Source organism: Tamandua tetradactyla, chromosome 12 (assembly GCF_023851605.1).
Source record: "Tamandua tetradactyla isolate mTamTet1 chromosome 12, mTamTet1.pri, whole genome shotgun sequence".
Classification (NCBI taxonomy): Eukaryota; Metazoa; Chordata; class Mammalia; order Pilosa; family Myrmecophagidae; genus Tamandua; species Tamandua tetradactyla.
The window spans coordinates 93,916,527-93,988,615 of NC_135338.1; the positions used below are offsets into that span (position 1 = coordinate 93,916,527).

General features: G+C 39.7%; 1 long non-coding RNA gene across 1 annotated transcript; it reads left to right on the forward strand.

The window, feature by feature from the left end:
- The first annotated feature begins 18,408 nt into the window (after nt 1–18,408).
- LOC143651674 (uncharacterized) lies at nt 18,409–42,371 on the forward strand. The gene is made up of 4 exons (XR_013160125.1): nt 18,409–18,652; nt 30,806–30,849; nt 34,432–34,546; nt 41,748–42,371. It is a non-coding gene; the product is annotated as an uncharacterized LOC143651674 (long non-coding RNA).
- The last annotated feature ends 29,718 nt before the right edge of the window (nt 42,372–72,089 follow it).

The window sequence follows — 72,089 nt, forward strand, 5'->3', positions numbered from 1 at the left end:
ATTTTCTGTTTTGTTGATAATGGCCATTCTGGTGGGTGTGAGATGATATCTCATTGTGGTTTTGATTTGCATTTCTCTAATGGCCAGTCTGTGTCACATTTTAATTAAGATATGTACATTATTTTTAAGGCACAATGTTATTGTACACTTAATAGACTATAGTATAGTGTAAACATAACTTTAAATGCACTGGGAAACAAAAATATTTGTGTGATTTACTTTATTGGGATATTGCTTTATTGTGGTGGTTTGGAACCGAACCTGCAATATCCCTGAAGTGTGCTTGTACTTTGATGTTCTTCCTTCATGGAATGAGTACTTCCTTCCAACTCAAAATCCCATCTATCCAGTGGGTGGTCAGGCTTAGGACCTTCTGCAGTCAAAGCATGCTGCCATCCAGCCACAAGTAGCCATTCATATCTCTGCATCTACCTGTAGAGCTTTGGTTATCTTATTATGGAACCTCTTTTCCATGAGTCACAGTTACGAGTGAACACATCTTGTCTGCTAGTTGTAAAGTCCTTGAAATCAGTTATTGGTCATATTCATAGTTTTCAGGGTCCCTTCACATTGTTCTTCTCATAGTAGGTGTTTAAAACTTGTCTATTTAGTTGAATCCTTTTGCAGCCAGCTATGGAAACACACTGTATAAATAATCAGGAAGCCTGGACCAGGCCATCCATCTGAATTTGCACTGTCCTAAGGGGTGGCCAAATTAGGATGGGCTCTCAGATTTCTAGGAACAATTAAGACAGTGCCACAGAATGAGTCTGTTTTGTCACTCACTTCGAATTCATCTTTGAATCAATTCTTTTTTTTTTTCTTATCTGTATATAACAGTGGGGAATGAAGAGTAAACCTTTAAAATACATTTTAATTGTTAGTAAAAATATTCAGGCTATGAATAATGAAGTCTCAAATCCAACTGAATTTTCATTTATTCATTCAATCAATAAGCATGCACACTGGATTAAATATTTGGTGAGCGACTGCTATGTGCCGCACTTTCTGCCTGTCTGCCCAGGCGTATGTATGGTGCAGGCATGGCCCTGATCTTACAGGACTCATGTTGGAGTATTTATGTTATACTAGGACCTGCTGACTCTGAGCATAGGGGGATGAGTACAGCATGATTCAGGCCTATTAGGCCCTCACTGTCAGGGGTTGTTGGGGAGGACACGAGTTAATACAGTATTTCACTGCAGTGTATTATATACAGGCTGGAAGAGGAGTAAGCACACAGCAAAATGGGGGTACCAAGAAGAGGAACTGAACCCAGGTTGAGGAAGTTCAGGAAATGCTCCTAAACCTAGAGGGATCTGAGTAGGTTCTTGGAGGTTTAGTTAGAGTGAGCTAGGCGGCCTGGAGGATGGCGAGAGAAAACAGTTACCAATCAGATAAGCCTGGCTTCAGATGAGAATTTACCAATAACCGGTAGCTATGACTGTTATTATTTTTATCTACAGGAACATAATCAGGAGAATGAGTATGCAGGGCCTGCTTGGGAAGTTGAATTCAGCGTGGTTAGAGGGAAGGGTCAGAGGAGTTGGGATCGGAGATGGTGCGGGGGAAACATAGAGGAACTAGTGTAATATTCTGCTTTTCTAATCTTTTATAATGTTGGCTTCAGTGTTTTTGACCATATTGTTTCCTTCAGCTTAGCAGCACTGCTGGGGAAGGCAAAAGGACCACTTTAAGCATCCAGAGCTGAGAGATGTTTGAACTCCTGAGGGCCCAGTAGCTATGACTTTGAAGAAAAATTGCTTCCAGACCATGGAAGAGGCTTCCCTCCATGGGTGAACCTTCCCATCCCTCCTCTTTTCTCTGGGCCACAGAGGGACAGATGTGATTTGTATTTCATATTCCACCACTGCCTTTCAGAGCCTGACTATGATGGCCACATTAGGAATGACCTTTGGGTCACTCCATTGCCATCTGGCATTTTTGTTGTTGCTTCCTGGCTTTTGCTTAGAACTTATCTTGAGAGGATCAGAGTCACTATCATGGCAGCCTTTCCCCTTTCTCTTCAGCTGTCTCCCATAGCTCACAGTCCTCCCCTCTTTTTGCACATCTGAAACATCTTGCATCATTAGTACCCTGGGGAGAGGCAAGGTGGCATTGGGGTATCAATGCCAACCCAGGAGTAGTGAATCCAGTGAAACAAATTCCATGGGCTGAGAGGAGACTCCTGAATGTTCAGGGAGGAGGTAGGGGTGGGAGAAACCAAGGTATTATTATTTGATCCTGGTCATTGTCTCAAAGGATTTCACATTTCAATTTTTGATGTGCTCTCTAAAGGAGAGTGTACTCATGATAATTTCTTTGTGAGAAAAATATTAGGAATTTGTAAGCCTAGTTTGTATTTTTACATTGCCTTGCACACCCTCCCCCACAATAGAAGAGATGTAAATCTCCAAGTCTTTCCCATCCTCTGAGTGATTCTTTCATTGTCACAGCGAGGGTCTGATGGGGCTCAGCCATGTGAGTGGTCACATCAGTATGCAGGTAAAACTTCTGAGAGGAATCTGAGGTCAGAGTTGAGGAAGAAAAGCAAGAACAATTGGGATAAACTGGAAATGTGGATAAAACTGCCCATGCAACCTTCTGTTTATTTTTGCCTGAAGAGCCCTTCATTAGGTTTGTGTGTTTCCACTGCCATCAAAGTGTAGTTCTTGGGAGCATCTGATGTGTCATAAGAGTCCTGCTCAAGACTAACAGGGTATTTGGCCATTTGCTAGATGTTGGGAGTGGAAAGAAATATGTTGCTGTACTCTACTCATTGCCAGGGTCCAGCCTCAACTATATACTTGATTATGTTGTTTTTTCGTATACTGTATGGTCGAGGTCAAATTTCATTCTTTTTCCATGTGAGTGTCTCATTATCGCAGCACCATTTGTTGAGTTTTTGTTTGTTTGCTTTTTCTTTATTTATTTGCTTGTTTGGGGGAAGTGCATGGACCAGGAATCAAACCCAGGTCTCCTGCAGGGCGGGAGAGAATTCTACCGCTGAACTACCCTTGCACCCCCGTCAACTATGTACCTTTTAAAGCTAGATATTCAAAATGAATACAAGGGTAACCATTCAATCTTATGGAAATAAGATGCACTGATGTCCTACCTTTGCGAACCTGGTATGCAAGTCACTCATTTTAGAACAATCAATCTGGGTATCAAGAGAAATTTTGTCCTTCTCATTACCTCATTTGTGAGGGTTGCAGTTGGGAGGGAGAACTGAGGAGTCCAGTCCCAGAAAGAGAGACCTTTCATAGTCGGCCAGGACTAGGCCCAGCTGAGGAAGGGATAAGGGTGACTAGTTGTCCCTGTTTGCTCAGGACTGAGGGGATTCTCAGTATGCAAGACTTTAAGTGCTAAAACAGGGTAGTACCAGGCCAACTGGGGCAAATTGATCACCCTAAGGGACTAATACAGTCTAGTCAACTCCTGGATAAGGGCATATACCAATTGACCATATTGGGAGGCCTCCATCTTGGGGTATAGGGTCCTTTGTTGTAGGGGATGGTGGACTTCTTTCAACCCAGTTTTTGAGACAGTTAATTATGTTTTATCCTTAAAATAGTTTTGAGATTAAGGGGCCAAGATGGCGGCTTAGTAATGTGCGCGTGTTTTAGTTCGTCCTCCAGAGCAACTACTAAATAACCAGAAACAGTACAGAACAGCTCCCAGAGCCATGACAGTGACCGGACACACAGTGTACTCCAGTCTGGACCAGCTGGACCGGCTGCGAGTCTCCGGAACAGTGTGTTCCCCAAGCTGCGCGCAGTTTCCCAAGCCGCGGCGGCTGGCGCCTGGCGCCCCTAGCCCACAGGTGGCTTCCTGGTGGGAAAGAAGAGTCTCTAACAGTAGCAGGGACTGAGTCCAACCAAACACCAATAGTGGCATTAATAAACAAATTCTGACTACTAAAAATAGGCCCCCAGCTCAGGTGAAACTGGTCAAGGTGGAGGTCGCCTATTGGGCTAACCGAAAAAGAGGAAAGGGGACAAAACAGCCTTCTGAGGCTGTTTCTATGGAGGCTTGGCTGCCTCTGGATTCAGTGGCAGGATTACACATGCTGCAACTGCCCCAAATGCAGAAACAGGCTGCTTTCAGGGCTGTCTCCCACCTAAACCTTCCCCACAGGAGAGGTGAAACACAACTCAGGTGGAATCCCTCTCTCAAGGAATTCAGACCCCAGGGCTTTGCAATTTTTTTTTTTTATTAATTAAAAAAAATTAACTAACACAACATTAGAAATCAATCCATTCTACATATGCAATCAGTAATTCTTAATATCATCACATAGGTGTATGGTCATCATTTCTCAGTACATATGCATCGATTTAGAGAAAGAAATAGCACGACAACAGAAAAAGAAATAAAGTGATAACACAGAGAAAACACAAATAAAAATAAAAAGTACAAAAATATATAAGAGAAAGAAAAAAAAACAAAAAAAAACTATAGATCAGATGCAGCTTCATTCAGCGTTCCAACATAATTACATTACAATTAGGCAGTATTGTGCTGACCATTTTTTTTTAGACATCATACCATTCTACATATGCAATCAGTAATTCTTAACATCATCACATAGATGCATGATCATCGTTTCTTAGTACATTTGCATCGGTTTAGAAGAACTAGCAGTATAACAGAAAAAAATATAGAATGTTAATATAGAGAAAAAAAATAAAAGTAATAATAATAAGAACAAAACAAACAAAACAAAACAAAACAAGAACCTATAGCTCGGATGCAGCTTCATTCAGTATTTTAACATGATTACTTTACAATTAGGTATTATTGTGCTGTCCATTTTTGAGTTTTTGTATCTAGTCCTATTGCACAGACTGTATTCCATCAGCTCCAATTACCCATTATCTTACCCTGTTTCTAACTCCTGCTGAACTCTGTTACCAATGACATATTCCAAGTTTATTCTCGAGTGTCGATTCACATCAGTGGGACCATACAGTATTTGTCTTTTAGTTTTTGGCTAGACTCACTCAGCATAATGTTCTCTAGGTCCATCCATGTTATTACATGCTTCATAAGTTTCTCCTGCCTTAAAGCTGCATAATATTCCATCGTATGTATATACCACAGTTTGTTTAGCCACTCGTCTGTTGATGGACATTTTGGCTGTTTCCATCTCTTTGCAATTGTAAATAACGCTGCTATAAACATTGGTGTGCAAATGTCTGTTTGAGTTTTTGCCTTTAATTCCTTTGAGTAGATACCCAGCAATGGTATTGCTGGGTCGTATGGCAATTCTATATTCAGCTTTTTGAGGAACCGCCAAACTGCTTTCCACAGTGGTTGCACCATTTGACATTCCCACCAACAGTGGATAAGTGTGCCTCTTTCACCGCATCCTCTCCAGCACTTGTCATTTTCTGTTTTGTTGATAATGGCCATTCTGGTGGGTGTGAGATGATATCTCATTGTGGTTTTGATTTGCATTTCTCTAATGGCCAAGGACATTGAGCATCTCTTCATGTGTCTTTTGGCCATTTGTATTTCCTCCTCTGAGAGGTGTCTATTCAAGTCTTTTTCCCATTTTGTAATTGGGTTGGCTATCTTTTTGTTGTTGAGTTGAACAATCTCATTATAAATTCTGGATACTAGACCTTTATCTGATATGTCGTTTCCAAATATTGATTCCCATTGTGTAGGCTGTCTTTCTACTTTCTTGATGAAGTTCTTTGATGCACAAAAGTGTTTAATTTTGAGGAGTTCCCATTTATTTATTTCCTTCTTCAGTGCTCTTGCTTTAGGTGTAAGGTCCATAAACCCGCCTCCAATTGTAAGATTCATAAGATATCTCCCTACATTTTCCTCTAACTGTTCTATGGTCTTAGACCTAATGTTTAGATCTTTGATCCATTTTGAGTTGACTTTTGTGTAGGGTGTGAGATATGGGTCTTCTTTCATTCTTTTGCATATGGATATCCAGTTCTCTAGGCACCATTTATTGAAGAGACTGTTCTGTCCCAGGTGAGTTGGTTTGACTGCCTTATCAAAGATCAAATGTCCATAGATGAGAGGGTCTATATCTGAGCACTCTATTCGATTCCATTGGTCGATATATCTATCTTTATGCCAATACCATGCTGTTTTGACCACTGTGGCTTCATAATATGCCTTAAAGTCAGGCAGCATGAGACCTCCAGCTTCGTTTTTTTTCCTCAAGATGTTTTTATCAATTCGGGGCACCCTGCCCTTCCAGATAAATTTGCTTATTGGTTTTTCTATTTCTGAAAAATAAGTTGTTGGGATTTTGATTGGTATTGCATTGAATCTGTAAATCAATTTAGGTAGGATTGACATCTTAACTATATTTAGTCTTCCAATCCATGAACACGGTATGCCCTTCCATCTGTTTAGGTCTTCTGTGATTTCTTTTAGCAGTTTTTTGTAGTTTTCTTTATATAGGTTTTTTGTCTCTTTAGTTAAATTTATTCCTAGGTATTTTATTCTTTTAGTTGCAGTTGTGAATGGGATTCGTTTCTTGATTTCCCCCTCCGCTTGTTCATTGCTAGTGTATAGAAATGCTACAGATTTTTGAATGTTGATCTTGTAACCTGCTACTTTGCTGTACTCATTTGTTAGCTCTAGTAGTTTTGTTGTGGATTTTTCCGGGTTTTCGATGTATATTATCATATCGTCTGCAAACAGTGATAGTTTTACTTCTTCCTTTCCAATTTTGATGCCTTGTATTTCTTTTTCTTGTCTAATTGCTCTGGCTAGAACCTCCAACACAATGTTGAATAATAGTGGTGATAGTGGACATCCTTGTCTTGTTCCTGATCTTAGGGGGAACGTTTTCAATTTTTCCCCATTAAGGATGATATTAGCTGTGGGTTTTTCATATATTCCCTCTATCATTTTAAGGAAGTTCCCTTGTATTCCTATCCTTTGAAGTGTTTTCAACAGGAAAGGATGCTGAATCTTGTCAAATGCCTTCTCTGCATCAATTGAGATGATTATGTGATTTTTCTGCTTTGATTTGTTGATATGGTGTATTACATTAATTGATTTTCTTATGTTGAACCATCCTTGCATACCTGGGATGAATCCTACTTGGTCATGATGAATAATTCTTTTAATGTGTTGTTGGATACGATTTGCTAGAATTTTATTGAGGATTTTTGCATCTATATTCATTAGAGAGATCGGCCTGTAGTTTTCTTTTCTTGTAATATCTTTGCCTGGTTTTGGTATGAGGGTAATGTTGGCGTCATAGAATGAATTAGGTAGTTTTCCCTCCACTTCGATTTTTTTGAAGAGTTTGAGGAGAGTTGGTACTAATTCTTTCTGGAATGTTTGATAGAATTCACATGTGAAGCCGTCTGGTCCTGGACTTTTCTTTTTAGGAAGCTTTTGAATGACTGCTTCAATTTCTTTACTTGTGATTGGTTTGTTGAGGTCATCTATCTCTTCTTGAGTCAAAGTTGGTTGTTCATGTCTTTCCAGGAACCCGTCCATTTCATCTAAATTGTTGTATTTATTAGCGTAAAGTTGTTCATAGTATCCTGTTATTACCTCCTTTATTTCTGTGAGGTCAGTAGTTATGTCTCCTCTTCCATTTCTGATCTTATTTATTTGCATCCTCTCTCTTCTTCTTTTTGTCAATCTTGCTAAGGGCCCATCAATCTTATTGATTTTCTCATAGAACCAACTTCTGGTCTTATTGATTTTCTCTATTGTTTTCATGTTTTCAATTTCATTTATTTGTGCTCTAATCTTTGTTATTGCTTTCCTTTTGCTTGCTTTGGGGTTAGCTTGTTGTTCTTTCTCCAGTTCTTCCAAATGGATAGTTAATTCCTGAATTTTTGCCTTTTCTTTTTTTCTGATATAGGCATTTAGAGCAATAAATTTCCCTCTTAGCACTGCCTTTGCTGCATCCCATAAGTTTTGATATGTTGTGTTTTCATTTTCATTCACCTCGAGGTATTTGCTAATTTCTCTAGCAATTTCTTCTTTGACCCACTCGTTGTTTAGGAGTGTGTTGTTGAGCCTCCACGTATTTGTGAATTTTCTGGCACTCTGCCTATTATTGATTTCCAACATCATTCCTTTGTGGTCCGAGAAAGTGTTGTGTAAGATTTCAATCTTTTTAAATTTGTTAAGACTTGCTTTGTGACCCAGCATATGGTCTATCTTTGAGAATGATCCATGAGCACTTGAGAAAAAGGTGTATCCTGCTGTTGTGGGATGTAATGTCCTATAAATGTCTATTAAGTCTAGTTCATTTATAGTAATATTCAGATTCTCTATTTCTTTGTTGATCCTCTGTCTAGATGTTCTGTCCATTGATGAGAGTGGCGAGTTGAAGTCTCCAACTATTATGGTATATGAGTCTATTTCCCTTTTCAGTGTTTGCAGTGTATTCCTCACGTATTTTGGGGCATTCTGGTTCGGTGCGTAAATATTTATGATTGTTATGTCTTCTTGTCTAATTGTTCCTTTTATTAGTATATAGTGTCCTTCTTTGTCTCTTTTAACTGTTTTACATTTGAAGTCTAATTTGTTGGATATTAGTATAGCCACTCCTGCTCTTTTCTGGTTGTTATTTGCATGAAATATCTTTTCCCAACCTTTCACTTTCAACCTATGTTTATCTTTGGGTCTAAGATGTGTTTCCTGTAGACAGCATATAGAAGGATCCTGTTTTTTAATCCATTCTGCCAATATGTCTTTTGATTGGGGAATTCAGTCCATTGACATTTAGTGTTATTACAGTTTGGATAATATTTTCCTCTAACATTTTGCCTTTTGTATTATATATATCATATCTGATTTTCCTTCTTTCTACACTCTTTTCCATATCTCTCTCTTCTGTCTTTTTGTATCTGACTCTAGTGCTCCCTTTAGTATTTCTTGCAGAGCTGGTCTCTTGGTCACAAATTCTTTCAGTGACCTTTTGTCTGAGAATGTTTTAATTTCTCCCTCATTTTTGAAGGATAATTTTGCTAGATATAGGAGTCTTGGTTGGCAGTTTTTCTCTTTTAGTATTTTAAATATATCATCCCACGGTCTTCTAGCTTCCATGGTTTCTGCTGAGAAATCTACACATAGTCTTATTGGGTTTCCCTTGTATGTAATGGATTGTTTTTCTCTTGCTGCTTTCAAGATCCTCTCTTTCTCTTTGACCTCTGACATTCTAACTAGTAAGTGTCTTGGAGAACGCCTATTTGGGTCTAATCTCTTTGGGGTGCACTGCACTTCTTGGATCTGTAATTTTAGGTCTTTCATAAGAGTTGGGAAATTTTCAGTGATAATTTCTTCCATTAGTTTTTCTCCTCCTTTTCCCTTCTCTTCTCCTTCTGGGACACCCACAACACATATATTTGTGCGGTTCATATTGTCCTTGAGTTCCCTGATACCCTGTTCAAATTTTTCCATTCTTTTCCCTATAGTTTCTGTTTCTTTTTGGAATTCAGATGTTCCATCCTCCAAATCACTAATTCTATCTTCTGTCTCTTTAAATCTATCATTGTAGCTATCCATTATTTTTTCTATGTTTGCTACTTTATCCTTCACTTCCATAAGTTCTGTGATTTGTTTTTTCAGTTTTTCTATTTCTTCTTTATGTTCAGCCCATGTCCTCTTCATGTCCTCCCTCAATTTATCGATTTCATTTTTGAAGAGGTTTTCCATTTCTGTTTGTATATTCAGCATTAGTTGTCTCAGCTCTTGTGTCTCATTTGAGCTATTGGTTTGTTCCTTTGACTGAGCCATATTCTCAATCTTTTGAGCGTGGACAGTTATCTTCTGCTGCTGGCGTCTGGGCATTTATTCAGATTTCTCTGGGTGTTGGACCCAGCAAGGTTGTAAGATTTTTCTGTGAAATCTCTGGGATCTGTTTTTCTTATCTTGCCCAGTACGTGGCGCACGTGGCACACGTTTGTCTCAAGTGTTTGGAATGGGTCTCCCCCAGTCACCGATCTCCGTGGCCTGGGGATTTCGGATCCAATTCTCTCTGTTGGTTCAGGGGCCGCGCGTGGTGGGGGCGTCAGCTGCTGCAGCTTGAGGGGACCCTGTGGCTGGTTGCGGGCCGCAGCGGGCCTGGGGGATTCCCCACCGGACCAGAAAGCCTCCCGTGGGGGGGGGCTACCGCCGCTTGGATAGCCCTCCTATCCGAGACTCGTATCCGCGGACTCGAAGCAGAGCCTCGAAGCCGCCCGCAAAAGAAGGGTGCCGCCTGCCTCGGCTTGGGAAACTTGCTTCTCCAATACTCTCAGCCGGCCCGGATAGGAGGGAGGGAGTAGCTCGGACCACCGCAGCTGCCGCTGATCGGGAAATCGCGCGCCGCTAGGGGGTCTCACCGCAGCCGAGTCTCGCAGTCAGTCTAGCCAGCCCAGACTTTGGATAGCCCTCTGATCTAAGATTCGTAGCCGCGGACTCAAAGCCGAGACTCGAAGCCGCCCGCAAAAGAAGGGCGCCGCCTGCCTCGGCTTGGGAAACTTGCTTCTGCGATACTGTCAGCCGGCCCGGGAAGCAGGGAGGGATTAACTCGGACTGCCGCAGCTGCGGCTGCTCGGCAAATCGCGCGTTGCTCAGGGGTCTCACCGCAGCCAAGAGTCGCAGTCAGACTTGCCAGCCCAGACTTTGGATAGCCCTCTGATCCGAGACTTGTAGCTGTGGACTCGAAGCCGAGACTTGAAGCCGCCCGCAAAAGTGTGGCGCCAGCCGCCTTGGCTGGGAAGCTTGTCTCTCCGAGTCAGCCAGCCCGCGAAGGAGGGAGGGATTAGCTCGGACCGCCGCAGCTGCGGCCACTCGGGGGGTCTCGCCGCAGCCAAGTCTCGTAGTCAGACTTGCCAGCCCAGACTTTGGATAGCCCTCTGATCCGAGACTCGTAGTCGCGGACTCGAAGCCGAGACTCAAAGCCGCCCGCAAAAGTGTGGCGCCGGCCGCCTTGGCTGGGAAGCTTGTCTCTCCGCGTCTCTCAGCCAGCCCGGGAAGGAGGGAGGGATTAGCTTGGACCGCCGCAGCTGCGGCTGCTCGGGAAATCGCCCGCCGCTCAGGGATCTCACTCACCGCAGCTGAGTTTCGCAGTCAGACTAACCAGCCCAGACTGGGTGAGGCTGTGTGTCCAGTCCCTGCTGTAGCCCCGGGAGCTGTTCTGTACTGTTTCTGTTCACCTATTAGTTGATTTGGAGTCGGAGGAACTAAGACGCATGTACCTTACTAAGATGCCATCTTGGATCTCCGGGCTTTGCAATTTGAAGCCATTAAAACCAGCCTACAACCTTTCCTCTGTCTCCACCATGCCCTCAGCAGGGAGAGCTTCCAAAGTTAAAGGAGCCACATCATCTTTTGCTGGTGGGACCCGCAAACAGACAAGCGCCACATACTGGGCAAGATAAGAAAAACAGAGCCCAGAGACTTCACAGGAAAGTCTTTCAGCCTGCTGGGCCTCTCACTCAGGGAAAACTGATGCAGGTGATTCCTTCCCCCCGAAAGGAGGCCAGCTTAGTCTGGGAAAACCCGGCTGGAGTCTGTAATACCTATGTAGGTATTACATAGTATTAACAGAGTCTGTAATACCTTCTAAGGGTGGGGAGGGAAAAGGCATATTACAAGCAGGACAAGAAACAAGAAAACAAGAACTGAAAAATTACCCTCTGTTAAACAAAACTTAAGCTAGAGGCCCAGAAAAAGCTGAACTGAAGGTCAATGAATAGATAGACAACAAACTCATCTAGCAAGAAAACCCCAGGTAAGATAAGTGAAAGCAATCTCCAGAATAAACTAATTAAGGCAATTAAATGTCCAGACGCCAGCAAAAAATAACAAATCACACCAGGAAAATTGAAGATGTGGCCCAGTCAAAGGAACAAACCAATAGTTCAAATGAGATACAGGAGCTGAGACAACTAATTCTGAATATACGAACAGAAATGGAAAACCTCTTCAAAAACCAAATCAATAAATTGAGGGAGGACATGAAGAAGGCATGGGATGAACAAAAAGAAGAAATGGAAAGTCTGAAAAAACAAATCACAGAACTTATGGGAATGAAAGATACAGTAGAAGAGATGAAAAAAACAATGGAAACCTACAATGGTAGATTTAAAGAGACAGAGGTTAGAATTAGTGAACTGGAGGATGGAACATCTGAAATCCAAAAAGAAGCAGAAACTATAGGGAAAAGAATGGAAAAATGTGAGCAGGGGCTCAGGGAATTGAATGATAATGTGAAGCGCACAAATATACGTGTTGTGGGTGTCCCAGAAGGAGAAGAGAAGGGAAAAGGAGGAGAAAAACTAATGGAAGAAATTATCACTGAAAATTTCCCAACTCTTATGAAAGACCTAAAATTACAGATCCAAGAAGTGCAGCGCACCCCAAAGAGAATAGATCCAAATAGGCATTCTACAAGATGCTTACTAGTTAGAATGACAGAGGTCAAAGAGAAAGAGAGGATCTTGAAAGCAGCAAGAGAAAAACAATCCATCACATACAAGGGAAACCCAATAAGACTATGTGTAGATTTCTCAGCAGAAACCATGGAGGCAAGAAGACAGTGGGATGATATATTTAAATTACTGAAATAGAAAAACTGCCAACCAAGACTTCTATATCCAGCAAAATTGTCCTTCAAAAATGAGGGAGAAATTAAAACATTTTCAGACAAAAATGTTTTGTCACTGAGAGAATTTGTGACCAAGAGACCAGCTCTGCAAGTAATACTAAAGGGAGCACTAGAGTCAGATACGAAAAGACAGAAGAGAGAGGTATGGAGAAGGGTGTAGAAAGAAGGAAAATCAGATATGATATATATAATACAAAAGGCAAAATGTTAGAGGAAAATATTATCCAAACAGTAATAACACTAAATGTTAATGGACTGAATTCCCCAATCAAAAGACATAGACTGGCAGAATGGATTAAAAACAGGATCCTTCTATATGCTGTCTACAGGAAACACATCTTAGACCCAAAGATAAACATAGGTTGAAAGTGAAAGGTTGGGAAAAGATATTTCATGCAAATAACAACCAGAAAAGAGCAGGAGTAGCTATACTAATATCCAACAAATTAGACTTCAAATGTAAAACAGTTAAAAGAGACAAAGAAGGATACTATTTACTAATAAAAGGAACAATTAAACAAGAAGACATAACAATCATAAATATTTATGCACTGAACCAGAATGCCCCAAAAGTTCATGCAGAATACACTGCAAATACTGAAGAGGGAAATAGACACATGTACCATAATAGTTGGAGACTTCAATTCACCACTCTCATCAATGAACAGAACATCTAGACAGAGGATCAATAAAGAAACAGAGAATTTGAATATTACAATAAATGAGCTAGACTTAACAGACATTTATAGGGCATTACACCCTACAACAGCAGGATACACCTTTTTCTCAAGTGCACATGGATCATTCTCAAAGGTAGACCATATGCTGGGTCACAAAGCAAGTCTCAACAAATTTAAAAAGATTGAAATCATACACAACACTTTCTCAGATCATAAAGAAATGAAGTTGGAAATCAATAATAGGCGGAGTGCCAGAAAATTCACAAATATGTGGAGGCTCAACAACACACTCTTAAACAACCAGTGGGTCAAGGAAGAAATTACAAGAGAAATTAGTAAATATCTAGAGGCGAATGAAAATGAAAACACAACATATCAAAACCTATGGGATGCAGCAAAGGTAGTGCTAAGAGGGAAATTTATTGCCCTAAATGCCTATATCAAAAAAGAAGAAAGGGCAAAAATTCGGGAATTAACTGTCCACTTGGAAGAACTGGAGAAAGAACAGCAAACTAATCCCAAAGCAAGCAAAAGGAAAGAAATAACAAAGATTAGAGCAGAAATAAATGAAATTGAGAACATGAAAACAAAAGAGAAAATCAATAAGACCAGAAGTTGGTTCTATGAGAAAATCAACAAGATTGATGGGCCCTTAGCAAGATTGACAAAAAGAAGAAGAGAGAAGATGCAAATAAATAAGATCAGAAATGGAAGAGGAGACATAACCACTGACCTCACAGAAATAAAGGAGGTAATAACAGGATACTATGAACAACTTTACGCTAATAAATACAACAATTTAGATGAAATGGACGGGTTCCTGGAAAGACATGAACAACCAACTTTGACTCAAGAAGAGATAGATGACCTCAACAAATCAATCACAAGTAAAGAAACTGAATCAGTCATTCAAAAGCTTCCCAAAAAGAAAAGTCCAGGACCAGATGGCTTCACATGTGAATTCTACCAAACATTCCAGAAAGAATTAGTACCAACCCTGCTCAAACTCTTCAAAAAATTTGAAGTGGAGGGAATGGTACCTAATTCATTCTATGAAGCCAACATCACCCTCATACCAAAACTAGGCAAAGATATTACAAAAAAAGAAAACTACAGACCAATCTCTCTAATGAATATAGATGCAAAAATCCTCAACAAAATTCTAGCAAATCAAATCCAGCAACACATTAATAGAATTATACATCATGACCAAGTAGGATTCATCCCAGGTATGCAAGGATGGTTCAATATAAAAAAATCAATTAATGTAATACACCATATCAACAAATCAAAGCAGAAAAATCACATGATCACCTTAATTGATGCAGAGAAGGCATTTGACAAGATTCCACATCCTTTCCTGTTGAAAACACTTCAAAAGATAGGAATACAAGGAAACTTCCTTAAAATGATAAAAGGAATACATGAAAAACCCACAGCTAATATCATCCTCATGGGGAAAAATTGAAAACTTTTCCCCTAAGATCACGAACAAGACAAGGATGTCCACTATCACCACTGTTATTCAACATCGTGTTGGAAGTTCTAGCCAGAGCAATTAGACAAGAAAAAGAAATACAAGGCATCAAAATTGGAAAGGAAGAAGTAAAACTATCACTGTTTGCAGATGATATGATACTATATGTCGAAAACCCTGAAAAATCCACAGCAAAACTACTAGAGCTAATAAACAAGTACACCAAAGCAGCAGGTTACAAGATCAACCTTCAAAAGTCTGTAGTGTTTCTATACACTAGCAATGAACAAGCTGAGGGCAAATCAAGAAACAAATTCCATTTACAATTGCAACTAAAAGAATAAAATACTTAAGAACAAATTTAACTAAAGAGACAAAAGACCTGTACAAAGAAAACTACAAAAAACTGTTAAAAGAAATCACAGAAGACCTAAATAGATGGAAGGGCATACCGTGTTCATGGATTGGAAGACTAAGTATAGTTAAGATGTCAATTCTACCTAAATTGATTTACAGATTCAATGCAATACCAATCAAAATCCCAACAACTTACTTTTCAGAAATAGAAAAACCAATAAGCAAATCTATCTGGAAGGGCAGGGTGCCCCGAATTGCTAAAAGTATCTTGAGGAAAAAAAACGAAGCTGGAGGTCTCACACTGCCTGACTTTAAGGCATGTTATGAAGCCACAGTGGTCAAAACAGCATGGTACTTGCATAAAGATAGATATATTGACCAATGGAATCGAATAGAGTGCTCAGATATAGACCCTCTCATGTATGGACATTTGATCTTTGATAAGGCAGTCAAGCCAACTCACCTGGGACAGAACAGTCTCTTCAATAAATGGTGCCTAGAGAACTGGATATCCATATGCAAAAGAATGAAAGAGGACCCGTATCTCACACCCTATACAAAAGTTAACTCAAAATGGATCAAAGATCTAAACATTAGGTCTAAGACCTTAAAACAGTTAGAGGAAAATGTAGGGAGATATCTTATGAATCTTATCATTGGAGGCGGGTTTATGGACCTTAAACCTAAAGCAAGAGCACTGAAGAAAGAAATAAATAAATGGGAGCTCCTCAAAATTAAACACTTTTGTGCATCAAAGAACTTCATCAAGAAAGTAAAAAGACAGCCTACACAATGGGAGACAATATTTGGAAACGACATATCAGATAAAGGTGTAGTATCCAGAATTTATAAAGAGATTGTTCAATTCAATAACAAAAAGGCAGTCAATCCAATTACAAAATGGGAAAAAAACTTGAACACACCTCTCAGAAGAGGAAATACGAATGGCCAAAAGGCACATGAAGAGATGCTCAGTGTCCCTGGCCATTAGAGAAATGCAAACCAAAACCACAATGAGATATCATCTCACACCCACCAGAATGGCCATTATCAACAAAACAGAAAATGACAAGTGCTGGAGAGGATGCGGAGAAAGAGGCACACTTATCCACTGTTGGTGGGAATGTCAAATGGTGCAACCACTGTGGAAGGCAGTTTGGCGGTTCCTCAAAAAGCTGAATATAGAATTGCCATATGACCCAGCAATACTATTGCTAGGTATCTATTCAGAGGACTTAAGGGCAAAGACACAAACGGACATTTGCACACCAGTGTTTATAGCAGCATTATTTACAGTTGCAAAGAGATGGAAACAGCCAAAATGTCCATCAACAGACGAGTGGCTAAACAAACTGTGGTACATATGTACGATGGAATATTATTCAGCTCCAAGACAGGATAAATTTATGAAGTATGTAACAACATGGATGGACCTAGAGAACATTATGCTGAGTGAGACTAGCCAAAAATCTAAAGGACAAATACTGTATGGTCTCACTGATATGAACCGACATTAGTGAATAAACTTGGAATATGTCCTTGGTAACAGAGACCATCAGGAGATAGAAATAGGGTAAGATAATGGGTAATTGGAGCTGAAGGGATACGGACTGTGCAACAGGACTGGATACAAAAACTCAGAAATGGACAGCACAATACTACTTAACTGTAATGTAATTATGTCAAAACACTGAATGAAGCTGCATGTGAGAATGATAGAGGGAGGAGGGCTGTGGACATAAATGAAATCATAAAGAAAGATAGATGTTAAAGATCGAGATGGTATAATCTAGGAATGCCTGGAGTGTAAAAGAATAGTGAAATATACAATGTACAAATTTTAAAAATGTTTTTGCATGAGGACGAACAAAGGAATGTCATTATTGCAGGGTGCTGAATATAGATGATAACTAATACTTCAAACTGTCACATTATGTGTAAGACTAAAGCAAAAAATGTTTATTTTTTACAAAATTTAGATTTTGACTACAGCATTTCCTAATATAACTCATGTAGATAGTTTGATCGAATGTCATAAGTACTTGGAATCTCAGGTAGCACATGAGATTTTGTTGGTTTGTCCAGGGTGATCCCTCGATGAATCCCAGAATGATTTGATCAGTGACTGGAAAAGTATTTGCAAGCCCCCTTCGGGGAATGGTGAGAGTGGGGAGACATTCAACTTCCCTAAGTTGAATTCTTGATATTCTCACAAGCAGTGTGGACAACCAAAGCTATAGGCTGAGCCCCCAGTCTTGGGGTTTGTTCACATGAAACTTAACCCCACGAAAGATAGGTCAAGTCTACTTAAAATTTAGGCCTAAGAGTCACCCCCAAGAGAGCCTCTTTTGTTGCTCAGATGTGGCCTCTCTCTCCAGCCAATATGATGAGCAGTCTCACCACCCTCCCCTTCTCTGCGTGGGACATGACTCCCAGGGGTGTGGACCTTCCTGGCAATGTGGAAGAAAGATCTTGGAATGAGCTGAGACTCAGCATCAAAGGACTGAGAAAAACCCTAGAATGAGCTGAGAGTTAACATCAAGAGACTGACAGAACCTTCTCGACCAAAAGGGGAAAGAGTAAAATGAGACAAAGTGTCAATGGCTGAGAGATTCCAAACAGAGTTGAGAGGTTATCCTGGAGGTTATTCTTACACATTAAGTAGATATCACCTTGTTGTTCAAGATGTAGTGGAGAGGCTGGAGGGAATTGCCTGAAAATGTAGTGCTGTGTTCCAGTAGCCATGTTTCTTGATGATGATTGAACAATGATACAGCTTTCACAATGAGTCTCTGTGAATGTGAAAACCTTATGTCTGATGCTCCTTTTAGCTACTATGTCAACAGAAGAGTAGAACATATGGAATAAAGATAAATAATAGGGGGAACAATTGTTAAAATACGGTTTGAAATGCTGGTGGTAGATGGAGGCGAGGGGTAAGGGGTATGGTATGTATAGTCTTTTTTTTCTCTATTATCATTTTATTTCTTTTTCTGTTGTCTTTTTGTTTCTTTTTATGAGTCGATGCAAATGTACTAAGAAATGATGAATATGCAACTATGTGATGATATTAAGAATTACTGATTATATATGTAGAATGGAATGATTTCTAAATGTTTTGTTTATTTTTTTAATTAATAAAAAAAGCTAAAAATATATAGTTTGATTTCAATATGGAACTGATGTTCTGAAATGCATCTGTCTTTTTGTGATTCCTTCCTCTTTGCCAGGCATTTCTAAATAATAACCCTCATAGTTTTCCCGTTTTGAATAGACCATTGCAGGTCCTCCTTTGTTCTCTCTAAGCAGGTATCTTTATTAACTTATCTCCATTGACCTCCATATACTACAGAGGGGATATCTGTTTAAGCCTTGAAGATAAGAAGATTTATTTATTTTCCTTGCCTTCCCAGAGGACAAAATGGGTGTTGTGAGAAGAGCAACTGGCTGGAGAGGACAGTGAGAGAGAAAGGCAAGATAAAGGTCTTTGATGAATGTGTCCAGGGAACCCAGCTGTGAATGGAAAGCAAACATACGGTAAAGGAGTAGGCTTTGGGGAAACAGAGCCCAGTTCTTATCATAGGCAGTTTGGGCAACCGTTCTTTGCCCTAATTCCTTTTTTTTTTCAGTCTTTGACTCGACCTACTTCCCCTCCTTTTCTTTGATTTGTCAGTTGTGAGTATTTTTGTTTGACTCAAGAGAAACAGACAGCTGGTACAGCCTTCATTGCTTCGATAACACTGTGGTGTTTATGTTCACACTTTCCATCCAGTGAGTAGAGGGGTGTTATGGAAAACAGCTCCTTTTTCTGAGCCTTTGCAATCAGGTGGGTAGGGGTGAGGGTGGGACCTTGACTAAGATGGGAATGGCCTTCTTCAAGTTCAAAGTGGAAATATGGTGAGATGTAGGGAGGTGGGAGTGGTGAACAGAGTATACACTTATGTGGTGGTGGGGTGAGGGGGAGAAGGAGGGAATAGGGTAGAGGACAATCCAAATCACTTGATATATGGCATTATGCCAAACTACATTGAAAGGAGGCTGAGCCACCATAATTTTGTAGGCTATACTGCATTATTAGTATGGATAATGATTTTGTATCATTGTGAAATTCACCTACCTCATCAGCAAAATTAGACCTAGCTTCCCCCTTTAACTATTCTGAGGCTAGCTCATGACCCTGATGGCTATGTTTTCAGCTTTGGCTATACAATGGAATTACCTGGGGAGCTTTCAAAAACAAAGATGCCTGTGTCCCATTTCCAGAGATTTTGATTTATTTGGCATAGGGGTGAGGCCTAGGCATTAGGATTTTTAAAAATTCTCCTCCCGGGTGATTGTAATGTGCATCAAAATTGGGGAACCTCTGTCTTAGAGTCTCAAAGTAAGACTAGTGGATCAGCACTGGGCATCCCCAGGAAGCCTGTGAGAAATACAGAATTCCAGGCCCACTCAAGACCCATTGAAATGGAATCTCTATCAATAAGATCCCCATGTGGTTCCTGGGTAGGGCAAGAAGCATTTCCTTTGAGCTTTCCTAGGCAGTTGGGACTGGCCTGCAGCTTTACTGGAGCTGTTACTGGTTAAAAGCCATAGAATGGTCAAAAGCATGGCTTTTGAGATCAGCTATTCCTGGATTCAAACTCTTGCTCTTCTACTCATTAGCTGTGAGATCTTGAGCAAGTCAGCAATTACTTAGTACCTTGATTTCTTCATCTGTGAAATGGGAACATTTCTGGGATGTTCCCAAATGGGAGCTTTCTGGGAACTGGATGTTAGGGAAATCAGATATAAATCACCTCCTTTGAGCTTTCCTGGTTACAACCCACTGGTGAACCCATTGCCCTGTCCTAAAGGCCAGCTAGCTTGCTTCTGGGAAGCTGTAGACAAGCTTCTACTATATGGGAGCAGGCCCTGAGCCATATGTAGTACCCTTCTCACAGGGTGATTATGAAGAGAAACTACCTGTGCTTAACAGTCCTTGGCACACAGAGAAAGCTCATCGTTAGCTGCTGTGATGGTGTATAGATTCTAACCTTAGGGCTGAAGAATTTTATCCAAACTAAAGTTCCTTTGGGAAGTTCATGGTGGATGCATGAGAAAGCTCAACGTTAGTTGAGTTATAACAATATTTTTGTTTTGCTTGTTTGATAAAATCAACCCCCAAAGAATTCCCAGCATGCTTATCTGAGATTGACAGTTACTAAAAATGCAAACTTTTTTTCCTCTGATAGTTTCACAGATGCTTTCCGGGAACTGGATGTTAGGGAAATCAGAGATAAATCACCTCCTTTAAACTTTCCTGGTTACAACCCACTGGTGAACCCATTGCCCTGTCCTAGAGGCCAGCTAGCTTGCTTCTGGGAAGCTGTAGACAAGTTTCTACTATATGAGAGCAGGCCCTGAGCCAGCCTCTGAGGTTCTTGGCCCAATTAAAAAAAGCACAATCTTCAGCAATGCCCGGCTTCATTGACTTACTGCTCTTAAGAATATAATTCATATATTTCGATGAGAGACTCATATATTTGGTGGACACTGTTGCAATGAGTGGGGGCATTATTGACAGCCAATGAGGAGCATTAGTCAAAAGTATGATCTCATTTTCAACCAATCAGGCCATTCCCAGAAGAGTTTCCTTTTACTGTTAACTCACCCTGGGATCTGGAGCCGGGACACAAGTAGGACAATCTGCTACAGACTCTCCTTTATTTTGGAACCTAAAGACTGGAAACTGTCCTTACCTGTCACATAACTGGAGAATAGTTTTGCAAAATGGATCCAGAAGACACTACTTGAAAAAAGGGTTTTTGAAAAAAGGGTTATGCAGGCACATAATTTGAGGCCCACTGCTGACTATATTCTTCCCATAGAGATCTACCATGGAATTAACATATTAAGGCATATGTCATGCTATGAGGAAAACTGCAATTTTTCTTATTCAGGGTTTCATAGGGATAGCTGACTATGGATTCATATTTTTAAACAATGTCTGTTTAATGCCTGGCTAAGCCATAATTTCACAGAGCTAATTTTTGAAACTACTTAGAGAACCTCAAAATCTGTGGTAGCTATGCCACTGCTTTTTATTGCTTTCAATCAGTCAGTCACTTAATTTAACTTCAGGTTGTGGGGGGGGGCACTATTTTATAAGGCATTATTATGGAGGGCGTGACTGAGAAGGTTACATTTAAGCTGAAGCCTGAGGGTGAGAAGGAGCCAGCCTGGTGAAGAGCTGGGGAGGACACTGCAGTTGGAGGGAAAGTAATGAGCATGACAATGGCTATATGGGAACCAGAATATGCAGGGCTTTGTGCACTGTAGTAAAAAGCCTGGATTTTTTCCCCAAGTGTGATGAGGAGCCACTGAAGGATTTTAATTAGAAGAGTGACCTGACATGGTTTTAAGAAATATAACTTTGCATACTGAATGGAGGATTGTCTAAAGAAGAACAACCTAAAAGGAAATGAGGCAGATTATATTTTCCAAAGATGGCTGCAAAAAAAAAAATCTCACATATTCTTCTAGAAATTTCAAGGGTTTTATCAAGAGATAGGGACCAATTGTCCTTCCCTTGAACCTAGTCAGGCTTGTGACTTGCTTGTAACTAGAAGAATGCACAAGAAGTGACACTGTGTGACTTACAGGCAACAAGTTTCTGCTTTGTTAGCTCGAACTAGTACATGGATCCCTGAGATGCCATGAAAGAAGTCCGACCCCCCCAGGCTGCCATGCTCTGAGGAGGCCAAGCCACATAAATAAGCCCCGTTGGCAGCCTTAGTCTTGGAGATCTCCCAGCCTAGGTGCCAGACATGTCTTGTTCAAGCTTTTCGATGATTCTCACTTCCAGCCATTAAGACACTCTCAGCCTTTGGGTTTTCCCACCTGAGGCCTCAGCCATTAGAGAGCAGAGGCAGGAGTCCTTGCTGTGTCTTTCCTAAATTACTGATCAGCAGAATTGTGAGCAGATTAAAGTGGTTGTTTTAAACTGCTATGCATTGTACTAATTTTTTATGTAGCGATAGTAAACAAGAAATAGAATAGTTAAGGAGGCTTTTGCAGTAGTTTGGGCAGGAGAAGATGATGGCTTGAATTTAGGGTTGTCAATTCCTATCAGCTATAGATCTTCAGGGACACAGCTATAGTAAAAAAAAAAAAAAGTTAAGTTTATTATTTTCTGCAGCAAGGGAGCCTGCATACCATGGGAAACCATGAGGTGTCTCAAAAGAGGGGACTTAGAGAAGGATACTTGTAAGGTTTGGGGGTAAGATTTAGTTATAGGTGGTCTTGGCAGAAATTGATGAAAATTTTGTAAGCTTGGAAGTAACTTCAGCAGTGAGTGGCCCTTTCTTTAGAGTTCATGAATCTGTATATACAGATTCTATTCAGCTGTAAAATCAGTTAGTCTGGTCTTACCTGGAATATATAGGTGTTAAGAGAGTTTGTGCTTAGATAGCCTATGATATACCTCATGGTTTGGTCTAGCATAGATGATTAATTATTATAATTATGATTATTTGTTAATTATTAGATAATTATAATAATAATTAATTATCAGATAATTATAGATTATTATTGTGAGTCAGGATACATTTTGCCAGTTGTGGTTTCTAATTCTAAATTCTCCTCAACAACTTTTGCTCTCAGCTGAGGCATTGCCTACTTCATTAAGTTAGTGGTGGTGGCATTGGATAGGTGGTGATGGATTAGACTTATATTTTAAAGGTTCAATAGACAAGGAGGGTTTGCTGGTGGTTTGGGAGTGGTAATTGAGGGAAAACAAGGAGTCAAGAATGAGTCCTAGGACCTTATAATGGACGAATGAGAGACCACAAATGAAGTCCCCCTTCCCCCCAAAATGAACCTGAATCAGATTAAGCCTCCAGATCTAATTCTAATTGACAGTGAACAAAAAGAATATGAGAATGCAGTCAGCAAAATCCAGACTATAGGTCTGGACAGGGGACCTGATTTCAACTAATAGGTTACCAGGGTCAAAAAGATGGAGAGGGAATTTACAAATTGAAAAAGTCTTGAAATACCTGTCAACCAATTGCAATGTGTGAACTTCATCTGGTTCCTGATTGAAACATTTAAATTTGGACAGTTTGACTTTGAACACCAACTATATTTTTTATTGATATTAAGGAATTATTATTGATTTAAAAATGTGATTGTGATTATGTTAAAATTGCTTATTGTTAAGAGATACGAATTGCAATATTGACAGATAAATCAGCTGTTCTCAAATGTTTTGGTCTTGGAACACCTATATGCTTAAAAATTATTGAAGACCCCCCAAATCTTTTGTTTATGTGAGTTACAGCTATTCATATTTACCATACTAGAAACTAAAATTGAGAAAAAACTAAATTTGAGAAAATATAATAAGCCATTGCATGTTAGTATGAGGATATTTTTGTGAAAACTATATTTTCCAAAAATAGTGAGGAGTGATATTTTACATTTTTCAGATCTCTTTAATATCTGGTTTAATACAAGATAGCTGGATTTTCATTATATGCCTCTAAATGTAATCTGTTGCAATAAATTGTTTTGGTTGGATCATATGAAAAAAATTCAATCTCAACATATAAGTAGTTGGAATAGGCAGGAGTATTTTCAGATAATTTTGGACACTATTCATTGATACTGCATCAAAACTTGATAAGTGGTGTATTTGTAATCATGTCAGTGAGTTTTTCATACCCATTACATTACAACCCATTGTTCTGTCTTGCACTTTAAGTACATTTCTCCCCTTGCATTATTTTATATTATTATTCAGTGGTCATTCGCAAAATATTGGTTTGCTGAGTTAACACAGATCTTTTCAAACATTGACACATTTTATTATACAATATTAAAAAATCATACTTGTGGACCATGGTGGCTCAGTGGCAGAATTCTTGCCTGCTGTACTGAAGACCCGTGTTCGTTTTCTGGTGCCTGCCCATGCATTTAAAAAAAAAAGTCATATTTGTTAGTATCACTACTGATCTCATCACCCGAGTATTGGGAAGTTGTTAAATTCAATGTGGTAATTGAAATTTTCCAAAATTGTAATTTTTGCTTCAAAATTTGAATTTTATTATTGGCAACAAACACTGTCACTTGTTTTCCTTAAAGTGAGAGCGTGCTTCATTCATTTTCAAGAAAATGTGTGCCAAATACAAGTCTGAGTTACCACTTTTCTCCTAGTCAAACTTTCAAGTAAAATTGGCATTCCATGAAAGAAGTGACTAGTTTAGTTTATCACTCAGATATTTGTACAAGTACTTTTCCTTGAGACCACTATTACATTTGTTGAGCATCATAAGCACATGCTTCTACTTTGTCACAGACAATATTAAAAAGATATGTACTGAAAGGTAGAGATTTAATAAAATTAATGTGTTACTGCATCACCAAGGACATTACGTTAACTGGCTTTCTCCTTTTAATACTAGTGAGTGAAGAATGCCACATGCCATGATTTGTACTAAGATATCAGGAGTTTTACTCACCTTTGTTTTTACACCTTTAATGCTAGTGTCAACACAGTGAAAAAGGCAAATAATGTTTTAGCATGATTCTGAAAATAGATTTGACCTCGTAGATCTCCTGAAAGTTTCCATGAACCACACTTTGAGTTATAGGATTTCCTTCAAAATGATACAGAAAAGGGGAATGGGATTGGGTATAGATGAAACAAGAGTGGCCATGAGTTGATAATTGTTGAAATTGGGTCATGGGTACATGGGGATTCATTATATTGTTCTGTCTACTTCTGTATGCATTTGAACTTTTCCACAATAGGAAGTTAAAATGAAAAAGATTAGTCCTAGATCCCTGGCTTTAGTAACTGGGGGAACACTAATGCTGATGGGGAAGAATTCTGAATAGGATACGTTGCATTTGAGGGTCCAGTCAGGCACATTGGACATGTGAGTCTGGAACATGTATTCCCCAGTTTGTAGCTGGAATTTTAAACTGTGGAATGGGTCTTTGGATGAGAGTGTGGAGAGAGGCAAGGACCCAGTTAAGTAGCCTCCCGCACTGCCCTGACAATGCCAATTTGGCTTTGAGTTCATTGCCTGTGAATCTGTGAACCTTCACTGGCCTTCCTCTGCTCTAAGAGCTTTGCACTGCCCCCTTGGAATTCAATATTTCATTCTCTGGGGCGCTGATTATCTCCTGGGATTAGTGGGCTTTAGGAGGGCTGAGGACAAGAAGGCAGTTTTTTGATTTCCTTGAAAAGCTATAGCAGATGTTATCTTCTCTCCATCTGTTATGATGGGAGTTAGTGGGAGGGACAAGGGTCACATGAAAGTGTAAATTCACACAGACTCTTTAAGCCTAATTTTGATGAATGTTTGTGGATTCCTCCTACCAAAATATTTTCTAGAACTGTTAAGAGCTTAGACATTATGACCTTAGAAACTAGCCTTGCAGGGATGAATTTAACCTCTAGAATTAAATCAACCTGGATTCAAATCTCTGCTCCAATGCCTTACTACCCTGGGGACAAATCATCTTAATTTTCCCATCTTTAAAATGGAGAGTAAAAAAAAGTATCTTCACTGGTTTGGAGTAAGGCCTAATGAAGCAATGCATTTAAAGAGTTTGGCAGATTGCAAGTGATCAGCCTGTTTGCTTTTTAAAGCTTTACTCTATCCTTGCCCTGCCTCTGGTGGATGTGATGTTAAGCAGTAAGATGTCCTGAAGAGGGGGGGAAGCAGTGATTCACATAGCTGACCAGATGGCTTTTTGATTGGCTGTGTTTATCGGTTTTGGATCTTGCTTACCATCCTTTCAGACCCAGCTCTAAATAATTTATCAAAGAAGCAAACCAGATCCATCTGGAGCCAAACGAAGTCCTTCTGTCTAGAACATTTGGGAGCCTCTAGCACCCTGAAGAGTGTCACTACCTTCCAGGTCACAGAATGAATGACAGTGAGGCAGTGCCTGCTGCTCCCCACTTTGCTCAAGTTGCAGAGTCGACATACAGATTGGAGACTCCAGAAGTCCTGGGTCCTGCATGTTGTTGGTACTAAGTTCACAGGGGCCTGCCTCATGCTGAGCATTTATTCCTTTGCTCTGAATGAATAATGCTTCATGAACATTGATACACAAATCTATTAATTCTTTTGTTTTCACCAAGTCTTAGTGTATATCTATACTATATATCTATTTTTTCTGTTTATTAAGAATATACTTTATGACAGATACTGACATAAACACTGAAAACACAAAAACAAATTCCTGTACTTCCAGAATTCTCATTCTAGTAGGTTGGACAGACAAAGGTCAGGTTTGAGTAGGTGTTAAAATTCAAATATCTAGAGGCTTCCCTTAGTAACATACAAGTGTGATGTAGGGCCTGTGTAAGTAATACCATTGTCTTAACTTGACTGAAAGAAAAACAACAGAACAAGCATGATGATAAGTATCAGTTGCCACCCTGCCATAGAGTTGCAGGAGTCAGTGGAAGTGTCAGATTACATTTTCTGAAACCGCAGGAAACTCATCTCTCCTGTTCATCAGTGTGTCTGCAGGACCTGGAGCAGTCTAGTCCATAGAGGACTTAATAAATTTTGACTGATACATTAGTGAATGCTGGTGAGCCGGAGGCTATATGCTGTGTGTAAAGGGAATCGCTGCAATTTAGCTCTAGATAATCCTGCCATGTAGAAATGTCGGCTCAGTGTCATCAAATCTTTTTTTCCTAATGAAAGTAAAAAAATCTTGATTTGCAGATGAAATTTCCAGGTTTTTATAATATTGACAAAGTTAAAATATATAAATCATCGGCGTGTTGACCACATAAATGCATCTGCAGGCCAATGTGCCTTTCAGGCTCTTGTTTTTGAAGCTTATGGGCTAAAGCAAGCTGTGGAGATAACCCTGCATTGAGTTATACCTATAGAGGTGAGAGTAAGTGCCAGACTGTCACGGTTAGTGTTTGCCACAGGCCTGTGCCTAGCCTAAGTACAGAGACCACCCATAACAAAATAGGCCTTTCTGTAACATCTTTTTTATTATTTTTAAATTTTGCCTCTATTTCCATGGCAAAAGGCACCAGAGAAGCAGTTTTCCTATGACTTTCAGGAAAAAATTCAGGCTTATGTGTCTTAACGCATAATGGGAGTTTAGGCATCCAAAAATGAGATCCACCAAGTATGGACTGCAAGACCTGGTATAGGTCCAAGTGCATTTTTTTTAATACTCAGAAAGTAGGCACTACTTGGAGACTGTAGCAGAAGATTGTAGAAGCAAGATGGCAGGAAGAAAACCATCCAAATATAAGTTGGCTGAGCTTCCCAGAGCCCTTGGATATTGAGCCCTTGAGGGGCTGAATGGCTCCAATAAGTGAAACCAAGTAGTGTGTGAAAAGCAAGCTAGTAACGGAATGTCAGTTGGCAGTGCTTGGGTTGGCTGCCCTGTGGAAACTATATTTAGATCAGTACCCACAAGAAAAGTTCTGCACCGCCATGGAAGGAGATGACAAGTTGCCTGAAGTGCTTGAGAAAGGGTGACTGAGGTCACTGGTCCTCAGCTAGGTTCACTCGAAAGAACACTTCTGCACTGTACTGCCCTGGCAACAATTGACAATTTGTGGGGAAGGTGAATTCATAATGTGTGTCCAGCTTCCAGGTACAAAAACAAAATCAACGTAGTACCAGTTTTCTTGTGTCTAGGAAGGCTGATGAAACTACTGGGGATTCTGAACACCGTACTGTACTATTTTCAGACAGTCTGTGGTTTAGGATTGGGAACTTCAGAGCTGATGGAGATGATCAAACTTACCTTCCTTTCACAGACTAGGAAAGGATAACAAGAGAAGGTTTTATCATTGGTTTTCTCAATGAGTCTGCAAATGCTGCAGAGATCTTTGTATCTGGGGAGGCTAGAGTTAGGTACTCAGGATGTATTCTCTGATTGGCCAGTGAGTTTGGTAAGGATGGTAATTCTGCAGCCAAAGGATTGGTCCAAGACCCAGTAAAGGACGAGAGCCTGGCATTGATCCACAACTCTGATACAGTTTATTGAAACCTAATCCTGGATGCTCAAATACTTCAGCCCTTTCTGCCTCTATGACTTAGAATTTGCATGCTACTTTTAATTTCTTCCATGCATTGTACATAGTAGATATACAGCACTGAAAAAACAGAACTTGTTGTGTTCACCATGCGCCATGCTTTGCAAAACAGATAATAAAAACAGTAGGTATTATTATCCCTATTTTGTAGAAGAGAAACAAAAGCTCACAAAAATTTAAAAAGTTTTCATTGTAATGATAATGTTGACTTTTATTCAAGCCCTGTGATCCTGGAAAACATGGCCTATTAAAGAAATCTCCGCAGGCTTTGTGTTCCAGGATACAGCTTACTGCAAAGAAAGGCCCTTCCACATATGACTAGAGAAGACTCACGAATGCCTCCTTGCTTACCCATGAGAAGGCCAGACACAGACCCATGGAATTCCCTTTCTGTGACTCGTAAGTTTTTATCGGAAGCTTTTTCTCCCTTTGGTCAATTGGAAGAAAATGCTTATTAACCAAACTTTGGTTAAGCTTTGTCTCCTTGCTCCAGTTCCCTGAACTTTTGCCCACTCTCAGCCTGCACCAGCCTACAGCCCTTCCTTAAGAGCCCTTCCTGAGAATAGGCTCACTTCAGGGTAAAACCTCCTCCACTGTCAGGTCAGTCCACTTCCATCCCTGTATTCTGTTCACCCCACTTCACTCATCTGGGTCTTCTAGCCTTGCATTCTTCTTCTATAAAAGAAAAGTCCTTTCTGCCTAACCCTTGAGAGGTTTGCTTGCAGACTGATCAGAGTGTTCTACTTATTGTGTAGCAGGCAGGCCTCCCCCTCTTTCTGGTTCAGCTGTGCTCTCTGTGGAAAATCCCCAGACCCTCTCTCCTGACCTTCAGGAACGGGTAAAACTGCAGGCAAGCAAGATAAGACATGTTCCTGGGATAGAGACCCCCTCCTCTAGCCTTCAGGAACTGGTGAAGCTGCAAATAGGCAAGATAAGACATTCCTGGAGTGGGGACCCCTCCCTTAACAGTTCAGCTTTGGGCCATTCAGCCAATTGTTTACCTTGTCTTTAACATGTCATACAGTCTATAAAAGCTAAGGTTGCCTTTTGTTCGGGGCTCAAACTTTCAGAGGCTACTCGGCTGAATCCTATGGTCATAAAAATAAAACCTACTGCCTGAAACTTCGGAGCCTCAGCCTGGTTTAGTCTATTTCTATATAATGTTCCAGGAGGCTTAAAACCTTGTCCCTCTTTTTGTGCAATATTTCCAGTGGTCTTCCTCCTTTTGGAATAGTTTTCCATCCTCCCACCCCTTGCAATAATCTCTCTGAATAAAATCTGTCCTTACTTAAGTCTGGAGTTGTTTTGTATTTGACATGCATTAAGCACTTATTTTGAGCCAAGCCCTGTAATGGCCACTTACTAGGATGTATCTACTTTAATTTTTAAAATAAGCTATGTGCTAGTTTTCTTACCATCTCATTTTAGACATAAAGATTAGACCCCAAAGTGACCATTTGGAATTTAGAACCAAATCTGTTTGGCTTTTCTATTTCATTCTGTCATGCCTGATGATAACCCATGATGCATCTTTACTTCCTGTTTAGTAGCTCGTCTGCCCTCAGAGGGCAGATAACTGATAAAGAACTGTTAAAGAAGAGAGCATGGCAAATAGGGCAGGTAACTGATAAAGAAGAGAGTGTGGCAAATAGGGGAAGGGGAAGGGGGAGGTGGGCACTATTTAAAAACAATTTATCACTGAAATTATTTATATCCTTAGGAGGGAGGTCTGGCACTTAATGAGCACTTAAGTGGTTTTAGGCTCAGCAGGCACCATGGAGAAGTACAGCTATATGCTCCTGGCTTCAACTACAGCTGGGTGTCTGTCTTCATTCCTCCCAGCACCTGTGCGATATGGGGAACCATCTTACCCATTCAACGGATTTAGAGGTGGGGAGGGTGCAGGAAGCAGGAAGTTCCTGCCGCTTGCCCTAGGCCAGTCTACAAGCTCCTGGAGGGCATGAAGAAGCTACACTGAAGCCAGGCAGCCAACTGGGGCTCATACCACAGGGTCTTTCTGCTCCCTGTGCTATGCAAATGCCTTACCTCATGCTAGCTGGCACATTCAGCAGGTCAAACTGCAAACTTCTGAACCCTTCAGGCCTACTGTGCTCAAGTTCAGCCAAGAGCCCAATAAGACAGTATTGAGTCTTCAGGGGTCACGGGGGCAGGGTAGCTGGTTAGATGCCCTGGGCCTGACCCTGAAGGTGAACTTGAACAAGGTGTGTTACCTCTTTGAGTTGTATTTTCTTCATCTCTAAAATATGGACAGCACCACTGACCTCATGAAGGTTGACAAATGAAACACTGTTGGCAAAACCTATAATACTATGCCAGGTATAGAAAGAACTCCTTTTGTGTGGCTTACTTCTCAGGTTTGGCTGCACCAAGAAGTTAGGTCTGTATCTTTTGCTTTTTTCTCCTTTGTATGACTCCTTTCTCTGGGTTTCAGGATCTACTGTCCATAATCTCCCTGGAACTAGAGTTCTTATGATTTTTTGGGGTTCTGTCTTTCATGCAGAAAATTGGTGATACACACTAATTCAAATAAGTTTATACAGATTTAATAAATTATGCCTCCATATGGTAATTGCATTAAAAAATTTTTTTTTCAGATGGGCATGCACGGGGAATTGAACCCTGATCTCAGGCATGGCAGGTGAGTGCTCTTCCTGCTGGTAATTGCATTTTAAAGCAGCTACCTGTTGAGGTTCACCTACAGAAGACAAGTAAAAGGTCCTTACAGTATTGGAGGGTAGGAATGACAATGTTGGGATTGCCCAAAGCCCTCAACTTTCAACATGGGATCCCATCTTCCAAGGCTCTTTTTCCATGCCACCTTCTCCAAGAAGTCTACCAGACCTTGGTGATTGCTCTCTTGAAGAGTTCCAATGCCTTTACCACCTAAACAGACATTTAGCAATTTTCTCTGATCTAAGGAGCAACCACTCTTCACATCAATTGGTCTCCTTTCTCTGACCTAATTTATAAAATTTCTTAATCCAGGGCCTTGAGCCACTAAAAAATAAATTCCATAAGGGTTGGGATTTTGATTTGTGTTGTTCACTGCTGAATACCCAGAATCTGGAATTCTGGCACATAGATGCTCAATGAGTATTTACTTATGCATTTTGATTAAATGTCATTTACTTCATTGCATTTCCCATAATGTGAAACATAGTGCTCTGCATTTTGGGTGCTCAGAAAATGTGTGTCAAATAAATTAAGGGATAGATAGATTGGATTGGCCAATGTGAGTGTCCCTACTCATCATGGATAGTCTAGTGTCTCTGCTGCAGTAACCACACTTGTTTGGTAGCAATGAAATATTGACTATAAAGTTTCTGCAGGAAGATCAGTAGAATTTGTGGCTGAGGACCGCAGCCTTCATGGCAGTATTTGTGGACTTTTCACATACTCTCCCTAGCAGTGTTTATTTAGAAATTGTTTGTACATGATTAGTTTCCTCTCCTTGAACAAGATGTCATTCTGGTCTTCGTGGTGACCTGCCTGATGAGACATCCATCTAACAGGACCATAGGAGGTAGATAGATGAGCAGGTAAGCCTCATGAGTCTATCAGTTTCCTCCAGGGGTGAGGTTAAGATAAGAGATCTTTTATATAAGAATCTGACAGGGAGTTCTGACAGGTTGTCAGAAAGGCTTCTCTGTGGAAAATGGTAGCCTGATTAAATGCAAGTGGATTAAAGGGACAGGAACCTGTATTTGTTGAGTAACTAACCATATGAGGCATTTTTATAGACCTTTCACATACATTCTCACAATGACCTTATTAACCAACAATGAATTGAGAGCTATTTGACCCTTGAACCCAGGCCTTTTGTCTATATTTACTGTCTCTACCTCTTTATCCCCCAGTATTTTCTCTACCCACTTCAATCAAAATTTTGTCTCCATCACTTCCTTAAACAATTTTTATCAAGGTCACCCATGACGTAACTTGTCAAAGCTTATACATAATTCCCCTGTTTCAGGTAACTCCACTTCTCAGCAGCATTGGACCAAACTGACAGTCGCCTCCTTGGAACCCTTTCTTCTCTGTACTTCCATGATAATTGCTTGGCTCCCTCCCTATCATACTGGACATTCCTTCTCAGACTTCTTTGTTGGCCTCCCCTTTCTATCTATATTCTAAATGATGTTGGCACATCCCTTGGCCCTCTTCTCTTTTCTAGTTACATTCTTTCCCCAGGAGATTTTATCCAGTCCCAAGTTTATTTCTTCTGTCCAGGTATTTCTCTTGAGCTCTATATTTCTCTATATTCAAATGTCTTTTTGACATTTCTACTTGAATACTGAATTGCTGTCTTAACCTCAGCACAGCCAAGGCAGAAATATTGATTTTTCACCCATGAATCTGATACCTCTTGAAGTTTTCCCTATCAGGAAATGGACATTATCATCTATCTTATTGCTTGGGACCAACACCCAAGAGCCTACTTTAATTCCTTTCATCTTCTTGTAACCCACAGCCAACCCATCAGTGACTCCTGTTGGCTCTATCTCCCAAGATGACCCATCCTCTGTTCACCTTGCTACAATCCTAGTTCAAGCCACCATCACCCCTCACCTGGACTACTGCTCTCCTAACTGCTCTCCCTCCCTTCCTCTTCCCCATTCCAGTCCGTCCTCCATGTGCAGATAGATTGCTCCCATTTGTGGTCATGCTACTCCCCCTGTTTAAAACCTTCCAATAGCTTTCCAAAGTGCCTAGAATAGAATGGATAAAATAAAACCAGAAGAAAAATGCAAACTTTGTATTTTTTATGGCCTGTAAGATCTTACATGATCTGAAATGTCCCTGCCTCTTTTACCTATCTCCTCCTTCCTTCTGCTTTAGCCACACTTACCTTCTTTCTGTCCTTTGTACATACAAAGGCATTTTTGTCTCACTTGCTGTACTTTCAGCTTGGCATACTTTCCCCAAAATCTTCACATCACTTTCTCCTTCTTATCCTCAAGTCTCACTCAAATCTCACCTTCCTAGAAAAACTTCCTTGACCACCTGAGTTAAAGTAGCTCCCCAATCACTCTCTGTTACATTATCCGATTCTGTAAAGAATAGGATGAAGTTACTTACTTATTATTATTATTTAGTTAATAACTAAATACTTATTATTATTTAGTTATTAGCATAACTAAATGTTGATGAAGTCAGATATGGCTCTGCTGTGTCTCACTGATATCTACACCTATTTATGTTTAGCTCTTCTCTCCCCAGGTAAAATTTTAATCATACTTGAGCTCAATAGGGGACAATAGAGAATTAGGAAAATATTTGATCAACTTTTGACCACTTTGTTCCAACCTGTCTCTTTCCTTTCTCTTCACTCAGTTCAGAACCAAGAACTATGGGCTTTTAGAATCTTGGACATGGGTGTGGTTTGAATGACTAGTGCCTGGCATGTAGTAGATGTATACAAATTCATTCATTCATTCATTCAATTATATTTATGAGCTTCTACAAAGTGCCAGGATTAGTGCAGGCTATACAACAATAAACAAAGTAGATATAATTCTGGAACTCATGGAACTTATGAAGCAGCTTATGCTTATGTCTCTAGCCTGAAACAGAACTATTGCCTAGTTTAGGGCTTCAAGTTCTCTTAGCATGCTATGCTCCCAGTACCATGTTGAGGAGAGAAAGAACTGGATGGCTACCATTCCTCTGTAGCATGTTCTCAGAGAAGGATGAAGGGATTTGTCCAGATGTCCCAGAGTGTGGCTGGAGCTGGGCTGCTGCAGTGCCTTCTGGTGGGTGGCAAGAGTACTGTGCCTTGCCCTCCCCCTCTCTACATGGGACATGACGCCCATGGGTATAAACCTCCTCGGCAATGTGGGACAGCAATCCTAGAATGAGCTGGGATTCAGCATCAAGAGATTGAGAAAACCGCCCGCTGCCAGCCAGCCCTCCTCTCCTTCTTTCTCCGCTGGCGGCGATCCCGCCGCCAGCCAGCCCTCGTCTCCCTCTTTCTCCGCCGGCGGCGCTCCCGCCGCCAGCCAGCCCTCCTCTTCCCCCTTCTGCTCCTGCGGCGCTCCCGCCGCCATCTTGCCCTCCTCTTTCCCCTTCTGCTCTGGCGGTGCTCCATCCGCCGTCTTATCCTTCCCTTTCTCCTCCTGCTCTGGCAGCTCTCCAACCACCACCGTGCCCTCTTCCGCCTTCACCGGCTCCTCCGCCACCATCCTCAACAGCCTTGCCACCCTCACCTTTCCTTCTCCAGAACAGCTACTGGGGGGGTGGAGACGATACAGAGCAGCTCCCAGAGCCACGACGGAGATCAAAGGGACGGCATACCCCATCCTGGAATGGCTGACTGTCTGGGAGAACCAGCTCAGGTGAGATCGCCGAGGGGCGCGGGCTTTCCCGGGCGGGACGACAAGCGGCCGGAGTCCCTCCCTTCCTCCTTCCCGGGTCAGCTGACAGAATTGGGCAGGCGGTCCCCTCGGGCCGTGGTGGCTGGCGCCCCCACCACGCGAGGCCCCCCGGACCAACTGAGAGAGTTGGGTCAGAAATCCCCAGACCGCGGAGAACGGTGACCAGGGGGGTCCCTTCCAAACACATGACTCCCTTGTCCGGCTGGGAACGGTGCACTCTCCCAGGCTGCGGAGGCTGGCGCCCTCCCGCCATGCTTGGCCCCCCGGGCCGACTAGGAAATTCTGTCGGGCACTCTCCCGGGCTGCGGCGGCCAGCGACCCTCCCCGCGTTAGGACCCCCGGGCCGGCTGGCATTCTTCCAAGCCGCTTCGGCTGGTGAACCTCCCCCACGGTGAGAGTTTTCCAAAGTTAAAGGACCCACAGCACCTTTTACTGGTGGAACCCGCAGACAAACATGTGCTACGAGCACCACCTACTGGGCAGGATAAGAAAAACAGAACCCAGAGATTTCACAGAAAAATCTTTCAACCTGCTGGGTCCAACACTCAGGGAAATCTGACTAAATGCCCAGATGCCAGCAGAAGATAACGGATCATGCTCAGAAAATTGAAAATATGGCCCAGTCAAAGGAACAAACCTATAGTTCAAATGAGATACAGGAGCTGAAACAACTAATGCTGAATATACGAACAGAAATGGAAAACCTCTTCAAAAACGAAACGATAAATTGAGGGAGGACATGAAGAAGACATGGGCTGAACAAAAAGAAGAAATAGAAAAACTGAAAAAACAAATCACAAAGCTTATGGAAGTGAAGGATAAAGTAGAAAAGATGGAAAAAGCAATGGATACCTACAATGATAGATTTAAAGAGACAGAAGATAGAATTAGTGATTTGGAGGATGGCACATCTGAATTCAAAAAAGAAACAGAAACTATCGGGAAAAGAATGGAAAAATTTGAACAGGGTATCAGGGAACTCAAGGACAATATGAGCCGGACAAATATACATGTTGTGGGTGTCCCAGAAGGAGAAGAGAAGGGAAAAGGAGGAGAAAAACTAATGGAAGAAATTATCACTGAAAATTTCCCAACTCTTATGAAAGATCTAAAATTACAGATCCAAGAAGTGCAGCGCACCCCAAAGAGATTAGACCCAAATAGGCATTCTCCAAGACACGTACTAGTTAGAATGTCAGAGGTCAAAGAGAAAGAGAGGATCTTGAAAGCAGCAAGAGAAAAACAATCCATCACATACAAGGGAAACCCAATAAGACTATGTGTAGATTTCTCAGCAGAAACCATGGAAGCTAGAAGACAGTGGGATGATATATTTAAATTACTAAAAGAGAAAAACTGCCAACCAAGACTCCTATATCCAGCAAAATTGTCCTTCAAAATGAGGGAGAAATTAAAACATTCTCAGACAAAAAGTCACTGAGAGAATTTGTGACCAAGAGACCAGCTCTGCAAGTAATACTAAAGGGAGCACTAGAGTCAGATACGAAAAGACAGAAGAGAGAGGTATGGAGAAGAGTGTAGAAAGAAGGAAAGTCAGATATGATATATATAATACAAAAGGCAAAATGGTAGAGGAAAATATTATCCAAACAGTAATAACACTAAATGTTAATGGACTGAATTCCCCAATCAAAAGACATAGACTGGCATAATGGATTAAAAAACAGGATCCTTCTATATGCTGTCTACAGGAAACACATCTTAGACCCAAAGATAAACATAGGTTGAAAGTGAAAGGTTGGGAAAAGATATTTCATGCAAATAACAACCAGAAAATAGCAGGAGTGGCTATACTAATATCCAACAAATTAGACTTCAAATGTAAAACAGTTAAAAGAGACGAAGAAGGGCACTATCTACTAATAAAAGGAACAATTAAACGAGAAGACATAACAATCATAAATATTTACGCACCGAACCAGAATGCCCCAAAATACGTGAGGAATACACTGCAAACACTGAAAAGGGAAATAGACACATATACCATAATAGTTGGAGACTTCAATTCACCACCTCATCAATGGACAGGACATTTAGACAGAGGATCAATAAAGAAATAGAGAATCTGAATATTACTATAAATGAGCTAGACTTAACAGACATTTATAGGACATTACATCCCACAACAGCAGGATACACCTTTTTCTCAAGTGCTCATGGATCATTCTCAAAGATAGACCATATGCTGGGTCACAAAGCAAGTCTTAACAAATTTAAAAAGATTGAAATCATACACAACACTTTCTCGGATCATAAAGGAATGAAGTTGGAAATCAATATAGGCACAGTGCCAGAAAATTCACAAATACGTGGAGGCTCAACAACACACTCCTAAACAACGACTGGGTCAAAGAAGAAATTGCTAGAGAAATTAGCAAATACCTTGAGGCGAAGGAAAATGAAAACACAACATATCAAAACTTATGGGACGCAGCAAAGGCAGTCCTAAGAGGGAAATTTATTGCCCTAAATACCTATATCAGAAAAGAAGAAAAGGCAAAAATGCAGGAATTAGCTGTCCACTTGGAAGAATTGGAGAAAGAACAGCAAGCTAATCCCAAAGCAAGCAAAAGGAAAGAAATAACAAAGATTAGAGCAGAAATAAATGAAATTGAGAACATGAAAACAATAGAGAAAATCAATAAGACCAGAAGTTGGTTCTATGAGAAAATCAATAAGATTGATGGGCCCTTAGCAAGATTGACAAAAAGAAAAAGAGAGAGGATGCAAATAACTAAGATCAGAAATGGAAGAGGAGACATAACTACTGACCTCACAGAAATAAAGGAGGTAATAACAGGATACTATGAACAACTTTACGCTAATAAATACAACAATTTAGATGAAATGGACGGGTTCCTGGAAAGACATGAACAACCAACTTTGACTCAAGAAGAAATAGATGACCTCAACAAACCAATCACAAGTAAAGAAATTGAATTAGTCATTCAAAAGCTTCCTAAAAAGAAAAGTCTATGACCAGATGGCTTCACATGTGAATTCTACCAAACATTCCAGAAAGAATTAGTACCAACTCTCCTCAAACTCTTCAAAAAAATCGAAGTGGAGGGAAAGCTACCTAATTCATTCTATGAAGCCAACATCACCCTCATACCAAAACCAGGCAAAGATATTACAAAAAAAGAAAACTACAGACCAATCTCTCTAATGAATATAGATGCAAAAATCCTCAATAAAATTCTAGCAAATCGTATCCAACAACACATTAAAAGAATTATACATCTTGACCAAGTAGGATTCATCCCAGGTATGCAAGGATGGTTCAACATCAGAAAATCAATTAATGTAATACACCATATAAACAAATGAAAGCCGAAAAATCACATGATCATCTCAATTGATGTAGAGAAGGCATTTGACAAGATTCACCATCCTTTACTGTTGAAAACACTTCAAAAGATAGGAATACAAGGGAACTTCCTTAAAATGATAGAGGGAATATATGCTAATATCATCCTCAATGGGGAAAAATTGAAAACTTTCCCCCCTAAGATCAGGAACAAGACAAGGATGTCCATTATCACCACTATTATTCAACATTGTGTTGGAGGTTTTAGCCAGAGCAATTAGACAAGAAAAAGAAATACAAGGCATCAAAATTGGAAAGGAAGAAGTAAAGCTATCACTGTTTGCAGACGATATGATACTATGCGTTGAAAACCCAGAAAAATCTACAACAAAATTACTAGAGCTAATAAAGGAGTACAGCAAAGTAGCAGGTTACAAGATCAACATTCAAAAATCTGTAGCATTTCTATACACTAGTAATGAACAAGCTGAGGGGGAAATCAAGAAACGAATCCCATTTACAATCACAACTAAAAGAATAAAATACCTAGGAATAAATTTAACTAAAGAGACAAAAAACCTATATAAAGAAAACTACAAAAAACTGCTAAAAGAAATCACAGATGACCTAAATAGATGGAAGGGCATACCGTGTTCATGGATTGGAAGACTAAATATAATTAAGATGTCAATCCTACCTAAATTGATCTACAGATTCAATGCAATACCAATCAAAATCCCAACAACTTACTTTTCAGAAATAGAAAAAACAATAAGCAAATTTATCTGGAAGGGCAGGGTGCCCCGAATTGCTAAAAGTATCTTGAGGAAAAAAAATGAAGCTGGAGGTCTCGCGCTGCCAGACTTTAAGGCATATTATGAAGCCACAGTGGTCAAAACAGCATGGTATTGGCATAAAGATAGATATATCGACCAGTGGAATCGAATAGAGTGCTCAGATATAGACCCTCTCATCTATGGACATTTGATCTTTGATAAGGCAGTCAAGCCAACTCACCTGGGACAGAACAGTCTCTTCAATAAATGGTGCCTAGAGAACTGGATATCCATATGCAAAAGAATGAAAGAAGACCCATATCTCACACCTTATACAAAAGTTAACTCAAAATGGATCAAAGATCTAAACATTAGGTCTAAGACCATAAAACAGTTAGAGGAAAATGTGGGGAGATATCTTATGAAACTTACAATTGGAGGCGGTTTTATGGACCTTAAACCTAAAGCAAGAGCACTGAAGAAGGAAATAAATAAATGGGAGCTCCTCAAAATTAAATACTTTTGTGCATCAAAGAACTTCATCAAGAAAGTAGAAAGACAGCCTACACAATGGGAGATAATATTTCGAAACGACATATCAGATAAAGAGCTAGTATCCAGAATTTATAAAGAGATTGTTCAACTCAACAACAAAAAGACAGCCAACCCAATTACAAAATGGGAAAAAGACTTGAACAGACACCTACCAGAAGAGGAAATACAAATGGCCAAAAAGCACATGAAGAGATGCTCAATGTCCCTGGCCATTAGAGAAATGCAAATCAAAACCACAATGAGATATCATCTCACACCCACCAGAATGGCCATTATCAACAAAACAGAAAATGACAAGTGCTGGAGAGGATGCGGAGAAAAAGGCACACTTATCCACTGTTGGTGGGAATGTCAAATGGTGCCACCACTGTGGAAGGAGTTTGGCGGTTCCTCAAAAAGCTGAATATAGAATTGCCATACGACCCAGCAATACCATTGCTAGGTATCTACTCAAAGGACTTAAGGGCAAAGACACAAACGGACATTTGCACATCAATGTTTATAGCAGCGTTATTTACAATTGCAAAGAGATGGAAACAGCCAAAATGTCCATCAACAGAAGAGTGGCTAAACAAACTGTGGTATATACATACGATGGAATATTATGCAGCTTTAAGACAGGAGAAACTTATGAAGCATGTAATAACATGGATGGATCTAGAGAACATTATGCTGAGTGAGTCTAGCCAAAAACTAAAGGACAAATACTGTATGGTCCCACTGATGTGAACGGACATTCGAGAATAAACTTGGAATATGTCATTGGTAACAGAGTTCAGCAGGAGTTGGAAACAGGGTAAGATAATGGGTAATTGGAGCTGAAGGGATACAGACTGTGCAACAGGACTAGATACAAAAACTCAAAAATGGACAGCACAATAATACCTAAGTGTATAGTAATCATGTTAGAACACTGAATGTAGCTGCATCTGAGCTATAGGTTTTTTTTTTGTTTGGTTTGGTTTGTTTTTTTTTTTACTATTATTATTACTTTTATTTCTTTTCTCTATGTTAACATTCTATATCTTTTTCTGTTGTGTTGCTAGTTCTTCTAAACCGATGCAAATGTACTAAGAAACGATGATCATGCATCTATGTGATGATGTTAAGAATTACTGATTGCATATGTAGAATGGTATGATTTCTAAATGTTGGGTTAATTTTTCTTTTTCCCGTTAATTAATAAAAAAAATAAATAAAAAGAGATTGAGAAAACCTTCTTGACTGAAAGGGGGAAGAGAGAAATGAGACAAAATAGAGTGTCAGTGGCTGAGAGATTTCAAACAGAGTCGAGAGATTATCCTGGAGGTTATTCTTACACATTATATAGATATCCTCTTTTAAGTTTAAGGTGTATTAGAGAGGCTAGAGGGAAGTGCCTGAAACTGTAGAGCTATGTTCCAGTAGTAATGTCTCTTTAAGAGGACTGTATAATGATATAGCTTTTGCAAAGTGACTGTACGATTGTGAAAACCTTGTTCTGATGCTCCTTTTATCTATGGTATGGACAGATAAGTAAAAAATATGGATTAAAAATAAATATATAGTAGGGGGAACAAATGTTAAAATAAATTGGGTAGAGGGAAATACTAGTGGTCAATGAGAGGGAGGGGTAAGGGGTTTGGTATGTATTAGTTTTTTCTATTTCTTTTTCCAGTGATGTAAATGTTCTGAGAAACGATCACGGTGATGAATATATAACTATGTGATGATACTGTGAGCCACTGATTGCACACAAAGTATGAAATGTTCATATGTTAAGAATGTTTGTGTTGTATGTTGATTGATTTTATTAATAAAAATTTAAAAAAGAAAAAAAAAAGTACTGTACCTATGAGGCCATATCACACCTGTGCCCAGCTTTGGCCATTCCCTGGCTCCCTCTGAGAGTTTCTGCCAATTCTGAAGCCATCCAAGCAAAAATTAGAACTTCCCAGGAATGGCTGTAATTTCTGGGTGGAGAGTTTAATTCTGTGGTGACAGGGCAAAATTCTGTGGAACGAATTATCATGTCAGTGCCATTTAATAATATGGTAACCACTGACCATTTAATTACATGGCAATTATCACTTAGTGGCTGGGTAATTGCATAGTAAGAACCATCTAATTTCAGGGTAAAGGGTAAATACATGATTATTTCAGGCTCCTTAGGCACAGTATAGGTCACCCAGGAATTAGGTTTGGATTGACTAAGTTTAAATTACCTAGAATGTGTTCTCGGGTGATTATTCCTGTCATCCTTCCCTGACAAAGCCCCTAACAGTTACCATACAATTAAAGAGAAATTTCAAGATTTTGGGCCTCAGTAACTTAAAGGACACTGCTTCATTATATAATCAATCATTCCTGTCACATAAGACATGCTGCTTGGTTGGGAAGGAGATAGATAGGGAAGAACTTAAAATTTCCAATTTTGGACTTCTGGCCTTTAGAACTGTGAGAGAATAAATTTGTTGTTATAAGTAATGTGGTTTGCTATACTTTATTATGGTGGCCATAGGAAACGAATCCAGTCTTTAAGGGGCTAAATGGGCAGACGGAGTTCCTGGCCTTGCCAGCACGCTGCTACTCCTCCTGGTGCCTGCTTGGCTGGAGCTGAAGAAGAACCATAGATGTAAGAGAAGAAGTCTGAATAAGTCGAATCCCTAGTGGGCAGCTCTCAGCAGACTGCAGGGTGGGGAGCACCATGGATCTTAGCCCAAGATCTCAGGTAGGAACAGGATCCCCGGGCAGTCCATTTGAATTTTTTCCCTCTCATGTTTGTTGTGGTGTCATGGGGGAAGGGAATTTGCAAAAATGTTTATTGTCCTTCACTATGAAAGACATTTGTGGTCATTATAGAACAATATAAAATAATTCTTTAGAAAATGCCTAAACTTCCAGGATCCAGTTATAACCACATTGGTTTATGCTCAGCTATGTGGACAGAATAAGAGGACTCTGGGTCAGACAGTATCTTAGTTTCCTGGCTGCTATGACAAATACCACCCAGTGTGTTGGCTACAACAGGGATTGATTGGCTGCTCATGGTTTCAGAGGCTTAAAGGCTGGCTTCCTCCCAGAGTAAGCAGTGTTCCAGCTGCCAGGAGTCCTTGGGGTTCCCTGGCTTTCCCATCCCATAATGATGTCCTTTCCTTTCTCTTCTGGGTTCCTGCTGACTTCCACCTCCTCCTATGTTTTCTTCTCACTATTTCTGAACTTATTCTGCTTGTAAAGGGCTACAGTATTGAGAATAAGCCCCCCCCCCCCCCATTCAATTTGGGCCACAACCTAACTAAAACCACATTTTCAAGAGATTCTATTTATAATGGGCTCATACCTGATGTAGGAATGTAGACTAAGGCCAAGAATTTGGGTTTCTTGGGGTACATAATTCAACTTTGTACAGACAGGCAAGCATTTGAAACCTGGTTCTATCACTCAGTTGCTGGGTGACTTTGGATGAGTGACTAAACTTCTTTGAGTCTCAGTCAGTTTCTCCATCTTTTAGGTCAAGAAAGCAAGACCTACCCTGTAAGCTGTTGGTTTAAAGAGACAATTTATATAAAATGAAGTTCAGGGAGTTTGCATTAAGTTATTAAGCTATTATTTTTTTACCCAATGTACAGGACAGTATAAAATAACTATTTCTCATTTGGTATGAACTCTGTGTATACATCTGTAAATGGCTGTTTCATTGTCCATCGAATAGATGCAGCAGAGATGACACTGATCTTGGCATTCACTTCACCTCTCGAGAGTCCCTTAATTAGTTTACAGCTAATTGCACAGTTCCTTTACCACCTCACCTTGGAGCTTCATTTGCTGTTCTCCCCTTCTCTCTGCTATGCCTTTTTCCCCACTCCCTGCCATGTACTCACAGTTTTGGGGGGCACAGAAATCAGCTACAGTGCGTACATTCCTTGGGTACTCAGGTTTAAACAAGTAAGTACTTGGTGGTGGAGAATAAGGTTCCAAAATGACCCTTCAGAGATTGTGTCTAGCCTTAAGATCCTACCAGAAGGAGCTATCCGGCCAATAGGAGGATTAACTAATAAAGGATTTAAAAGCCCTTCACTGAATAATAACATGACCTCATCTCGAGTCCTCATTGCATTTAAGTGCTGCATGTGAAGTCAGGTTTATTTGTATAGGTTTTGTGTCATTTGCTTCTGTGGCCATCCTCATTCTTGTGACAACACTCCCTGCTCAGTACAGTGGGAGTCTGTACACCTGTCCCTTCATGTCCCAGTTGGGCTATGTGGAAGATGCCATCACTGAGGGACAGTGGGAACCAGGGAGAGCCCACGTGGGGATATTATACAAGTCTTCTATTATATTCTGTCTAGATGTTCTGTCCATTATTGAAAGTGGTATACTGAAGTCTCCTACTATTAATATAGAACCATCTTTGTCTCCCTTCAAATCTGTCAATCTTTGCTTCATGTATTTTAGGGCTCTCCTGTTACATGCAGATATATTTATAATTGTTATGTCTTTTTATTGAATTGACCCCTTTATCAGTATATAATGATCTTCTTTGTCCCTTGTAGCAGTTTTTGACTTAAAGTCTAGGCTATCTAATATTAGTTTAGCTACCCCAGTTCTCTTTTGCTTACTACTTGCATGATATATATTTTTCCATCCTTTCACTTATGTCCTATGTCTTTGAATTTTAGGCGAGTTTCTTGTAAACAGCATATAGTTGGGTCATGTTTATATTTTCCTTTTGTCAATATCTGCGTTTTGACTGGAGAGTTTAATCCATTTAAATTTAAAGAACTTACTGGTAATGCAGGGTTTTCTTCTGCCATTTTGCTATTTAGTTTTTCAAGTCTTATACCTCTTTCAACCCTCAATTGTTATGTTAATGTTTACTTTCATATTTATTTGATTTTTTGTATTGTACCATATTGAGTCTCTTCTCATTTCCTTCTGGATATATACATTTAAATATTTTTATTGAGAAATCTTCACACACATATAATCCAACCATATTATATAATCACAATATCATCACATAGTTGTGTGTTCATTACCATGATCATTTTTAGAACATATGCATCACTTCAGAAAAATTAATTTTAGAAAAAGAAAAAACCCATACATCCCATAGCCTTTACCCCCCCTCAAAGACCACCAGTATTTCAATCTACCCATTTTTTTTACCCTTTATCCCCCTCTATTATTTATTTATTCTTTATCCTATTGTTTTTACTCATCTACCCATACCCTGGATAAAGGAACATCAGACACAAGGTTTTTATAATCACACAGTCACATTATAAAATCTATATAGCTATACAGCCCTCTTCAAGAGTCATGGTTACTGGAACACAGTTCAACAGTCTTCCCCCCAGCCACTCTAAAACACCATAAACTAAAAAGGGATATCTATATAATGCATAAGAATAACCTCCAGGATAACCTCTCGACTTTGAAATCTCTCAGCCATTGAAACTTTATTTTGTCTCATTTCTCTCTTCTCTGTTTTGGTCAAGAAGGCTTTCTCAATCCCTTGATGCTGTGTCCTGGCATCCCTGGGATTCATGACCCATGTAGAAGGGAGGGTAGTGAGTTCACTGCTGAGTTGGCTTTGAAAGAGAGGCCACATCTGTGCAACAGAAGAGATTCTCTGGGGGTGACTTTAGTCATAATTATAAGTAGGCTTAGCTTCTCCTTTGCAACAATAAGCTTTGGAGGGGCAAGCCCCAAGATTGGCTCAGCGTACTGACTTTGTTGTCCCTACTGTTTATGAAACTATCAGGAACTCCCTAGATGGGGAAGTTCAATATTTCCTCCTTTCTCCCCAGTCCCCCAAAGGGACTTTGTAAATACTTTTTTATTCTCTGCCAAAATTACTCTGGGATATATTGGGGCATCAAACTAACCTGTACAAACCAACAAGATCTCATGTCCTACTCTAGATTCCATGTAATTGTGGTGTTCAAATAAACTGACCATACAAGTTAAATTAGATAATGTGCTACCCAAAATAGAAATTTTGCACCAAATAAACATCTCTCCCTTTGGTCTTGCACAGAAGTTGAAGTTTGAAAATATGGGCATATCACTTGGATATATTTTTAATATATTTTCTTTGTGGTTTCCATGGGTTTAAAACTTAACATCCTAAATCTATAATAATCATTTTTTCTTTGATATCAACTTAACTTCAATAGTATATACATGCACTGTTCCTATACCTCTTCATCCCCTGTCTTTTTTTTTTTGTACTTGTTACAAATTAAATCTTTGTACATTGTACGTCCAAAAGCATAGATGTGTCATTGCTTTATGAAATTGCATTTTAGCCCCTGTGGGAAATAAAAAGTGGAGTTACATACCAAAAAAATACGATTCAGAAGTACTACCATTTATAGCTACCTAAATAATTACCTTTACCAGAGGTCTTCATTTCTTTTTTTTTTTTTTTTTTTTTTAAAGGAAAGACAGAGAGAAGGAAGGAAGGATAGAAGGAAGGAAGAGAGGAAGAAAGGGAAACATCTTTTTAAACATTTTCTTGTTTTATTGTATTTTGTTTCTCCGTTTTCGTTACATGGGCTGGGGCCGGGAATCGAACCGAGGTCCTCCGGCATAGCAGGCAAGCACTTTGCCCGCTGAGCCACCGCGGCCCGCCCCTGGTCTTCATTTCTTTATGTTGCTTTGATCCATTGTCTAGTGTCCTTTCCTTTGTCTGAAGAACTCCTTTTAACATTGCTTGCAGGGTAGGCCTAGTGGTGATGAATTCCCTCATATTTTGTTTATCTGGGAATGTCTTAATCTCTCCCTCATTTTTGAAAGAAAGTCTTGTCAGTTATAAAATTCTTGGTTGTCCGTTATTTTCTCTCAGTACTTCAAGTATTTAAATCTGCTGCCTCTTTGCCTCTGTGTTTTGTTTTGTTTTTAATGAGAAATCAGCATTTAATCTAGTTGTACATAATACATTGCTTTTCTTTTACAGTTTTCAGAAATCTCTCTTTGTCCTTTGCATTCAATAGTTTGAGTATAATATGTCTGGGCATATTTCTCTTCAAGTTTTTTACTTTTTCTAGTTCTTTTTTCTTTCAGGTCCTCAGTCTGGCTTATTTCTTTTTTGATGGGTTTTTATCCTCTTCCATTGGATGGGTCAACATTTCCTGTTTCTTTGCTTATCTTGTAATCTTTTGTTGCATACTGTATGTTTTAATATTTAAAAATGTTAACTCTTGGATTTAGTTCCTGAGTTGGTTCTTGAGTTGTATTCAGCTAGGGATATGGCAGAATTTTTCTTGAGAGCCAGTAGCTAACAAAACTAAACAACCAATGCAAAAAAGCTTTACACAGTCTTCACAAATTGGCTTTTTGTTGACTGGTGCTCTCCTTAGGTGTTCAAGTACCCTATCAAGATGGTCATCCCAGGGCATATGCAAAGTACAGGGACCTCCCTGTCTTTTCTGGGAGGTCCCTGCACTTGTGTCTTATCCTGGGCTTGTGCTTGCTAATGGCTTTAGCAGTTTCCCTGTTTTTAAGAATTTGATTGCTCTCTCTTCTCCTTAAGAAATAGACTTTCTCCCTCTCCTGGGTGCTGTACTGTAGGGTTTAAACTAGGTAAACCCTTGCTTCAGGCCACCTGACTCAATTGTTTCGTACATTGCTTTCCTTGTCTAAGTTGTTTTTGCCTGGAGGGCAAATTCTGGAACTGGGGGAGGGTGGAGATTGGAGGTGGTATAGGGGTGAGGCTAGCTAGAGAGGAGTTTTCTGGGTCAGCCTTTCCCAGCAGGAAGAGGGGATCAACCACAAAGGGAGTGCTAGCTGGTATCACATTGCTCTGGAAAGGGATGAGGGAAAAGCCAGCAAGGGTGTACACAGCTTTTCCTATGGCACTTTGAAGCCACATTTTCTTGATTTGGCACTTGCCCAGTAAATGCAGCCCTTTAACTGTTTTCCATAGTTTTGAGGAAGGCCTTATGAGGCTCCTCTGCCACTTTTGTCTAGGCAGGTTGGAACAATGGCTGCCCTCAGAACCGGATACCCCAGTGATCTGAAGTAGCTACTCAAAAGCAGTGATCAGCTATGGAATTGTACACCCCTGCATCTTGGGGAACTAAATCTTTATAACCCATCCTGGCACCAGCAAGCTGTACCAGTCGCACTGCTGCCTGCTGCAAGCCTGGGGGATGGACAATGGTGGCTGCTGCCTGGAGAGTACAATTCACAGGTGTTTACCATGATTCACTCTTCCTCCTGTTTAATAATTGTTCTGTTGGAGGGCTGACTCCTGGAGCTTTGTCCTCTGCCCACAATCTTGGGTATCTTATACCATTGTTACAATGGATGGTTATGTAGTTTTTTTTTTTTCTTTTTCTTTTACTAGGCTGGAGAGCCAGGCAAGAAATTAAGTTTCTTGAAATTTCAAGTCCCCACCCTGAATGTTTTATAATGCTAAATAAAAGTTGCTCATTGCAGAATATAAGCAAGTATCAGCCATCTTAGCAAAGAGGCATCATTTGATTTAATTGCAAATTAAAAAACATAAACTACCTTAAATGTGGAGCTAATACCTCATCAAATCGATACAATAATTGCACCTGGGCAATCGTGGGGTGCACTAAGTTTCTGCATCTTGCATACTAAAAGAAGCCAATCACCATAAAAGTTGTCTAGCTCTGTTGAGTAGTGGGCCTTTGTGGTCTATTGTATCAGCTGGCCTTTTTTTTGTCAGACTGACTTCTTCATTATCTTTGGGCATACATAGAAAGGGCTTTGTCCTTCAGAAACATTTAATAGTTCTTTCTGCGTGCTGGCCTGGAGAAGACCTGGAAGCTTCAGTCAGGTGGAGAAAAGGACTACTTTCAGTGCCTGTTATTGAGCGTTGATTCTCTTGGAACCCAGCAATTACTTCTTTATAACCTGATATATTTTTACAGCCAAATTATGCCAGCAGAATGTGTCTGATTGACAGAACTCAATTGTGTAGTTGTTTGTTTTGCTTTTTTGGCTTTTAAAAAGGGGAATTTATTAAGTTGCAAATTCACAGTTCTAAGGCCATGAAAATGTCCAAATTAAGGCAACCAGGGAAAGATACCTTGGTTCAAGGTCTCTCAGCTGGAAAGGCACTTGGGGACATCTGATAGCTTCTCTCCAGGCTTCTTCAATGGTTTCCCTGGGGGCGTTTTCTTTCTTCATCCCCAATGGTCTCTGGTTGTGTGGGCTCTGTCAGTTCTGATGGCTCTCCATCAATTGTGTTTTGTTAAGCCATTCAGGTGACACTGACACTTTGTTTAGCTCTGGAGCATAGAGCAGGCACTGTCAGATTACACTCCAAGTGGACTTTTATTGACTTAAAGTGGTTTTCAGACTTATTTCAGGATTTATCAGGGATGAAGGTGGATGAGTCAGGTAATCCCATTTGTCATGTAGGGTCCAGGCAAGACCTCCAGCTCCAAATAACTCTCCTCTGCTCTGCAGTCAGGCTCCTGAAGTAATTTCCAGTAAAACTAATTCCTTTGATTGTCTGAAGTGCCAGTTAAAATAGAAAGGATGGACAAATTAAACAATTTACAGCAGTTAGTGCTACAGTGTTAAATTGATTCAAGAGGAAACATCCTATATGCCCCTTTAGGTATTCATGAAACAATACCTGAGAATTTGTCTTGATTCATTTATGAAATTAGCCAGTCACCTTGCAGGAATCTGAGGCACTGGGGCACTACATGGGTGAGATGGGGTGATGTGGAGGAAGAGGACGTGAAAGAGGATGTAAAGAGCACAGATGGAGTGGAGCCTTGGCTGTCAGGTCCTCAGCTCCTTTCTTTTCTGGCCTGTTGAGAAGAGGGAAAGGCTACTTTCTCTAGCCTCATTCTCTCAAGCAGGTGCTAAGATGTGTGCATGTTTGTCTGTGCAGGGGCTCTGGCAAGGAACCTTAGCCATCTTCCCTAGGCTCCCTAACCAGTAGGTATGCCCTCCTGTTCCACTCTCTTCATTTCTCTGTTTCTCTCCTGGAGCCCCACCTCTGCTTTCAGCTCCTGTGGCTGTGCCAACAATCACCTAAGTAGTTCTTGCCATTTTCTTTTCTTGAGGGCTCCATCCCATTTCTCTTTTGCCTGTGGTTAGAGTTTGATCTTGAAATGAAGAGATCCCTGACCACACACCATCAGCTCCTCGACTTGCCTGCCTCCACACATCCCTTCTCCAATTGGATCAAAACCTTCCTTTTATTTTGACATTACTGTAGATGGAGCTAAACTGCTCACAAGCCTTTGAAATTTGTTATTGTTATTTAAATTGTTAATTTACTGATTGATTAGCTAATTTATGTATGTAGTACATAATTCAGAAGTCATACAATGAGCATATAGTGAAAGTATCATTTCCTTTGTCCTTGGTCCTCGTTGCCCAATTTCTTTTTTTGAGGCCATCTCTAATATTAATTATTATATTAATACATTTATATGTGTGTGTGTATATGTGTGGGTATACAGACTTACATTTGTGTATATATGTATTTTCACTTTCTCCACCATGGTAGTTATAAAACAACATTATTCTGAACCTTGCTTTTTCACTTTAAATTATATTTTGGAGGCTGTTCCATAGTAGTACACAGAAAGCTGCCTCATTATTTTAAATGACTGCATAGTATTCTGTTACACAGATGCACCATAAAGTATAGGCTGTTTTCAATCTGTTGCCTGATAAATGAATATCCTTTTTATATATCATTTGGCATCTACACCAAATGTTTAGGATAAATGCCCAGAAGTGAAATTACTGTCCAAAGGCATATGCATTTAAATTTTTTTTTTTTTTTTTAAACATTTTCTTGTTTTATTATATTTTGTTTGTTTGTTTGTTTTTTACATGGGATGGGGCCGGGAATCGAACCGGGGTCCTCCGGCATGGCAGGCAAGCACTCTTGCCCGCTGAGCCACCGCGGCCCGCCTTAAATTTTTGATTGATTTATTGCCAAATCTGTCTTCTAAACCTTATAACTTTTTGTGCTCTGTGCACCAAACCCCTCCTACCCCCAGATCAGGTTCACATCTGGGTTAGTTCCCCAACTTGTTTCCTAACTCTCTTTCTTTTTTGGCCATGGCTGCATTATGCCTGTGGCTGGCTCCACAGCAAAGCAGGCAGGCATTTGGTACCTGAATAGGGTGAAGTCCCCAAAGAGAGGGTCTGGAAGGGAGCTGGAAGGGCATGAGGGGAGGGAAGAGGGAACTAGTGTTCATTGGACATCAGTTAGGAGCCAAGAGCTTTCTCCTGAATCTACCTGAGTTCATAGCAGCCACACAAAGAAGGCCACAGTTCTGCTTCATTCAGCTGACAAAACCAAAGCTCAGATAGTTCATTACTTTTGTCAAAGTCACTGAGCTTGTAAGTGTCAAAGCCAGACCCTCTGAATTGAAACCCCACCTAGCTCAAGTTTTTATTCGATGACACCTATCCATGGAGCTTCAAGTTCTGGTTCTAGGCATTTGGGCACTTCCCAACCTCAAGGCAGGTGCATTTCACATGGGCTTCAGAACAGTGGGAAGTTGCTGTTTCAAATTCCCTGATGGTCAGGACAGGAGTCTACAAACAAATCCACCTGCTGCATGACAGCCTTGGGATTATGGCACCAGAGCCACACGTTGCTCAGGTGATATGAAAGGACTGATTCCCTCATGTCCCGATGTCTGTCCATGAAGGGGAGGCTGTGCCCTTTGCAAATAGGCTTCCAGGAGACTGGCAAGGAGGTATTGTTGCTGTTTATAAGATTTCCAGCAGGAAGTAAACAATTACTGACTTTCTCCTGTTTCCGCGGCAACTGGAAGGACATGGTCTGACTTCTGAGGAGCCCCTTCTCATGCATGGAGGATTTGGCAGCTCTCATCCCCGGCTACTTTTGGGACTTTCGCTGAGCAGAGACAGGACCACCTGGAGAGGTTCTCAGAAGAGGGAAGGATGGGACCAAAAGAAGGCCAAAGAAACTGACTTCCAAGTCCCTTGCTACTAATTTGAGCTGGCATTTAGCTTATTAGCGTGTCAGAGACAGCCCCCACATTTGAGGGAAGAGAGAATGGCATGCCTTGGAAGAAAGGATCCTTTCTGGGTTTATCTAGAGTGGTATTTGCAAGGCAGTCCACTGGGGTATGATTTAAAAACAATATAATTCTAATTATTTTTCCATCTTCTTTCATACTTTCACACCTACTCTTTGAATATAATTTATAATATATATTAATATAGCATATTAATAAATCCATACATGTAGAAAATAAACACACAAATGATATATTGGGTGGCATACCTAATTTTTGAAAACTGATGAAGGTATATGATCAAAGAAATTTGGTGATATTATTTTAGAAGACCAAATTATCAATCCACAGTCTCGCATTTGGAGCCCTTTCCCTACTTCCACTTTCCCTCCTCTTCCAGGTCCTTGTCTACTGTACCTCAAATTTAGCCTGTGGGTTTTGATTCATTCCATGATCTATTTGCCCTGATGTTGTGCATATGTGTGCATAGTATAAAGCCTGGCTTTGGAAGGTATGAATAGTGCCTCTGCCATTTACTAGCCATGGGATCTATGGAAAGTTACCTATTCATATCTCTGAACCTCAGTCTTCTCATCTGTAAAATGGGAATAACACAATCTCTACCTTAAAATATTAGGAGGCTTAAGTGAGATGATATATAAATGGCTCCCCTTTGCCTAGTGAAATAAATGACCATTACTGTTATCATTATCCTCATGGTTATTTATCTGATCCTCAACTGTGCAAATTTTTCTTCTCTTCAAGGGCTAGCTCTAGGTTACCTCTTCTTGACTTGTGCTGTCTCTGTTTTAAATCTCCTCCTCCCAACTTGGAAAACAATTGTTTGTACAGCTAACTCAGATTGCACATTGCTTAATGTTATTAATCAAATTTGTTTGCATCATTGCCTTCCACTGCAGTGGAGTTCAATCTCTTTGGGGACAGGGGCCCTCTATCTCATACCTGACTTATGGGTTTGTCAATGGCTCTCAGGTGGAGGGTCAAGTTAATCCTACCCCTAATAATGGGTTAGTAACCCATTATTGCCTTTGGTCTTCCTAAGGGCTTTCTCTTGTCTAATTTTATTTAACTTTTCCCCCCTATCCCTATTCCTCACTCCTACCATCCCTTACAGATACTCACTTTCATAGTTCAGAATGTCCTTAAATATGTTCCAATCCTTGTAAAATATGTAGTGTTGTTTTATTAATTTATATGATTTTGTTAATTTTTTTACTTTACAAAAAATAGTATTATGCTAAAAAATCTTATTTTGCATCTTACATTTTTTCCACTAAATATATAAGTTCTATCCACATTGCTAAACCTACATAGTTTGTTTTTTCTAAATGCTGCAGACAGTTTTCTACTATGCTGTTTTAGTTTGCTAATGCTGCCAGAATGCAATAGATCAGAAATGGGTATTAAGTTCTAAGGCTATAAAAATGTCCAAACTAAGGCATCCAGATAAAGGAATCTTAACTCATTCTTTTGAATATGTCTATCCAGTTCTCCAAACACCATTTATTGAGGAGGGTGCTCTGTCCCAGTTGAGTTGGCCTGACCACCTTAACAAAGATCAGTTGGCTGTAAATGAGAGGGTCCATTTCCGAACACTCAATTTGATTCAATTGGTCAGTATATCTGCCAGTACCATGCTGTTTTGACCACTATAGCTGAAATAATGTGAGACTTCCCATTTCATTCCTCTTCCTCGAGATATTTTCCATTATTTTGGGTACCTGTCCTTCCAAATAAATTTGTTTATTGTTTTTTCTATTTCTGCAAAGTAAGTTGTTGGGATTTTAATTGGTATTGCATTGAATCTATAAAACAACTTAGGTAAAATTGACAGCTTGACTATATTTAGTCTTCCAATCCAGGAACATGGCATATCCTTCCATTTATTTAGGTCTTCTTTGATTTTTTTTTTTAATTTCTTGAAATTTTCTGTGTATTGGTCTTTTGTGGCATTGGTTAACTTTATTCCTAAATATTTGATTATTTTGTTTGCTGTTGTAAATTGATTTTTTTCTTGATTTCATCATCAAATTGCTCATTACTAGTGTATAGAAACACTACTGATTTGGGGGGTTGATCTTGTACCCTGCCATTTTGCTGTACTCATTTATTAGCTTAGCTGTAATTTTTGGGATTTTTGACATTTAGTATCATGTCATCTGAAAATAGTGAAAGTTTTACTTCTTCCTTTCCAATTTGGATGCCCTTTATTTCTTTTTTTTTGTCTAATTGCTCTACTTAGAACTTCCAGCACAGTGTTTAATAACAATGGTTACAGTGGGCATCCTTGCCTTCTTCCTGATCTTAGAGGGAAAGCTTTCAATCTTTCCCCATTGAGTATGATGTTAGCTGTGGGTTTTTCATATATTGCCTTTATCATATTGAGGAAGCTCCCTTTTATTCCTGTCCTTTGAGTATTTACATCAAGAAAGGATGTTGAATTTTGTCAAATGCCTTTTCTGCATTAATCGAGATGATCATGTAGTTTTTCCTTGGATTTATTGATGTGGTATATTACATTAACTGATTTTCTTGTGTTGAACCAACCTTGCATACTTGAAGTAAATCCCAGTTAGTCATGGTGTATAACTCTTTTAATGTGCTCTAGATTCTATTTGTGAGTATTTTGTTGAAGATTTTTGCATCTACATTCATTAAAGAGATTGATCTGTAAGTTTTTTTTTCTGGTAGTATTTTGTCTGGCTTTGGTAGTAAGGTGATGTTGGCTTCATAGAATGAACTAGGTAGCTTTCCCTCCTCTTCAGTTTTTTTGAAGAGTTTGAGTAGGATTGGTACTAATTATTTCTGGAATTCTTGGTAAAATTCACATGTAAAGCTGACTGGTCCTGGACTTTTCTTTTTAGGGAGGTTTTTGTTGACTGATTTGATCTCTTTGCTTGTGATTGGTTTGATGAGATTGTCTGTTTCTCCTTGAGTCAGTGTTGGTTGTTCATGCTTTTCTAGAAAGCTGTCCATTTTGTCTACGTTGTCTAGTTTATTAGCATATAATTGCTCATAGCATCCTCTCATTATTTCCTTTATTTCTGCAGGGTCAGTAGTTATGTTCCCTCTCTCATTTCTGGTTTTATTTACTTGCATACTTTTTTTTCTCATCCTAGCTAAAGTTCCATTGATTTTATTGAATTTCCTCAAAGAACCGAATTCTGGTTTTGTTGATTCTATGTATTGTTTTCATGTTCTCAATTTCATTTGTTTCTGCTCTAATTTTTGTTATTTCTGTCCTTCTGCTTGCTTTAGGGCTACTTTGCTGTTCTTACTCTAGTTATTCCAGGTGAACAGCTAATTCCTTGTTTTTTTTTTTTTTTTTACATGGGCTGGCACCGGGAATCAAACCCGGGTCCTCTGGCATTGCAGGCAAGCATTCCTGCCTGCTGAGCCACCGTGGCCCACCCTCCTTGATTTTTGCTCTTTCTTATTTTTTAATATAGGGATTTGGGGCAATAAATTTCCCTCTCAGCACCACCTTTGCTGTATCTCATGAGTTTTTTTTTCTCCTTGTTGATTTTTTAAAACTTTTTTTATTGTCTAGTATAAAATATATATAAAGCAAAGAAATAAAAAAGCAATATTTTTCAAAGCACTCTTCAACAAGTGGTTACAGGACAGATCCCAGAATTTGTCATTGGCTACCATACGATCCTCTCAGATTTTTGCTACTAGCTGCTCCAGAATATAGGAGGTTAGAGGGATTAAGTATTTTTTTTATCATCACAATCTACTTTTTTTTACCTTTCTTTTATTGTGAAAAATAACATATATACAAAAAAGCTAAAAGTTTCAAAGCACAGCACCACAATTAGTTACAGAACTAATATTTCAGAGTTTGACATGGGTTACAATTTCACAATTTTAGGTTTTTACTTCTAGCTGCTCTAAAACACTGGAGACTAAAAGAGATATCAATTTAGTGATTCAGCATTCATATTCATTGGTTAAATCCTATCGTCTCTGTATAAGTCCACCATCACCTTTGATCTTTCTGTACCTCTCTTTAGGGGTATTTGGGCTATAGCAATTCTAAATTTTTGATATTGGAAGGGTCTGTTGATAATATGGGGTAGGGAGGTGAAACTATCTGATGTTCTGAGAGATTGGGCTAGGTTTCAGGACTTATGGACCAGGGACCCATCTGGAGGGTGTGTGTTTCTGGAAAGTTACTCTAGTACTTGGAACCCTTGTGAAATCTTTTATATATTGCCCTAATGTTCTTTAGGATTGGCTGGAATGGCCCTGGTTGGGGGTTGGCAGGTTATGATAGGTAGTAAGGTTTAACTGAAGCTTGTGTAAGACCAACCCCCAGAGTAGCCTCTTGGCTCTATTTAAACTCTCTCTACTTTATTAATTGCACTTCTTTCCCCACTTTTGGTCAGGATGTAATTGTTGACCCCACACTGCCAGGTCTGGATTCGTCCCTCAGAGTCATCTCCCACATCACCAGGAAGACTTTGACCCCTGGATGTCTTGTCCCATGTAGGGGGGTGGGCAATGATTTCACTTGTAGAGTTGGGCATAGAGAGACTGAGTCCATATCTGAGCAATAAAACGGGTCCCCCAGAAGTAGCTCTTAGGCATGCCTATAGGTAGACTAAGCTTCTCTACTACTTGTTTAAGCTTCACATGAGTAAGCCTCATGATTGAAGGCATGGCCTATTAATTTGGGTGTCCCTAAAGTTTGGCACAGTATCTGGGGATTCCCTGATGGTAAGGTTTAATAGTTCCATAGTCTTTCTCCCCTCCCTCAGGGGACTTTGCCAATACATTTTGACTATCTGCTTAATATACTCTATGATGTTTCCAGGCATTACAATAATTTATACAGGATTAAAGGACCTCTTTCTTATTCTGTGCTCCCTGTGTTTCAATTGTTCAAATGAGCTATACAGATATGTTGAATTAGATTATTCACTACAGAAAAATTCAGTTCCAGATCAAATAAACCTTTCTTCCATTGGTCTAGAAGAGTATGTATGGTTCTAAAATTTAGACACTGTCTTCCTTACCTCTATGTTCTGAATTAATTTAACCCCAACCTGTTCAGCTTCATTATTATCTCTAAATATCAGGTTATAAAAATATGAAACAGCCTCTCAAAATCCAGAAATAATAATCACTACTCCAGACTTAATGTGTCTGCTCTAAAGGCTTACAATTTAGGCCCCTGTTTTCTTATAAGCATTTTCTAAAGGTGACCATACCATTGTTGGTCTTTTGTTTTTGGCCCATTTTGTCTCACCAAATGTCCCACATGTTCATTCACATTATTGCATACCTCGTGACTTTGTTCCTTTTTGTAGAAGCACAACCTTCGTTCATAAGCATGCACCATTGTTAGCCAATCTACTCCATCAGTGCATCCTTCAGGCACCTGCATTCATTGCGCATCGTGTAGAAGGCCCAAAGTCCACAGTCCATCAACATTCTCAATTAGGTAATTTCATTGTTCCCAAGAGAAAGAAAACCAATTTAACACACCTTTGCCTAATAGGAAATCTAAACCTCCTCTTAACTCTTGTCCCTGCCCCCTTTATTTACCTCTGCTTTTGCTGTGGTAGTGCTGATAGTGTCCTTTTGAATATAGCTCATAGCATGCAATAGTAGTTTACCCCTTGTATCCTGGACTTAAACACTATACAAGAATCATATCTTTGAAGTAATTCTTGCAAGAACTAATTCATGTTTCTAGTGTGAATCAGTGGGACATGTAGGTTAACCCGTTTTAATCTTTTTCATTTTCAATATGGTAATATTATTTCTAGACCCACTAGGGAATCACCTTCACTCCTATCTAGTCCCTTACACTGGAGTTCAAACTCATTAGCTAACAGTTCACCCATCTGTAGCTTCTATGTATCTTTAAGTCCCCTATATTCTGTATTATAAGCCTCTGATTATACCTTTATACTGGTCATAAAAGTGGAATCATACAGTCTCTATCCTCTTGTGTCTGGCTAATTTCACTCAGCATTATGTCCTCAAGGCTTATCCATCTTTTCATGTGCTTCAGGATGTCATTTTGTCTTACTGCTGTATAACATTCCATCATATGTATATACCACATTCTGTTGATCCACTCATCTGTTGATGGGCATTTGGTTTGTTTCCATCTCTTGGCGATTGTGAATAATGCTGCTATGAACATCGGTGTGCAAGTGTCTGTTTGTGTCATTGCTTTCAGCTCTTCTGGGTGTATACCAAATAGTGCTATTGCTGGGTCATAGGGCAACTCGATGTTCAGTTTCCTAAGGAACTACCAAACAATCTTCCATAGTGGCTGCACCATTATTCATTCCCACCAGCCGTGCATAAGTGTCCCGGTTTATCCATACCCTCTCCAACATTTATAGTTTCCTGTTTGTTTAATAGCAGCCATTCTAATAGGTGTGAGGTGGTATCTCAATGTAGTCTTGATCTGCATTTCCCTTATAGCGAATGAAAATGAGCATCTCTTCATGTGCTTTTGAGCCATCTGTATTTGCTTTCAGAAAAATGCCTATTCATCTTTAACCCATTTTATAATTGGGTTGTTCTTTTGTTGTTGAGTTGTATGATTTCTTTGTATATACAGAAAATCAAACCTTTGTCAAATATGTGATTTCCAAGTATTTTCTCTCATTGAGTTGGCTGCCTCTTCACTGTTCCCATTTATCTGTTTTTTCTTTTGTTGCTTGTGCTTTGGGTGTAAAGTTTAGGAAGCTATCTCCTATTACTAGGTCTTGAAGATGTTTCCCTACTTTTTCTTCTAGAAGCTTTGTGGCTAGTGCTAGTTCTTCTATTTAGGTGTTCGATCCACTTTGAGTTAATTTTTGTATAGGTTGTAACACAGAGTCCTCTTTCATTCTTTTGGCTATTGATATCCAGTTTTTGTCAAAAATCAGTTGACCATAGATTTGGTCATCTGTTTCTGCATTCTCAATTCAATTTCATTGGTCAATGCTTCTGTCTTTGTGCCAGTACCATGCTGTTTTGAGCACTGTGGCTTTATAATAGGTTTTAAAGTCAGGAAGTGTTAATCCTCCCAGTGTGTTCTTCTTTTTTAGGATGCTTTTAGCTATTTGCGGTCTCTTTCCCTTCCAGATGAATTTGGTAGTTAGCTTTTCCAAATCTTCAAATTAGGTTGTCGGAATTTTGATTGGTACTGTGTTGAATCTGTAGATCCATCTGGGGAGAACTGACATCTTAACTATATTTAGCCTTCTTATCCATGAGCAGGGTCTATCTTCCCACCTATTTAGATCTCCTTTGATTTCTTTTACCAGTGTTATATAGTTTTCTGTGTACAAGTCCTATATGTCCCTAGTTAAGTTTACTCCTAATTATTTGATTCTTTTAGTTGCCATTTTGAATGGAATTTTTTTCCTTTACTGATTCCTCAGCTACGTCATTCCTTGTGTGTAGAAATGTTACTGATTTTTGCATGTTAATTTTATATCCTGCCACCTTGATGAATTTGTTTATTAGCTCAGGTAACTTTGCTGTAGATTTCTCAGGATCTTCCAAGTATAGTATCATATCATCTGCAAATAATGAGTTTTACTTCTTCTTTTCCAATTTGGATGACTTTTATTTCTTTGTCCTGCCTTATTGCTCTAGCTAGAATTTTCGCACAATGTTGAATAATAGTGATGACACTATTATATTATACCTGACCTTATATTGTACCTGATCTTAGGGGGAAAGCTTTCAGTCTCTCTCCATTGAGTACAATGCTGGCTATTAGTTTTTCATATATTCCCTTTATCATGTTGAGGTAGTTACCTTTGATTCCTATCTTTTGGAGTATTTTTATCAGAAAAGGATGCTGAATTTTGTTGAATGCTTTTTCAGCATGAATTGAGATGGTCATGTGATCTTTCCCTTTTGGTTTGTTAATGTGCTATATTACATTAATTGGTTTTCTTGTGTTGAACCATCCTTGCATTCCTGATATAATTTGGTCATGGTGTATAATTCTTTTAATGTGCTGTTAGATTCAATTTGCTAATATTTTATTGAGAATTTTTGCATCTATGTTCATTAGGGAGATTGGCCTGTAGTTTTCCTTTCTTATAGTATCTTTACCTGGTTTTGGTATTAAAATGATATTAGCTTCATAGAATGAGTTAGGTAGAGTTCCTTTTTCCTCAATTTTTTGGAAAAGTTTGAACAGGATTGGTGTTAGTTCTTTATGGAATATTTGATAAAATTCCCCTGTGAAGCCATCTGGCCCTGGGCTTTTCTTTGTACGAAGATATTTAATGACTGATTGAATCTCTTTACTTGTGATTGGATTGTTGAGATCTATTTCTTCCTGAGTCCGTGTTGCTTGTTTGTGTGTCTGCAGGAATTTGTCCATTTCATCTAAATTGTCTACTTTATTGGTATATAGTTGTTCATAGTTTCCTTTTATGATTTCTTTTATTTCTTCAAGGTCTGTGGTGATGCACCCCTTCTCATTTCTGATTTTGTCTATTTGAATCCTCTCTCTTTTTTTCTTTGTCAGTCTTGCTAGTGGCCCATCAATTTCATTGTTTTTATTAAAAAATTACCTTTTGATTTTGTTGATTCTTTCTATTGTTCTTTTATTCTCCCATTCATTTATCTCTGCTTTAATCTTTGTTATTTCTCTTCTCCTATTTGCTTTGGGGTTAGTTTTCTGTTCTTTCTTAAGTTTCTCCAGGTGTGCTGTGAAATCCTCGATTTTTGCTCTTTCTTGTTTTTTAATATAGGCATTTTAGGCAATAAATTTCCCTCTCAGCACAGCCTTTGCCACATCCTATGAGTTCTGATAAGTAGTATTCTTATTTTCATTCATTCCCAGATAGCTACTGATTTCTCTAGCAATTTCTTCTTTGACCCACTGGTTGTTTAAGGGGGTGTTATTTATTCTCCATATATTTGTGAATGTTCTCATTCTTTGGTGGTTATTGGGATCCAGCTTCATTCCATTGTGATAAGAGAAAGTGCTTTGAATAATTTCAATGTTTTTAAATTTATAAAGACCTGTTTTGTGCCCCAGCATATGACCTATCCTGGAGAATGTTCCATGAGCATTTGTCCTGCCTGATTGCTCTAGGTAGAATTCTTGCACAATGTTGAATAATAGTGATGACAGTGGACATCTAAAGAAGAATGTATAACCTTGTACTTTGGGATGCAATGACCTATAATGTCTGTTAGGTCTAATTCACTTATCAAGTTATTCAACTTCTCTGTTTCACTGTTGATCTTCTGTCTGGTCATTGTATCTATAGTGGAGAATGGTGTATCAAAGTCTCCTGCTATTATTGTTGAAACATCTATTGCTCCCTTTAGTTTTTCCAATGTTTGTCTCATGAACTTTGGACCTCCTTGATTGGGAGCATAAACATTTATGATTGTTGTCTTTTTGGTGAATTAATCCTTTAATTAGTATATAGTGTCCTTCTTTGTCTCTTAGGATGTCTTTGCATTTAAACTCTATTTTGTCTGATATTAATATAGCTACTCCTGCTTTCTTTTGGTTACAACTTCCATGGGAAATCTTTTTCCATCCTTTCACTTTCAATCTATTTGTATTCTTGTGTCTAAGATAAGTCTCTTGTAAGCAGCATAGAGCTGGATTATGTTTGTTAATCCATTCTTCCAGTCTGTTTCTTTTAATTGGTAAGTTTAGTCTGTTGACATTCAAAGTTATTACTGAAAAGGCATTTCTTGATTCCACCATCTTGTCTTTTCTGTTTTATTTCTCATATCTATATATTCTTTTCCCTCCTTCTCTTTGTATCATTTAAATTACCCTTAGTGATACTCTTCAATTCTGTGCCCTCATCCAGACTTCCCTCTTTTTTTTTCAGCTGGCAGACTCCTTTTAGTATTTCTTGTAGGGCTGGTCTCTTGTTGACAAATTCTTCTAGGACTTCTTTGTCTGTGAAAATTTTAATCTCTCCCTCAATTTCGAAGAACAATTTGTCTGGGTATAGAATTCTTTGCTCGAAGTCTTTCTCTTTCAGGATCTTGAATATATCGTACCACTGCGTTCTTTCCAGGGTGCTAGTTGAGTATATGAACTCAGTCTTATTTAATTTCTCTTATATGTAGTAGATTGTTTTTCTCTTGCCACTTTCAGGATTTTCTGTTTCTCTTCAACATTTGACAGACTGATTAGATTGTGCCTTGGGGAAGGCCTATTGAATATATTCTGTTTGGAGTTCGTTGGGCTTCTTTGACTTGCATGTTTATATCCTTTATAAGGGTTGGGAAGTTTTCCACCATTATATCCTCAACTACTCTTCCTAGCCCTTTACTCCTCTCCTCTCTTCTCCTTCTGGGGCACCAGTGGTTCTTATATTTGCATGCTTTGTTTTGCCTATCATTTCCCTGAGTTCCCATTCAATTTTTTCCATCTTTTTTTGCCATTTGCTGTTTTGAGTCTTCGACGTTGATTATCCTGTCCTCTATATCACTTATTCTTTCTTCTGTCTCTTCAAATCTGGTGTTGTGTGCCTCTAGTATGTTTTTTATTTGGTTAACAGAGTCTTTAATTTCTATGTTATGTGCTATTTTTGTATTTATTCTTTCAAATTCCTCTTTACGCTCTTCTACTCTCTTCTTGATCTCTTTTATGTCATTTGCTATCCCACTTATTTAAGAAGTAGAGTAGTATGAACATCTTTGATTAGTTTTTCCAACATCTGTGTCTCTTCTGGTGTTTTAATTTGGTTATTAGGCAAGTCCATATCTGTCTACATTGTTATATGCTTAATGATCTTTTGCTGTCTTTGTCGCATGTAAATATATCTTGATTGATTTAGTTTGGGAGTTGATTTCTTTCAGTAGTGTAAAGCCTTGTGGTTGCGGGATGGTTGTACAGCAAGGAGTAGGGCACAGGGTGGGGCACTCAGTGTGGTGATTTGTTTCAGGGCAAGTATAGGTGCAGGGTAGTGATGTTACACTGATGCTTGTGAATATGGGCACCCAGTGGCCAGGGAAAATGTAGCTGTGTGGGTGCACTGGTCTGGAGGGCATAACCCTGGTGTGCACTGGTCTAAGGCATGTGGCCCTTTGTGTGCATGTGTAGAGCTAGTGGCAGCAGGTTGGTGTTATGCCTTCATGGATTTGGGGCAAATGTTACCCGACTGCGTAGGTCAGCACTTTCTCAGAGCTGGGAAGTGTGGCTGAGGGCTGTGCGCATGTGCAGTTCTATGACTGCTGTAAAGTGTGTTTCCCAGAGCTGAATGTTGTGATTGGGGGCCTAAGCTCATGTGTGAACCTGGGAGTGCTGTAAATGGATGTGCAGAGCTTAGGTGGAGTACGGTGTGTGACAGTATGGGGTGAGCAGGGTAGCCTAGGCATGGAGGTTAATGCCTTCAGCTTTTATGCACTGGCAGTAGCCTGCAGGGAACAGGGAGGGGGAGCTCCCTAGTGCTAGGGAGGGGTGCAGGAGAGGTGGGTTTGAGCAGCACTTGGGGTGGGGGTGGGGGGCAGGTATGTGCACTCAGGGCTGATGTGGTGGGGGCACCTGGAGCGCAGGGAGTGGGAGTGGGTGACAAGGTTCATGTGCATGGTATGTGGTGTGAGTCGCCAGTCACAGGGCTGTATTTTTGAGAGTAGCATACCCAAGGAACGCAGCCTGGCTTACTTCCTAGGCCTGGGATCCCATCCGTGCACTCCCACAGGCTCTGCAGCTCTGTGCCTCTGTGCCATTCTCCAGCTTTCTGCCTCTCAGTTCCTCAGACTCTGCAACCAGCACTGCCCTATGTGTTGCAGAAGGCTCTCCCAGGTCAGCCGCACTCCCAAATCACTGCCTCAGGCACTCTCCTGTGTCCCTTCTCTAACTTTTCCATGGAGCAGGGGTAATCACGAGCTACTCTATTCATCCATCTTCCTGGAAGTCTCTTAAGTTTTCACAGTTGTGTTTTCATTTTCATTTGCCTGGAGATATTTTCTGATTTCTCTTGTAATTTCTTCCTCGAAACACTGGTTGTTCAAAAGTGTGTTGTTTGGTCTCCATATATATTTACAGATTTTCCAGCTTTCTGCTTGTTATTGATATCCAACTTCATTCCATTAAAAAGTGGTTTGTATAATTTCAATCTTTTTAAATTTATTGAGACTTGCTTTGTGACCCAAGATGCAGTCTATCCTGAAGAATCATCCATGAGCACTTGAGAAAAATGTGTACCCTGCTGTTGTGGGGTGTAATGTTCTGTAAATGTCTGTTAAGTCCAGTTCATTTATTGTATTACACAAAATCTGTTTCCTTATTGATCTTCTGTCTAAATGCTCTGTCCATTGATGAAAGTAGTGTATTGAAGTCTCCAACTATTATTGTAGAGGTGTCTATTTCTCCCTTTAGTGTTGTTAGTGTATGCCTCATGTATTTTGGGGTACTTTGGCTTGGTGCATAAATATTTATGATTGTTATGTCTTCTTCATGAGTTCTTCCTTTTTTAAATACATAGCATCCTTCTCTGTCTCTCTTATTTGTTTTACATTTGAATTCTAATTTATCAGATATTAGTATAGCTACCCCTGCTCTCTTCTGGTTGTTGTTTGTGTGAAATATCCTTTTCCAGCCTTCCACTTTCAACCTCTTTTTATCCTTGAAAAAGTGAGTCTCTTGTAGACAGCATATAGATGGGTCCTGTTTTTAAATATATTCTGCTAGTCTATGTGTTTTGATTGAGAAGCTTAGTCCATTAATATTTAATGTTATTACCATAAAGGCAGTATTTTCTTCTACCATTTTGTCTTTAGGGTTTTGGCATATCTTATTTTCCCTCTCTTTTTGCCCTTACTGATAGTCTTCATTTCTATACTCTTCTCCAGCCCTCCCTCTCCTCTCTTTTCCTATCTACCTGTAGTGCTTCCTTTAGCATTTCTTATAGAGTTGATCTCTTTCCCACAAACTCTCTCAGTGACTGTTTGTCTGCAAGTATTTAAAAAGGCCCTAATTTTTAAGAAATGTTTTTATTGAGAAAACTTAACATACAAACATACAAACATGCAAACATTCTTAACATAGAAACATTTCATACATGGTATACTGTCAGTGTCTCACAATATCATCACATAGTTCTGTATTCATCACCATGATCATTTTTTGAATATTTGCATCACTCCAGAAAAAGAAAAAAGAAAAACTCATACATACCATACCCTTTACCCTCGCCTTCATTGACAACTAGTATTTCCATTTACCCAATTTATTTTAACCTTTGTCCCACCATTATTTATTTTTTTTATTCATATTTTTTACTCATCTGTCCATACCCTAGATAAAAGGAGCATCAGATACAAAGTTTTCACAATCAAGTCACATTGTAAAAGCTGTATCATTATACAGTCATTTTCAAGAAACAAGGCTACTGGAACATAGCTCTGTAGTTTCAGGTACTTCCTGCTAGCCACTCCAATACACCATAAACTAAAAAGGGATATCTTTATAATGCATAAGAATAACTTCCAGGATAATCTCTCGACTCTGTTTGAAATCTCTCAGCCACTGAAACTTTGTCTAATTTCTCTCTTCCCCTTTTTGGTCAAGAAGATTTTCTCAATCCTTTGATGCTGGGTCCAGGCTCATCCTGGGATTTCTGTCCCATGTTGCCAGAGAGAATTTCCCTCATTTTTGAAGGGACAGTGTTGCTTGTATAGGATTCTTGGTTGGCAGTTGTTCTCTTCCAGTATCCTAAATCTATCATACTACTGCCTTCTTGCCTGCATGGTTTTAGCTGAGAGATTCGTACAAAATCTTATCAAGCTTCTCTTGTATGTGATGGATTGCTTTTCTCTTGCTGCTTTCAGAATGCTTCCTTTGTCTTTGACATTTGAAAATCTGATTAGTAAGTGTTTTGGAGTAGCTCTATGCAGTTCTATTCTGTTTGGTGTACACTGTACTTCTTGGATCTGCAATTTCATGTCTTTCATAAGAGATGGAAAATTTTCAGTGATTATTTCCTTCATTATTCAGTTGCCCCTTTCCCTTCTCGTTTCCTTCTGCGACACCCAAAACATATATATTTGTGTGCGTCATATTGTCATTTAATTCTGTTCATATTTTTCCATTCTTTTCCCTATCTCTTCTTTTATGTGTAGGATTTCAAATGTCCTGTCCTCTAGTTCACTAATCCTTTATGCTCTTATAGATTTCCGTTGTGTTTTTCATCTCATCTCCTGTGCCTTTCATTCCCATAAGTTCTGCCATTCGTTTTTTCAAGCTTTTGAGTTCTTCTTTATAGTAGCTCAATGTCTTCTTTATATCCTTCATATATTTTTCCATATCTTCCCTCACTTTATTGATTTGATTTTTGAGTTGACTAAGCATGTTCATTTGAACATTAGTCAATTGTTTCAACTCCTGTACCTCATTTAATATGTTAGTTTTTTCCTTTGACAGGCCATATCTTCATTTTTCCTAGTATGACTCATAATTTTAGTGTCTAGGCATCTGATTTCCTTCTTTAATTAATTCTGGAGGTTGTTTTCACTCTTTTATATTTTCTTGTTGGTTGACTTTGTTCTCTTTTCTAGTTGTTTTGGCATTCCGTTCATCTTATTCTAGACCTCTGCCATAGTTTCTATTTAACTGAAAATGAGAATTTTTCAGCTCTTGTTTTTCTAAGTCTCGCCCTAGATAAATGGAACCTTTTTTTAGGATGGTCTTCCCAGATCTGATCAATTCCAATCAGATTTTCCCAGACAAGAAAGGCTCATGTCTCAGGAGGAGGGTGTAATTGGTATCAAGTTTCCCTGGGGATGACACCCAGCAGGTTGTCAGATATTCCTGTGAAGCCTCTAGATTCTGTTCTTCCCCTATCTTTCCCAGTAGGTGGTGCTTGTCAGCCTGCAGTTTCCCACAACATAAAATGGTATGGTGCCTTTAATTCTAAGTAGATCTTGTACCTGCTGGGGGAAGGGTTGACTGAGGTAGAAGGCAGACTTAGGGCTTAGCCTCTGGAGTCTGAATTCTCCGAAGGTCAACACTTGAGCTGAGCCCCACCCCCATCTTTTCTTCGGGGAAGATATGCCCTTTAGGGAATTTTCTCCTTCACTTGACTTGTTATTTTGTCTCTCAGACCTCTTAACTCTGCCCTTGCCTGGGTCAGAGCTGACAATTGCGAATGCCTGAAGCTTTCTCTAATGAGCTACTTAGAATGATTTCTATTTTTTAAAAAGGATGGGGATAGGGGATGGAGGTAGGGGGGTGGTGGGTGGTGGTGGATGGTGGAGGCGGGAGAAAATACCTTTTCAGAGACAGTTCTTAGCCCTCAAGGTTTGCCTGTCAAGAGTTGAAGTTGATACCTGCTTCTTTGGGACACAGCCCTTTTCCAGTATTATGAGCTGTGCTGACTGCAAGAGTTTTTTTGTAGTTTGTTTTTTTTTAACCAGCCCTGTTTCGTATCTGCTTGGAGAAATCTCAGGATTCCTTTTCTGCTTGTTCTCAGTTTATCTGTGTTTGGAGCTTATATTCAGCAGTCCAAATTTGTTTATTAAAACCACAATTGGAGCTTGGATGAGCTGCCCTCCCTTACTCTCAGCAGAGACTGCCTTTTCCCCCGCAGGGAAGTATTTCTAACTGAGCCTGCTATACCAGTGGGGGAAAGGCACTAGCCTCCAGAGTTTAGGGGCTTTACTTACACTTCTGTGCTATGTTCTTGACCCTTCCACCCATTCCAGGCAGCTCAGTTGGCTGGCCCCTGATCATGGATAGCCCCTAAATACTGTTCCAGATAGTTCCTGGCTATTTTCTAGCTGCTCTAGAGGACTAACTAAATTCCACACCTCTCCACGTGACCATCTTGCCCTTGGTGCATCAAGTCATCTTGACCTCAAAGCTGCGTGAAGGCTGGTCCGTGTCTTCCTTTTCAGCTGAGTTCCCCATGGACCCACTTCCACCCCAGAGGATATGGCTTTATCTCTCTTCACTCTCATACTTGTCTCCCTTTAGGTTGCCATTAGACCCATTGATCAGAGGAGGGGGAAATAAAATACACCAAGAGGGCCCAGGAGCTGGAAAGGAGGAATCAGCAAAACATACAGAAGAGGTGTCTGAAATAAAACTGCTGGAGAGGACATCTAAGCAAAATTAAGATAAAAATTAATTCAAGGAGACATAAGTATAGCATAAAAAGACTTCTTAGAACTAAAAATGTATAGTTTTCCAATTAAAAATGTTCAATACAAGAACTGAGTGAGAGAATAAGACCTGAACTAGTGGTCTAGAAGACCAAGGAGGAGAAATCATTCAAGCAGAGCAAAAATACAAAGAGAAGGAGCTCTTGTGGGACAAGATAAGAGACTTGAAGGATGGCTCCAAGAGCCATAACAGTGGTTCCAAAAAGGGAAAAAGAAACACAATAATTAAACAAATAATAGAAAAACAAAACATTTTCAAATGGGAGAACATTCTTTGAATGTTCACATTGAGAGGATCTTCAGACAGACAGGATTATGAAACTAAAGTCACATTCATGTATAATCTGGCACAATTCCATGTCAACAGTAAGAATAAAGAGAATTCCCAAACTAACAGACACGTATTCTGTTCAAGGACTATTTTCTTGCATATTTGCTATTTCCCTCTTGGTTAGCTTGTTTAACTATTTATTATTTAACTTTCCATGTTTTCTGATCAGTTTGTAAGTACTTGCTAGTAGGGATGATGCTTTACTCATATTTTTATTTGTCCTAACATCTGGCCATCCAAAAAGTGGTGCAGAACTCAGGAGAATTAGGATATCTTAAAATGCAATTTACCAATAGTCTAAGAGGCACATAGACATTGTTTCGTACCACATTGGAAAACAGATGTGGCTAGGGTGTTCTTGCAGTTGCCTGAAGTGATTCTCAGTTTTGATTGGGAAGCCTCAGAATCTTAGGGTCAGGGTGGAGATGGAAAAATAAAACCCGGTGTAGCAGAGCTGGACCTGGGGAAATCAACCTGCTCAGGTCTCCTGGATGGTCTACTCAGGAGTCACCGTCAGCCTTCAGATAATGTCACCCTGAAAGGCAAGGGCCATGAGCTCACAAAGTCCATCCTCCTAGGAAAAAGGATTTTCAAGAGCTAGGGAGGGATGGTTAAACTTTCTAGCCTCCAAGGTATGGCCCCAGAGCCTGCTGTGTCTATGACCTACTCTGGAAAATGGATACAAGCCCAGACACGTAGAAGGGCTAAAAAGGGGATAAATATGCAAGGGATTAGATAAGATTCCAGCTTGGTTGGCAAAGCAGGTACCCCAGTTCACCCAAGTTTATGTCAGAGCCTCTTGGGTCAGTCAGACCTACGCCTTACTCCCAGCTGCCCTACCCACCAGCTGTGCAGTATTGGACAAGGGCATACTCTCTCTGAGTCTTACCTCAGAACTGTCATAGGGAAGAAGAGATTCTTAAACAAATTAAAAATAAATCAGAGGGGTGCAAGGGTAGTTCAGTGGAGAATTCTTGCCACCATGTGGGAGACCCGGGTTCGATTCCTGGACCATGCACTTCCCCCCACTACTCCCCCACACAAAAAAAAATTCAACAAAATGCAGCAATAACAGGATACTCACAGGCAAAAAGAATGAAATGTTGCCCACGCTATATAGTATACAATAAATAATAAATAAATCAAAGTGCTGGTATAGTTATATATACAAAGCAAGGACTCAATAAATGTTATCTCTTATTAGTATTCATATTCTTCCTTCCTTCCTTCCTCCCTCCCTCTTTCCCTCCCTTCCTTTCTTCCTCCCTCCCTCCTTCCCTCCCTCTCTCCTTGCCTCCCTCTATCCTTTCCTCCTTCCTTTTCTTCCTTCCTAGGTTATTTCTATATCTCATCACTGGGAAGGCTAACAGATTCTCTCTAAAGGTTGGTCTCACTCAGGAATTGAGTAGAAAGGGCTGAACTTTCAGTTGCTATGCTTTCAATGGTTCCTGGTAGGTTGGAAGAGGCAAGTGGGGAAGCCAGCAGGGACTGAGGATGGGCCCATTTCTCTTATGATACCATCATTTATATGGACTACAGATCATCAAATTTCGCATGGGTTCTAAAACCCTGATCCAAGAGAGAAAACTTGGAATCATCATTCTTCATTTTTGGTTCTTTATTTGACACCATGGCACTAGTAATTATCTTCCCCCAAATTCATTCCTTGAGGGCATTGGCAAACAAAGATCTCATTAGCTCTCTACCAAGTAAAAATATTTCTGGGCTACAAATGACAAACTGAAGGTGCACATCTTTTTCCAGGCAAAGAAGTTAAGGATTCCAGGCACTGTGGTTATTATTTTTAAAGTCCATGCATTCATTCAATAAAGGTCAGATATTTATCCAGTGAAATATACTGAACTTAATTTTGTGGAAGATCCAGAATGAGTAAGATACTATAATCTTTACTCTTGAGGTATTCACTGACTACTAGGGGAGAAGATAAGAAATATACAGAAAAATAAGAAGTGATACAGACTGGAAGATATACAAATACATTGCTAAGGATGGCCTAAGGTGATAGTAATCCTTTCTAGCTGAGCAGAATCAGGAGCCATGTTTGATTTCAAATAATATCTTCCATATAGTTGTTGGGATAGAGCCTGGGCTACAGATTTAGTAGATATTATACCTTTAGTTATCATAGCAGCCCAGTGAGATAAGCCTTCTTATTATCCTCATTTATAAAATGAAGGAACTCAGGCTTAGCAAGATTAAGTAACTTGCCCAAGAACACAGTACTAGTAAAGGGCTGATGTGGGATTCTCACCTAGAGTCTGTCTACTTCTCTTCTAAAACCTTTTACTGGTATTCCTTCACACTCAAAATAGAATCAAAGTTTCTTTACCTGGCCTACAGGGTTCTCCATGGCCAGCCCCCTCACTGCTTCTTAAACCTCATTTGTATCCTCTCCCTTTCCTGATATGCTCTAGCTATCCTCACCTTCTTGTAATTTCTTAGGCTGACCAAGCTTGCCCATACTCTAAGCCTTTATATCAGGTATTTCCTCTACTTGAAATGTTTATCCTTCAGATCAGCATGAGATTGTCTCCTTGTAGGTCACATCTTGAAGCACCTTCTTAAAGAGACTTCTGAATCACCCAAGGTCCCCAGTTACACTCAATTGCCTAGAACTTGTTTTATGTTCTCCGCAGTACTATCTCCAGATATTTTCTTGTGCTATCTCCCGGTAGAATGACTGCTTTATGAGAACAGCACCTGGTCTATACACCATACCTCAGACAATCCTAGCTCACAACAGGTGCTAATAAATAGGTGCCAACTGAATGCAGGCATAGATGTCAAGTCCTAGAACTGGGCATGGAGGGCATTTTGTAAGCCATGACTGAGAGAGAAAGAGAAAGGAGAGCACAATTTATACAGAAGAGCAGATCTGAGTGGAGTACAAGATGGATATTCTGGTGAGCAGAGCTCAAAAGTTGTGTTTGGAATTGGGGTCATTTCTTCCACTCTGAGTCTTGCACTCTAATGTCTGGCTAAAGAGTTTGAGCTTGATTTGATAGAGTGCTATTTTGGCAAAGGATTGAGGTCTGTGAGAGTAAAATTTCTGTCATTTTGTCATGGGAATAAATTGCTACAAGTTAAAAAAAACAACCTTCCAAAGTCAATATTGACTGGAAGGACCCTTTTGCTTTTTTAGATATTTTCATTGCTTGTGCACAATTCCCTTTTCGTGATGGAAGAGGCAGGGCAAGGGGAAGGCCAGGCCTGTCTGTCCCAGGGGACCCAGGACCATGTTTGATAGGGCAGTTACATCTTGTCCAGGCCAGAATTCACATATGGAAAGCTAAGGGAGGGCACTCAAGTTTGACCTGGCCATCAAAATCAGGGACAGGGAGCTCTAGAGCTGAAAGAATAGGAATTAAAGGATGGGCAAACCAAGAGTAAGGAGCCTTAACCCCTATGATGAAGAAGAAGCGAGGGTTTCACATTTGGTCCTGGGTCAAGAGTGAAATTGTCTTGTCTCCAGGGCACTTGCCAGTTAGGCTAAGGAGGCCATGGTGAGAAAGAAGGCAGCTCAATTCCATCAGAGGAGGAGAGGGCTTTTTAAGACCATCCCTGGCATCACCTCTGGAAAAAGTCTTTCCTCATACCCTGATATGCTTGCATCTCTTCCAAGTTGGGGAGAAAGATGACTGCCCTGACCTTGGAATTCATTCTGCTAAGGTGCCAGCTATAGGAAAGAGCCCAATGCAGTTTGCCCCAAGCTATGAAATTTCTTTAAATATTAAAAAAAAATTTATGTGAATTTTGCATTTTATAATCATGCCTTTCTTAAGATTAAATAATGCTTTAAATTACTAACTGGTAAAGAATATTATAATTTCTATTTATTTATTTATTTTTTTTTATCAAATCTTTGAGTAAAATGAACTTTTCCAGAAATTGCGCTCTGTGTACCCTGCAGCTTTGTATGCTACCATGTCCCTCTGGAAAGGATTGGGGTGGGCAGCAAGAATAATGACTCTAAGTAACTATTGGCTTCAAAGGTCCACAGGGCTGGGTGGTTGTGTGCTGCTGAGATGTGGCCCCTCTCTTCTCTAACTGACCGGAACTACTCTCAAATAGAGAGGGCTCATTTCTTAGCAATTGAGAACCATGAAGTGGCAATGGGAGAAACATTGGACTAAGTTGACTCTCATTAGTATCTTTGTTTATGAATCTAGATTGAGCTGGCAGATGCATCACATTAGCATTATTTAGACGTTAAGAGATTCTAATTGGAGACTAACGTGTCCTCATCACTGTTGACCTTATTTATGGAGTGGCTGACATCTGAATGTCAAATTTGCATCAGTGAATTCTCTCCTCTGATAACCACTTTAATATGTAAATAACTGATTTGCAACAGGGAAAAATATATGTG